The sequence below is a fragment of the Artemia franciscana genome, chromosome 5 (assembly GCF_032884065.1).
Source record: "Artemia franciscana chromosome 5, ASM3288406v1, whole genome shotgun sequence".
Lineage (NCBI taxonomy): Eukaryota > Metazoa > Arthropoda > Branchiopoda > Anostraca > Artemiidae > Artemia > Artemia franciscana.
Genome location: NC_088867.1, coordinates 53902574 through 53974662, shown reverse-complemented (window position 1 = coordinate 53974662; position 72089 = coordinate 53902574). Strand labels below are relative to the sequence as shown.

The 72089-nt window shown below is 35.2% G+C and overlaps 1 protein-coding gene across 1 annotated transcript; it reads left to right on the top strand.

Annotated features, from left to right (window-relative positions):
- Positions 1-26823: 26823 nt before the first annotated feature.
- LOC136027604 (homeobox protein HMX3-like) lies at positions 26824-60192 on the top strand. Its single transcript, XM_065705016.1, has 4 exons — positions 26824-27186; positions 48528-48760; positions 52943-53244; positions 59621-60192. Exons 1-4 carry the CDS (start codon positions 26915-26917, stop codon positions 59972-59974), a joined length of 1161 nt encoding a protein of 386 aa, XP_065561088.1. The 5' UTR covers positions 26824-26914; the 3' UTR covers positions 59975-60192.
- Positions 60193-72089: the final 11897 nt, after the last annotated feature.

The window sequence follows — 72089 nt, the reverse complement described above, 5'->3', positions numbered from 1 at the left end:
AAAAAAACAACAAATAAACACGCATCCGTGATCTGCCTTCTGGCAAAAAATACAAAATTCCACATTTTTGTTGATAGGAGCTTGAAACTTCTACAGTAGGGTTCTCTGATACGCTGAATCTGATGGTGTAATTTTCGTTAAGATTCTATGACTTTTAGGGGGTGTTTCCCCCTATTTTCTAAAATAACACAAATTTTCTCAGGCTCGTAACTTTTGGTGCGTAAGACTAAACTTGATGAAACTTATATATTTAAAATCAGCATTAAAATGCGATTCTTTTTATGTAGCTATTGGTATCAAAATTCCATTTTTTAGAGTTTTGGTTTCTATTGAGCCGGGTCGCTCCTTACTACAGTTCGTTACCACGAACTGTTTGAAAGAGATAAATTCGAGCTACAGGCTGGCTTGGTGCAGAATTGGGCGAAGCGATCGCTCAAATGTTTATTAGCTAGGTATATGTACCCACCTCGCTGCGAGTACTTTTGTTAGTTTTTGGAGACTTTGTAATTTTTTTTGTATTAAACTAAATTGAATTAAAAAATGTCTAAAAAATCTAAAATCCAATGCCTTGCATAGAAAATCCCTAGTTACTTTCATTTCACACAATTTCACATTTTGTTCATATTTTTGTTCAGAAAATATGACGGGTATTATTGTGACTTTCTCTTCATACGCCTGCCTTTTACCCCTGAACAAGGGAAGTGGTTGTCTTCTCAAATTATTCGTCTTCTTTCATCCAGTATTTCAGTTGGCATTAAAAATTAATTCTCGACCTTACTTTCTTAATTTAATTCTTTTATGACATGCAAATGTGGTCTAAGAATTATCTTTAAAATAATATAGTTATAAAGCTGTGATGATACATTAATCAGTTCAAGCAAGAGAGGAAATACGGAGCCAAAGCATCTTCACTCCCCCCCCTACCCCAGCAAAAATTCTTACTACGTTTTAGTAGATAATCAACGACTAATACAAACCCTGGCTTTATATTTCTCACAATAAATGTTTTCTAAGCAATTTGACAAGAATCCCACGCATATTAAGCCCAATCAGTGAAGCTCCCAACCACAATAGTACACTTGATCACGTGCCCTCTCTAAGAAAGTGGTTCCAATTACTATAAGAACTCTTAAGTGAAAAGGATTCCTCAATAAGAGTACATTCGGTAACCCCAGAGCTTCTGCTCCCTAACTACACTTGGCAACAATTGCTCTGTGACAAACAGATCTTAATGGCGGAGATGTTCGTTGCTGAGCACCTAATTCACTGTTTCAATCGGGCAATAAAGCATCAAGCTGAGGAAATAAGGAAATGTGGGTATATCTAGCACAGGTCCCTGAGCTTTGCAGGCTTAAAAAAGCCATGAAAGCAAGAAAAGCATAGTAGCAACACTGAATGAATGAATGAAACTTTATTTACCCGATAAACACACAATGGTGTCAAAATGGAGCATACAAGGAACAGGAAAAGAATAATAATAAAAAAGGAAACGAAAGGCAACTTCAATAGGAAAAAAATTGTAAAAAGGCACTAAATAAACTATTTAAAGTATCCAAACTCTGTTCAAAACGCAATCTACGCCCCGCCGCAACAACATACAGATCAACAATTCCATATATAGAAACCATACGCCGGTTTTTGGCCCACAGAGGTACGCCCAGTAAGAACTTGGCGTACCGATAGAAAATTGATCGATAAGCTCTTTTATCTGACGTACTAAAAACACTCCAAAAAGGCGACAAAGCTAACAAATGGGGCACAGAAAACACGTAATAAATTTTAGAAAACCAACTCCTTTTATAACGTGCTTTACAAGGAACAAGCTGGCCGTATGCCTTGCGAAGCTTTGCACCTAGAAACTCTAATAAAAGTACTCGAGTATGCTTTAGATCACTTCCAATGTGTAATCCAGGGTAATTTATGCTTGGCGACAGCTTAACAGGATGATTATCAAGACAAACGATATCGGGAATGGACCGATTGCTTGACATAACAATTGAAACAACTTCACTCTTTTCAGCATTAAACGTCAGCCCTATTTTCTTATACTCGGAACATAAATGCCAGAAATAGTCCGACTGAGGTTCAGAACATCGTCAGCATAATTTAAATGCGACAAATCAAGGCTTCGAAAAATAAATGGTGTCTGAACTTTCTTATGAACCTCTAGCACGCTGTTATTATAAAATGGAGGCGATGACACCCCGCCCTGCCTAATACCTTTCCAAATATTTGATAATTGGGATAAACGAAATTCATTTTCATATAACTAGCTTTATATCAAGAATATCATGTGATTTATCGCTTATGTAAATATATGACAGGTTTAAAGCGAAAAATTGGTTTGATTTGGGAAGCAGTTTTGCTCAAAATGCGATAAAATGCAAAATGAGCGACGTTAAATCTTAAAAGGAACATGGAATATTCCGTATATGAGGGGCGGCTGCCTTCTCTTCAATCCCTCACTCTTTATCCTAAATTTTGACTTTTTTTCACAATTTCTTAACAAAGGCTGCTCAGACACAAGGGCCATTGAACTTGAATGAGAAGTATTTTGAAGAACTTTTATACTTTTATGTAAACAACGAGGGAATCAGGAGGTGATAGTCCCCCTAATATAGGCAATAATTTCTGTTTGTTTTGGATCTTAAAGCTGCTCCTTTCTATTAGTTGAAAAACTTTTATTTCTTCTTTAATTCTCGATGAAGGCAAAAACTTGCAACGCTTCTTCATTTGCTTGATTTTTTACTGCTTTTTTTGACAACACTAGCGAATAAGATGAACCACAGAAATAATTGGGAAATTTCTGAGGAGGAGATAAGAAATTTTGTTAATACAGTAAAATTCAAGAGAATTCATGAGGTGAAAATTTTTAATCAAAAGTTGAGACATTATATGTGATAGATTGCCCTAAATTTGTTTGCCCTGTATACTAAAGATTGTCAAGTACTGGGCTCGCTTTATCAAAATATTTTATGAACACTTCAAGGAGAAACTGAAAATGAATTGTTTCAGTTTTTTCCCACCACTCTTTTTATTATTAAGCGAAACCCCGCCGGCAAATTTAAATGGTGCTCCAAGTTTAACGCCACCCTTTGCATTCATTAGAAAAAAAGCCGTTTGTTTTTATTTGATAATAAGTAAGGTTTGCTGATTGCTTACTGTCAGACAGTTCGTGGTAACGAACTGTAGTAAGGAACGACCCGGCTCAATAGGTACCAAAACTTTAAAAAATGGAATTTTGATACCAATAGCTACATCAAAAGAATCGCATTTTAATGATTTTTTGCTGATTTTGCTGATTTTAAACATATAAGTTTCATCAAGTTTAGTCTTACTCATCAAAAGTTACGAGCCTGAGAAAATATGCCTTATTTTAGAAAATAGAGGGAAATACCCCCTAAAAGTCATAGAATCTTAACGAAAATCACCCCATCCGATTCAGCGTATCAGAGAACCCTACCGTCGAGGTTTCAAGCTCCTATCGACAAAATTGGGGAATTTTGTATTTTTTTTTGTGCCAGAAGGCAGATCACGGATGGGTGTTTATTTGTTTGTTTGTTTTTGTTTTTTTTTTTCCAGGGGTGATCGTATCGACCATTTGGTCCGAGAATTTTGCGAGAGTGCTCATTCTAACGCAAATGAAAAGTTCTAGTGTCCTTTTTAAGTGATCAAAAAAATCGGAGGACACTTAGGCCCCCTCCCACGCTAATTATTTTCCCAAAGTCAACGGATCAAAATTCTGAGATAGCCATTTTATTCAGCGTAGTTGTAATACCTTATAACTATGTCTTTTGGGACGAATTACTCCCCCAAAGTCCCCGTGGGAGGGGCTACAAGTTACAAACTTTGACCAGTGCTTGCATATAGTAATGGTTATTGGGAAGTGTACAGACGTTTTTAGGGGGGATTTTCTGGTTTGGGGGAATGGCAGAGAAGGGGGGGGGATATGTTGGGGGAACTTTACATCGAGGAATTTTTCATGGGGGAAGAAAATTTCCAAGAAGGGAGCGCAGGATTTTCTAGCATTATTAAAAAAACAATGAAAAAATAAATATCAAAAAGTTTTTCTACTAGAAGTAAGGAGCAGCATTAAAACTTAAAACGAAAAGAAATTATAACGCATATGATGGGCTCACCTCCTCCTACTACCTTGCTCTTTACGCTATTTTCAGTAATTTCAACTATTTATTCTACGGCTTTTGTGATTCAGGATTCATTCTTAACGAATTGGGACAAAATTTAAGCTTTAGTGTAAACAGCGAGGTACTGACGAGGGGGTGAACCCCTCATATATGTAATAAAAACATGAGAATACAAAAGTTCGTTACGTAAGCTAAGTTATAAGTTAGTTTATATCTTTTACTATTAAAAACATTCGTAAAAAATTGAAAGTTCTAGTTGCCTTTTTAAGTAACCAAAAAATCGGATGGCAACTAGGCTTCCTCCCCCCGCTCTTTTTTCTCAAAATCATTCAATCAAAACTATGAGAAAGCCATTTAGCCAAAAAAAAAAATATGCAAATTTTGTTTTAATTATTCCTCTGCGGAGAGCCAAAATCAAAACATGCATTTGATTCAAAAACGTTAAGAAATTAAATAAAAAAAAGCAAGTTTTTTTAACTGAAAGTAAGGAGCGACATTAAAACTTAAAACGAACAGAAATTACTTCGTATATGAAAGGGGTTGCTTCCTCATCAAGGCCCAGCTCTTTACACTAAAGTTTTTTACTCTTTTAAAAGAAGAGTTGAGAGAAAGAGTCAAACTTTAGCGGAAAGAGCGTAAACTATTCAAATGAAATTTGCATATTAATTCCTTTTTTGGCAAAATGGCTTTTTCTTAGTTTTGATCATACGATTTTGAGAAATATGGGATGGGGAAGGAGGCCTAGTTGCCATGCAATTTTTCGGTTACAGAAAAAGGCAACTATTAATTTTAATTTTAACGATTTTTTTATTAGCAAAAAATATACGTAACTTTAGAATTAACTTACGTAACAAACTTTTATATTCTTTAATTATTATTATGTATATGAGGGGGTTTGTACCCTCGTTAATACCTCGTTCTTTACACTAAATCGTAAGTTTTGTCCCAATTCTTTAAGAATGACCCCTGAATCAGAAAGGCCGTAGAATAAATAGTTGAAATTACTAAAAATACTTTAGCATAAAGAGCGAGGTATTTATCTCCTCCTAAATACCTCGCTCTTTATGCTAAAGTATTTTTAGAACCCCTCATATGCGTAATAATCTCTGTTCGTTTTAAGTTTCAATGCTGCTTCTTCCTTTCATTTGAAAAAACGTTTTCATGTTTATTTTTCATTGTTTTCTTATAGTAATGCTAAGGAATCCTGCGCCCTTTTCATTGAATTTCTGTTCCCCCATGACAGATTCCTCCAAAGAAAGATCCTCCAACATAGCTCCCTCTCCTCAGCCCCAACCCCAAACAAAATAAAATCCTCCTGAAAACGTCTGTACAGTTCCCAATAACCATTACTATATGTAAACACTGGTCCAAGTTTATAACTTACAGCCCCTCCCCCGGGGACTGAGGGAGTAAGTCGTAACTAAAGACATAGTTATTTGGTTTTTCGACTATGCTGAATAAAATAGCAATTTCATAATTTTGATCTAGTGACTTTGGAAATAAAATAAGCGTGGGAGGGGGCCTTGGTGTCCTCCGATTTTTTGGTCACTTCAAAAGGACACTAGAATTTTCAATTTCCTTTAGAATGAGCCCTCTCGCAACACTATAGTTATTTTCTCGTGTTTTGACTCATAGAGCTCTTTGTCTCTTCATAGATTTAAATAAATAACCTTTATGGATATTTTTATTGAGAACTGCCCTTTTCTGGTATTTTCAGTAAAAAGTTGAAAAAAGACAAATTCTCCCAAATTCCCCTCCAAAAAATACAAACCCGCATCCGTGATCTGTCTTCTGGCAAAAAATACGAAATTCCACATTTTTGTAGATAGGAGCTTGAAACCTCTATAGTAAGGTTTTCTGATACGCTGAATGCGATGGTGTTTTTTCGTTAAGATTCTATGACTTTTAAGGGGTGTTTCCTCCTATTTTCCAAAATATGGCAAATTTTCTCAGGCTCTTAGCTTTTGATGGGTAAGACTAAATTTGATGAAACTTGTATATTTAAAATCAGCAAAAAAATCCGATTCTTTTGATGCATCTATCAGTATCTGTTTTTTTAGAGTTTCGTATACTATTGAGCCTGGTCGCTCCTTACTATAGTTCGTTGCCACGAACTGTTTGAAAAATGTTTTCTTAGAAGTATAAAAGACTACATTCATATGCTTGTCAGCAAAAAAATGGAGAGGAGGGGTGGCGTCTTCAATTTCTTCACGGAATTTCCCAAAAGGGGTGAAACAATTGCTACCAAAAACTTAGCTTTTTATGGAAGCTTATAGGGAGATGTCGGGTTATAAGTTTTTTTCGTTTTAGAAAGTTGGCGGCAATCAACTATGAGTAAGGAGTGAATCGTGCTAACAGTAATCAGAATTGTAGAAACAATTTAATATAGTAATACAAACATCAATAAAACTTATTTTGTTTTATCGTATTAATATATTTGGTTCCAAATATACAAGATTCATCAAGTTTAGCGTTACCCAACAAAGGTTACAAGCGCGAGAAAATTTACCCCCAAAAAATGTGGAAATAACCCTAAAAGGGTGATGGAATTTGATAAGAATTGTATTTATTTTTAAATTCTGTATTTATTTTTCCGAGAAGGATTATCGTGGATGAGTGTTAATTTGATTGTTTGGTATATTTTTTTTTCAGGGGCTATCATATTGAGCAAATGGTTCTAGAATATTATGAGCTCACTCAGCTAAGCTTCATAAGCCCTCATTCAATTTTTTTAACTACTCTAAAGAGTAGTGAAAGAACTGAAGAGTTTGAGCAAGGAGACATCATTTTCATCATTTTCATCATATCATCATTTTCAGCAAAGTTTTCTAAAAGAGAGTCGACAAAGAATAGAATGTCAAACCTTCAACATGTAAATGGGACTGCCCACCTCCTCAACACCTCGCAACAGTTTCTCGGCACTTTAAAAAAGTTACTTATTCTTCTTAAACACCCCTTGTGTTTCACTAATCATTTTTAAAGAATTGTGACGAAATTTTAACTTTAGCGTACAGAGCGAGGTGTTGAGGAGGAGGCAACCCCCCTCATATACGCAATAACTTTTGTCCGTTTTAAGTTTTTATGTTGCTCCTTACTTTCAGTTGAGAAACTTTCAGTATTGTTTGTATGGATGGAAAGTCTGTAAGATTTTTGATCTTCTTCATAATTGAATCCATCACAACCTCTACAATAGGATTTTCTTATCGATAAACACAATACATACATTTTTCATAAATACATTGAAGTACTTCATATAAATAGAAAAAGAAAAATATTATCATTTAAAATTGCGAAAACTAAGTTCCTAGCAGTATTTGCCACCAAAGAGAAATTTCCTGACGCGGCTGATGATGACCTGCCTTGCCATTTCCACCTCTGTGCTGATATATGTGGGTGTGTAACATATTAGCTGCATGGAAAAACATTTAATTTATTTCTATTCCACCTACCTCTTTCAACGTGTATCTGAAGTCTCATGAAAAGTTAGTACTTTGTAAATTAAAATGTACTTTTCTAGGAGGATACACAATCCCCACCTTAACAATGACTTACCCTCCCCCCTCGTTATAGCTGACAGGCAATTAAAGATTATCAAACGCAACCTAATTTTATTACAAATTAAGTAAAAAAAATAAGTTTTTTTTCAAACAGTTCGTGGTAACGAACTGTAGTAAGGAGCGACCCGGCTCAATAGTAACCAAAACTCAAAAAAATTGAATTTTGATATCAATAGCTACATCAAAAGAATCGCATTTTAATGCTGATTTTAAATATATAAGTTTCATCAAGTTTAGTCTTACCCATCGAAAGTTACGAGCCTGAGAAAATTTGCCCTATTTAGGAAAATAGGGGGAACACACCCTAAAAGTCGTATGATCTTAGCGAAAATGACACCATAAGATTCAGCGTATCAGAGAACCCTACTGTAGAAGTTTCAAGCTCCTATCTACAAAATGTGGAATTTTGTATTTTTTGCCAGAAGACAAATCACGGGTGCGTGTTTATTTGTTTGTTTTGTTTGTTTGTTTTTTTTTTTTTTTCTTTTCCCCAGGGGTCATCGTATCGACCAAGTGGTCCTAGAATGTCGCAAGAGGGCTCATTCTAAAGGAAATGAAAAGTTCTAGTGCCCTTTTTAAGTGACCAAAAAAATTGGAGGGCATCTAGGCCCCCTCCCACGCTCATTTTTTTCCCAAAGTCAACGGATCAAAATTTTGAGATAGCCATTTTGTTCAGCATAATCGAAAATCATAATAACTATGTCTTTGGGGATGACTTACTCCCCCACAATCCCTGGGGGAGGGGCTGCAAGTTCCAAACTTTGACCAGTGTTTACATATAGTAATGGTTATTGGGAAGTGTACAGACGTTTTCAGGGGGATTTTATTTTGTTTGGGGGTGGAGCTGAGGAGAGGGAGCTATGTTGGAGGATCTTTCCTTGGAGGAATCTTAGGCTCGGGGGGGATTGAGGGGAAGGGTTTACGTGGGAGGATGTTTCTATGGAATAATTTGTCATGGGGGAAGATAATTTCCATGAAGGGGGTGCAGGACCTTCTAGTGTTGTTTAAAACAAAAACAATGAAAAAATAAATATGAAAAAGTCTTTTCAACTGAAAATAAAGAGCAGAATTAATCATTAAAACAAACAGAAATTATTATACATATGAGGGGTTTATCTCCTCCAAAATTTGTCGCTTTTTAGGCTGAAATATTTTTAGTAATTTCAACCACTTCTTCTATGGCTCTTAACATCCAAAAGAGTGCCATTGTCAACTTTAGGACCCCTTACCGTATGAGAGACGTACAGGAGCCAATCACCGTGACTTTTGGGAATGATATTATACCAAAAGCTACTATGGTGAAATTTCTTGGTGTGTATCTTGACTGTTTTCTTTCTTTTAAACCGCATATAACTCACACCCGTTCCTTAATCCTCCGCCAGTCTTAAGTGTTGCACCGGTTTAACTCGTTTCTTCCTCCTGATATTATGGTTTCTCTTTATTATGCTTTTATTTATCCTTACCTTTCTTATTGCTGCTCTGTCTGGGGCAATACTAATAAATTTCTCTTCTCTGCTCACTTCAAAGAGCCCAAAATAGGGCAGTGAAGGCTACTTTTCTTCTCCCTCGGCTTTACCCTTCCTCTGATCTTTATAATGATACTGGAATAGCTCCGCTGGATCACATTATAGGTAAAAGTACTCTTTATTCAGCGCATTCTGCTTTTCTAGGTACTCTCCCACCGATCCTGCAGCAGTTTTTCTCACGGACAGGCTCAGGTTGGTACTTTTCTTCTTTATGTAATTCTTTTCGATGTTTTATTTTACCAAAACGATCCTCTACAGCAGCTCAGAGGTCTCCAGTATATCAGTCAATTCTATTATGGAACTCCATCCCTTCGGATGTCTCTCTTTTTCTTTCTGCAAAGGCATTATTTCGTCGGGTCTTTCCAGTTCAATAATTTTTGTCTCTCTTTTTAATTCTATCCCAATTTGTATGTCACTTCTCTTCTTTTAAAATCATTTTCAGATATATGTTAAACCTCCTTCTAAATTTTCTATCTGTTAAATGTCCTTGTCTTGTTCCAGTGTTTTTTTTTTTTTTTTTTTTTTTATTTTTTTTTTTTTTTTTTGTAAAAGTGTTTTATTCTTGTTCTTTGTGGTCCATTACAAGCTAAGCTTCTTGGGCCTAGTGACCGCTTTACTTTTGTAATAGTTTTTCTTTTAGTATTAATAAATTGATTGATTGATTGATTGATTATGGCCTTTATGATTCAGGGGTCGTAATACGTAATAAAAATGTTGGAGTTCGTTACGTAAAGTTCGTTACGTAAGTTAAATCGTAAGTTATGTATATTTTTAGAAAGTAGAGTTGATAGAAAGAGTCAAACTTTAGCGTAAAGAGTGGGGCGTTGAGGAGGGAACAGGCCCTTTTGTATATGGAGTAGTTTCTGTTCGTTTTAAGTTTAAATGTCGCTTCTTACTTTCAGTTTAAAAAAAAACTTTTTTTTTTATTTAATCCACCAAAAGAAAGGAGCTATCCCCGTGCAACACTCATTTCTTAAATCTATTTTTTTTTTCGTATGACCAGTATTGCTTGAAGTTGGGAGTCAATTAGTCTAGAAACCTTGAGCTTTCCAGACTCAGACAAACCAACATTCATCAACAACAAATTAAATAGGCTTTACGTATCACAGGCCATTAGCGAAATCCGTTTGTTACAAATCGATGACAACCTCTTGAAACGGCTTTAAGAAGATTTACCAGAAAACTACCACACACTACCAAAGCCAGGAATTCAGGCATAAAAACTGTATAGTTAGATAAAACCTAACAGCTCATAAGCGGATGATCTAATGATTATTCTAAGGTTCGCTTTGGCTCTCATCAACGGTAGCTACCCTGTTGATTCAAAAGGTTCCCTGCTATGCCATAATATGCGGCTAAGAGGCATCATTTTGGAGTAAGCTGTGTATCACCGTAGGCGGTATGCTATTGGTTTCTATAGACATTTATTTAAGGCAAGATTAGAATAGATAATCAAACTGAGAGACTATCTGCAAAAGTTGAGCCTTTAGTATTCTTAACAACAACATAATTTTGCTTTGTTTTTCTCTGCAAGTGCGCATAAGGATGAGTATTAGTGTTTTGTTTCTTTTTCTGTCATTTTCATCAGTATTTAGTGTTTCTATCGTTCTTCATCAGTATATGTTGTTTATGTTCAGTATATGTTTCAGTATATCAGTCATTTAAATACGTTTACATACGTTTATGTCGTTTATAAACCTATATAAACCAGTTTATAAATCAGTCGTTTATGTATACGTTATGTATACGTTTACGTTTACGTTTATGTATACGTTTCATATAAAGGTTCAGTATATGTCGTTTATGTAGTATATGTCGGTATATTGTCGTTTCATCAGTATATGTTTTCATCAGTATTAGTGTTTTCTATCGTTTCCATCAGTATTTAGACATACATATGGCTTGAACTTTACATTTTGCATGCTGAACAATGGTCTGCGTAGCAGAGGTAGCGATCTCCTGATTTGCTGCCTCTGGCCAGGATTACAATGCGTGGTGGGGGCAAATCGTCTGACAGTTCCCGTTTTTTTCCCCCAAGATTTCTCCAGGTACCCATTCAGAGCTGCGTCAACCCTGGTAGAGCTTACAGGGTCACACCATTGACTCCGTTCCAAATCAAATAACCAGCAATACCAGGGCTGGAACCCCTATAATCAGGATTTATTGCTAGCAAGTTTATTGCTAGCCATTTGGCTAGGACGGTTCAACGTATGACATAAAGTGATATTATTTTAAGTTCATAAAACGTTGAAAAACTAATAAATATAAGTAATAAAACAAAAAGTAAGCAAATTGAACTAGCAAAACGGTAATAGCACAATAATGGCAGTCAGAGACACAACGACAAGAATTACTATTCCAGTACTAAATCGTTTAAATTAATGAACAGTAAGTAAAGAGTGACCCTTGTAAGTTGCATATGCACTTCAGAAGAATCTACTTCAGACGATAATCCAATACAGAAATAAATTCATTAAGTTGGAGATCACCCATAAAAAGTCCTGAGAATACCAAAATGTACATAATTAAACATCAAAGGAGGAAGCACCCCGACGGTGGATTTAAACTATTACTGTGTCAATTTTTATCTGATAGGTATGGAGAAAAAAGGCCGAGGGGGTCTAATTGCCCTTCGATCTCTTCTGGCTCTTAAAAATAAACTAGAACTTTCAATTTTCAATCAAATGAGCCACCACTGAAGTTTATAAGAGCACCCCTTTCCTAGGAACCATATATGCTCCCGAGCATAACTTAAAACGTCTGCCCCCGACACATGGGGGGGAGGGGTAAGTTTACCCAGAGTTTTTGTTATTTGATCTTTGAACTATTTTTAACAAAAGTTATCTCAAAATTTTTTATCCGACAGATTTGGTAAAAAAAAGGGCGGGGAGGGGCAAGTTGCCCTCCGATCACTTTGGAATCTTAAAGCCACCTCATTCACTACCTCATTCACCAAACGAAGTTTGTACGAACATCCTTCTATGTGAAGTGCCCCTAAAATAATAAATAATAATCATAGGAAGCGTAATAGCACTGCCTAAGTAATGAGCGATGCGGACACATTGTTTTTTTTTAAGTCAGGGCACTTCGTACAGAAGGAGCTGTCGTAGAAACTTCGAAAAGAGCTCACTTGATTGGAAATTGAAGGGCTAGCGTCTTTTTTAATTTTCGAAAGTGATTGGAGAGCAACTAGTTCCTCTCACACGCCAATCATTTCCCCAAACATAACCAGTCAATATTTGTTGATACCTCTTTTTTTTCCGTAGTTGGAAGGTCCGGAAATTGCGTCTCTGAGGATGACCTCCCCTCTTCCACATTCCTCAGGGTAAGGATTGCAAGTTATGCCCTGGGGGTATGTAAGGTTGTCATAAAAAGAGTGGGCTTATTGGATTGTTAATCCGATGTTCTAGTGCCCTTGTTAAGAGTCAAAGTGATTGGAGGGCAGTTATCCTACCCCCTCGTCAAACGTCGTATCTTCCCGATATGCATCTGATAGAAATTTGTGATTGCCATTTGCTGTCGTAGAAACTTCGAAAAGGGCGTATTCGATTGGAAATTACAAGGTATAGTGCCCTTTTCAATTGTCAAAAGTGATTGGAAGGCAACAATCCCCCTCCCTCGTGTCCACCATTTCCTAATACACATTAAATCAAAATTTGGAGATAGCCATTTAGTTCAACGTAGTTGATAGGTCTAAATATTACGTTCTTGAGGATGACAATCTTCCCCCCTCCCAAAGTCTTCTGCGCAAGGGTTTTAAATTATGCCCTGAGGGCATACACGGTTTTTATGAAAAGGGTGGTCGTATAAACTTCGAAGGGGGTTTTTGATTTAATGCATGCTTTGATTTCGGCTCTCCACAAATGAATAATTAAAACGAAATTTGTATATTTATTTCTTTGGCTAAATGAATTTCTCATAGTTTTGATCGAACGATTCTGAGAAGAAAGGAGTGGGGGAGGAGTAACTTAGGAATTAGCTTACGTAACGGACTTCCATGTTCGTATGTTTTTCTTAGTTCGCCCACTCGTCAATACCTCGCTTTTTGTACTAAAGCTTAAATTTTCTCCCAATTCCTTAAGAATGACCCCTGAATCACAAAGGCCGTAGAATAAATAGTTGAAATTACTAAAAGTACCTTACCGTAAAGAGTGAGGTATTAGGAGGAGGTGAATCCCTTATATGCGTAATATTTTCTGTTCGTTTTAAGTTTCATTGCAGCTCCTTACTTTCACTTGAAAATACTTTTTCATGTTTATTTTGTCATTGTTTTTTTAAATAATGCTAGAAAATCCTGCGCCCCCATGATGGAAATTTTCTTCCTCCATGACAAATTCCTCCATAGAAAGTTCCCCCCCACATAACCCCTTCTTCTCAACCTCCCCCCAATTACCAAATCCCCCTGAAAACGTCTGTATACTTTACAATAACCATTACTGTATGTAATTAAATAAAATAAAACTAATTTTTTTAGCTGAAAGTAAGGAGCGACATTAAAACTTAAAACGAACAGAAATTACTCCGTATATGAAATGAGTTGTCCCCTCCGCAACCCCTCGCTCTTTACGCTAAAGCTTTTAATTGTTTTAAAAAGTAGAATTGTGGCAAAGAGTCAAACTTTAGCGTAAAGAGCGAGGGGTTGCGGAGGGGACAACTCATTTTATATACGGAGTAATTTCTGTTCGTTTTAAGTTTTAATGTCACTCCTTACTTTCAGCTAAAAAAATTAGTTTTTTTTATTTAATTTCTGAACGTTTTTGAACTAATGCATGTTTGGTTTTGGCTCTCCGCACTTAAATTATTAAAATGAAATTTGTATATTAATTCTTTTTTTGGCTAATCGGCTTTCTCTTAGTTTTGATCAGACGATTTTGAGAAATAAGGGGTGGAGAAGGAGGCCTAGTTGCCCTCGAATTTTTTGGTTGCTTAAAAAGGCAACTAGAACTTTTAATTTTTAACGAACGTTTTTATTAGTAAAAAATATACGTAACTTAAGAATTAACTTACGTAACAAACTTTCATAACCTTATATTTTTATTATGTATACGAGGGGGTTTGTACCCTCGTTAATACCTCGCTCTTTACACTAAATCGTAAGTTTTGTCCCAATTCTTTAAGAATGACCCCTGAATCAGAAAGGCCGTAGAATAAATAGTTGAAATTACTAAAAATACTTTAGCATAAAGAGCAAGGTATTTATCTCCTCCTAAATACCTCGCTCTTTATTCTAAAGTATTTTTAGAACCCCTCATATGCGTAATAATCTCTGTTCGTTTTAAGTTTCAATGCTACTTCTTCCTTTCATTTGAAAAAACGTTTTCATGTTTATTTTTCATTGTTTTCTTATAGTAATGCTAGAGAATCCTGCGCCCTTGTCATTGAATTTTTCTTCCCCCATGACAGATTCCTCCAAGGAAAGATCCTCCAACATAGCCCCCTCTCCTCAGCCCCCTGAATAAAATCCCCCTGAAAACGTCTGTACACTTCCCATTAACCATTACTATATGTAAACACTGGTCAAAGTTTGTAACTTGCAGCCCCTCCCCCAGGGATTGTGGGGGAGTAAGTCATCCCCAAAGACATAGTTATTATGGTTTTCGACTATGTTGAACAAAATGGCTATCTCAAAATATTGATCCGTTGATATTGGGAAAAACATGAGCGTGGGAGGGGGCCTAGATGCCCTCCAATTTTTTTGGTCACTTAAAAAGGGCACTAGAACTTTTCATTTCCGTTAGAATGAGCCCTCTTGCGACATTCTAGGACCTCTTGGTCGATACGATGACCCCTGGGGAAAAGAAAAAAAAAACAAAAAAAAAACAACAAATAAACACGCACCCGTGATTTGTCTTCTGGCAAAAAATACAAAATTCCACATTTTTGTAGATAGGAGCTTGAAACTTCTACAGTAGGGTTCTCTGATACACTGAATCTGATGGTGTCATTTTCGTTAAGATCTTATGACTTTTAAGGGGTGTTTCCCCCTATTTTCCAAAATAAGGCAAATTTTCTCAGGCTCGTAACTTTTGATGGGTAAGACTAAACTTGACAAAACTTATATATTTAAAATCAGCATTAAAATGCAATTCTTTTGATGTAGCTATTGATATCAAAATTCAATTTTTTAGAGTTTTGGTTACTATTGAGCCGGGTCGCTCCTTACTACAGTTCGTTACCACGAACTGTTTGAACACTGGTCAAAGTTTGTAACTTGCAGCCCCTCCAACGGGGACTGGGGGGAGTAAGTCGTCCCCAAAGACATAGTTATTAGGTTTTTCGGCTATGCTGAATAAAATGGCTATCTCAGAATTTTGATCCGATGACTTAGGGAAAAAAATGAGCGTTCCATTTCCGTTCGAATGAACCATCTTGCAAAATTCTAGGACCACTGGGATGATACTGATGACCACTGGAAAAATAAATAAATAAAAAAATAAAAATAAAAATAAACACGCATCCGTGATCTGTCTTCTGGCAAAAAATACAAAATTCCATATTTTTGTAGATAGGAGCTTGAAACTTGTACAGCAGGATTCTCTGATACGCTGAATCTGATGGTGTGATTTTCGTTAAGATTCTATGAATTTTAAGGGGTGTTTCCCCCTATTTTCTTAAATAAGGCAAATTTTCTCAGGCTCGTAACTTTTGATGGGTAAGACTAAACTTGATGAAACTTGTATGTTCAAAATCAGCATTATAATGCGATTCTTTTGATGCAACTACTGGTATCAAAATTCCGTTTTTAGAGTTTTGGCAGTTCCTTACCACGAACTGTTTGAAAGAATCAGAAATTAGTTGTTGTTGTTGTTTTTTGTTTTTTTTTTTAATGAAAAAGCGCTCCATATGCAGTTACACATTTTCGAAAGCAGCAGAGTTTAGAGTTTTGGCAGTTCCTTACCACGAACTGTTTGAAAGAATCAGAAATTAGTTGTTGTTGTTGTTTTTTTTTTTTTTAATGAAAAAGCGCTCCATATGCAGTTACACATTTTCGAAAGCAGCAGGCGCAAAAAAAAATTAAAAACCGTGGGTCAAATATCAGCTAAAAGTAAGCCAGAAACAAATGGACCCAAACAACTTAAGAATGTGTAGCTTTTGTTTGAAGAAATAGTCATCTTTGGGAACCAACAGATAGTTAATGTTTGAATTCTTGTGCAGAAAAAGCGTTGTCAAGTTTTTTCGTTTTTTTTTTTAATTGGTCTTGCTTATCCATTTTACTCTTTAACGTGGAAAATGGGGTACTGCCATAAAACATAATAATTCTTATGATTTAAAACTTAAAACCGTAGAAACTTAACGCTTAGTATCTATTTTATTTACTTATTCAAAAATATTTCTAAAATGGAAAGACATTGGGGGATGATGTCTAATCCCTTATGTATTTATTTGAAGGTTCAATATAAGTTTTGAAAACGGATAAGAAGTGAAAACCTTTTGACTTCAGTCATAGAAAGATCCACTAGCCCTATTTCTACCACCCTGCGTAACTTTTTCATGCCTTAAAGGAATAAAAACAGTTAAAAGAAAAAATTGAAAACAAACAATTAGAATTTGAACCGTTTGTTCCAGATGAACTAAATGTGTATTTTCAAGCCGAACCATGTTCGCCAATATGACCTCTGAACCTAGGAAGCAGTATAAAATAGCTTTTTGACAATTATAAATCGGAGTATTTTGTTTTATTTTTAGTTGACAAATTTTAGGCTTCTTGTGGTTTAAAAACAAAGGCGAACAGAAATTTCAATATATCTGAAAAATGCCAACACCACAGCCCCACTTTTTACGCTAAAATCTTACTAGCATTTAACTAAAACTTTGAAGAATGCCAAAAATACAGCGAGTTGGCAATTGCAGATATTTATTCAATCATTACCTTTAACAACACCCAAATAAAAGGTTTTGACTAGTTACTTTTTGGAGCTCTTTACTTTTATTTGAAAAACTTATTTTGTAGTTTTTTTTTATTATTATCTGTCATTTTTTATTGCCACAGTCTTTTTCATGAAAAAAAATAATGTCTTATATGTTTTCAGTTTTTTTTTATAAGAATTCATGGTGTCTGTTTGTTGCTATTTGTGGTTGGAGAAACTTTTCCAACAATTTTTAATTCTAACGCAAACATTATTTTTTAGTTTAATTTTTAGCTCCTGAAGTTGACCTTGTTTAGTGGCCTCTTCTTAAAATTGGAATTACAGAAGTTTGTTGTTAGATGTTGTAAAGTGGTCACCGTAAGCAGGAACGCCATGTAGTGCGAGAACGGTCTCTACAGGCGAGCCTTTTTTCTTAATGTAGTCTAGAGGTAGTAGTACAATAAGACGAAGATTATTGTTCGGCTGCTTTAGGGTAGCCTTTGGCTAAAGTGACGTTAGGTTAACGAAAAGATCAATCATGTGGACAGCTTCACTTACCTTCGTAGTATCAAACAGTTCGTGGTAACGAACTGTAGTAAGAAGCGACCCAGCTCAATAGTAACCGAAACTCTAAAAAATGGAATTTTTATAACAATAGTTACATCAAAAAAATTTCATTTTAATGCTGATTTTAAATATATAAGTTTCATTAAGTTTAGACTTACCCATCAAAAGTTAAGAAAATTTGCCTTATTTTAGAAAATAGGGTGAATACCCCTCAAAAGTCATAGAATCTTAACGAAAATTACACCATCAGATTCAGCGTATCAGAGAACCCTACAGTAGAAGTTTCAACTTCCTGTCTACAAAAATATTTAGTTTTGCATTTTTTGCCACACAGATCATGGATGCGTGTTCATTTGTTTGTTTTTTGTTTGTGTGTGTTTTTTTTCCCAGGGGTTATCGTATCGACCCAGTGGTCCTAGAATGTCGTGGGAGAACTCATTATAACAGAAATTAAAAGTTCCACTGCCCTTTTTAAATGACCAAAAAGATCGAAGGGCACCTAGGCCCCCTCCTACGCTCATTTTTTCCCCAAAGTCACCGGATCAAAATAATGAGATAGCCATTCTATTCAGCATAGTAGAAAAACCAATAACTATGTCTTTGAGGACGACTTACGCCCCCACAGTCCCCGTGGGAGGGGATGTAAGTTACAAACCTTGACCTGTGTTTACGTAATGGTAATGGTTGTTAGGAAGTGTACAGACGTTTTCAGTAGGATTTTTTTTTGGCTGGGGGAGGGGTTGAGGGAAGGGGTTTATGTGGGGGGAACCTACCATGGAGGAATTTGTCATGGGGAAAGAAAATTTCTATGAAGGGGGCGCAGGATTTTTTTTTAACATTTTTTTAAAGAACAATGAAAAAATAAATATGAAAAAGTTTTTTTAACTGAAAGTAAGGAACAGCATTAAAATTTAAAATGAACAGAATTTATTACGCATAAAAGGGATTCACCTCCTCCTAATTCCTCGCTCTTTGCGCTAAAGAAATTTTGATTAATTCCAACTATTTATTTTACTGCCATTGTGATTCAGGGGTCATTCTTAAGAAATTGGGACAAAATTTAAGCTTTAGTGTAAAGAGCGAGGTATTGCCGAGGGGGTGAACCCCTCACATACGTGATAAAAACACACGAATATAGAAGTTCGTTACGTAAGTTAATTCGTAAGTTACATATATTTTTACTAATAAAAAACGTTCGTAAAAAATTAAAAGTTTTAGTTGCCTTTTAAATAACCAAAAAATTGGAGGGTAACTAGGCCTACTCCCTCGCTCCTTTTTTCTCAAAATCGTCCGATCAAAACTATGAGAAAGCCATTTAGCCATAAAAATAAATTAATGTGCAAATTTTGTTTTAATTATTCATGTGCGGAGTTCAAAATCAAAACATACATTAATTCTTTCAGAAAATCTTTCATTAAGCTTTCAGACATTAAATAAAAAAACAAGTTTCTTTAACTGAAAGTAGGGAGCGATATTAAAACTTAAAACGAACAGAAATTACTCCGTATATGAAAGGGGCTGTTCCCTTTACTGTTTTAAAAAGTAGAGTTGGGAAAAAGAGTCAAACTTTAACATAAATAGCGTTGCGTTGAGGAGGGAACAGCCCCTTTCATATACGCCTTTCATATACGGAGTAATTTCTGTTCGTTTTAAGTTTTAATATCGCTCCTTACTTTCAAACAGTTCGTGGTAACAAACTGTAGTAAGGAGCGACCCGGCTCAATAGTAACCGAAACTCTAAAAACAGAATTTTCATAAAAATAGTTACATCAAAAGAATCGCATTTTGATGCTGATTTTAAATATATAAGTTTCTTTGAGTTTAGACTTACCCATCAAAAGTTACTATCCTGAAAAACATTTCCTTATTTGAGAAAATAGGGGGGGACCCTCAAAATTCATAGAATCTTAACAAAAATCACATCATCAGATTCAGCGTATTAGAGAACCCTACAGTAGAAGTTTCAAGGATTTATCTACAAAAATGTGGAATATTGCATTTTTTGCCACAAGACAGATCATGGATGCGTGTTCATTTGTTTGTTTTTTGTTTTTGCGTTTTTTTTCCCATGGGTGATCGTATCGACCCATTGGTCCTAGAATGTCATGTGATGGCTCATTCTAACGGAAATTAAAAAGGTTCTAGTGCCCTTTTTAAGTGACCAAAAAATTGGAGGGCACTTAGGCCCCCTTCCGTGCTCATTTTTTTCCCAAAGTCACCGGATCAAAATTCTGAGATAGCGATTTTATTCAGCATAATCGAAAAACCTAATAACTATCTCTTTGCGGACGACTTACTCCTCCACAGTCCCCGTGGGAGGGGCTGCAAGTTATAAGCTTTGACCAGTGTTTAAACATAGTAATAGTTATTGGGAAGTGTACAGACGCTTACAGGGGATTTTTCTTTGGTTGGGGGAGGGAATTAGGGGAGGGGGTTATGCGACGGGATCTTTGCATGGAGGAATTTTTCATGGGGAAGAAAATTTCAATGAAGGGGGGCGCAGGATTGTTTAGCATTTTTTTTAAAGAACAATGAAAAAAAAATAGGAAAAAGTTTTTTCCACTGAAAGTAAGGACCAGCATTAAAGCTGAAATCCAACAGAAATTATTATGTATATGAGGGGTTCACCTCCTCCTAATACCTCGCTCTTTACGCTAAAGTAACTTTATTAATTTCAATTATTTATTCTACGGTCTTTGTGATTCAGGGGTCATTCTTAAGGAATTTGGACAAAATTTAAGCTTTAGTGTAAAGAGCGAGGTATTGACGACGTGAAAATTAAAAGTTCCAGTTGCTTTTTAAATAACGAAAAAATTGGAGGGTAACTATGCCTATTCCCCCGCTCCTTTTTCTCAAAATCATTTGATCGAAACTATGAGAAAGCCATTTAGCCATAAAAATAAATTAATATGCAAATTTCGTTTTGATTATTCATGTGCGGAGAGCCAAAATGAAAACACGCCTTAATTTAAAAACTTTCAGAAATTAAAAGAAAACAAGCTTTTTTTTAACTGATAGTAAGGAGCGATATTAAAACTTAAAACGAACATAAATTACTCCGTATACAAAAGGGGCTGTTCACTCTTCAACGCCCCGCTCTTTATGCTAAAGTTTTTTTACTGTTTTCAAAAGTGGAGTTGAGAGAAAGAGTCAAACTTTAGCGGAAAGAGCGGGGTATTGAGGAGGGAACAGCCCCTTTTTGTATAAGGAGTATTTTCTGTTCGTTTTAAGTTTTAATATCGCTCCTTACTATCAGTTAAAAAAACTTGTTTTTTTTATTTAATCAGTTAAAAAGACTTAATTTTTATTGAATTATTAATAGAGACGGTGGATGCCTTGAAAATGTAGAATAGCCGTTGCTCAGGATGCTTTTTCACAGTTGAAAAAAGCCTGGAATTGAAAGAAAATAAGTCTGCGAACCAAGAATAAAATAGTGGAAGCTACACTAATGATAGCGGTCAAATATGGTTCTGAAGCATGGGCACTCCGAAAAACGGAGGAAGATTCGCTAGATGTTTTCCAGAGATATTACCTATTGATTGTTTTGTGTAACGGACTGACTGACCGAATTTCAAATAGTAGGCTCAATGAAAAGAGTGGTTCAATCCCGCATTCAAGGGCTATAATGAGAGAAAGGTTGAAATGACTAGGACACGTTCTGCGGTAGAAGGATGACAGATTGTACCAAAGATTGTACTTTTTGGCCCACCGTCTAGGGCTAAACGGAAAGCAGGTTGTCCACGGTTGGGGTGGAAGGATGTCGTAAAGAAAGACTTAAGGGAGATGGGAACTTTTTGAAGGGTGTAAAGAGGGAGGCTTCGAATAGGTTGGGACGGAGATGGAGCTGACGTAGCAATGTTGGCCTCAGGCAGTCTTGCCACTGCGGTGAGTTAGTAGTAGTAGTAGTAGTAGTAGTATGTGGTGGCCTACTACATTTTCTATGACAGTCTTTGTATTTCACAGATCCATTGTATATCCTTTTTTTTATGGCCCCATTCTGTTCATTTCTGTTAGAAATAATAGGACTCACTGCTTTTTGTTTACTAAATTAATTAAAAAGAATTGGATTTTTTTAATTAAAAATTAAATTAAAATAAAAATTATGTATTTTCGGGATTGTATTCTTTTTTTTGTTATTATATTGCTTCCAAGGTGATTCCTTGTTAAGTTTCTTACAGTTTTAAAAATTAGAGTTAAGAGAAAGAGTCAAACTTTAGCGTAAAGAGTGAAGCGTTGAGGAGGAAACACCCCTTTCATATACGGAGTAATTTCTGTTCGTTTTAAGTTTTAATGTTGCTCCTTACTTTCATTTTAAAAACATGTTTTTTTATTTAATTAAAACTTAAAACGAACAGAAATTACTCCGTATATGAAAGAGGATGTTCCTTCCTCGACGCCCCGCTCTTTGCGCTAAAGTTTGACTTTCTCTCGACTCTACTTTTTAGAACAGTAAAAAACACTAGCGTAAAGAGCGGGGTGTTGAGGAGGGAACTGCCCCTAATAATCGCATGTAAATGTGATTCTTTTGATGTAAATAGTATTATAAAAATTCCGTTTTTTAGAGTTTCGGTTACTATTGAGCCGGGTCGATCCTTACTACAGTTCGTTGCCGCGAACTGTTCGACTTCCTGAAAGTAATGATTCTGGGACTATTTTCATTTTAATGTCATTTTTAATGATCACATTTTATTGTATGTTTTTTTTTATATGTTATGTTTTATGTTACTGCTATTGTTGTTATATGCTATTATTTATATTCTGGGGACGGTCCCTGGATATAGAGTTGAAATATTTGTTTATGGTTAAAGTTATTTCCCCATTGGTTGCTCTTGTTGTTAGTATGCTGTAAGATATGCAATTTGCCAATTGTTTACGTACAGTGTTTGTTACTGGGGACCAGACGAGAATTTTTTTGGGGGGGGGACTTCTACAGGAGGGATTCATCGGGGTCAGGGAGTTTCTTATTGGCAATTTTCGCAGAAGGAGATTTTCAGTCCTAATTTGAAAAACGTTCAGAAATTAAATAAAAAAACACGAACAAGTTTTGTCAACTAAAAGCAAGGAGCAACATTAAAACTTGAGACGATCAGATATTAGTCTGTATATGACGGAACACTTCCCTCCTTAATCCCTTGCTCTTTGTGCTAATGTTTTTTGGTGCTTTATAAAAACTTCTTATTCCAATTGAACGGCCCTTGGGTTTCAGGAGCTACTCTAATAGGGTTGGGACAAAAAGTCAAACTCTGGCGCAAAGAGCGAGAGGCTGAGGAGGGGACAGCCCCGCTCATATACGGAATAATTTCTCTTTGTCTGGCATTTCAATGTTGCTTCTTACTTTCAGTTGAAAGAACACTCGTTCTTTTGTATTTAATTCACTTTAGGAGCAATTCACTTTTTACGGACTCTCATTTAACGTTCAGAGACGCAATTGAAGAGGAGTATAGCCTCAGAAACTCAAGATTTGGCATAAGACATTTGAATAACTATGAACTGATTAATTATCAAGTAATTTTCTTGGGGTAGTATTATGGGAATATTTTGTTCAAAAGTTTTGTTTTCCGACACAACTGTCGATAACGGTAGTTGTTTCTCGCACAATACCTTTTCTTGCTATTCATTCTGATTTACTCAACAAACAAGTTCAAGGGTGTCCAAAGATGGGGAAGGTAGTAACTACCCCATAAGCGCTAAAATGGGTAAAAATTGGAAATTTCTCGAACATCCAAAACTATAGTTCTTTTGAAGAGAACATATTTTTAACATTGTTCCCAAGAAACAACTTATCTTTTTATATTTTCTAGGAAAATACATGCAGTTACCCTTGATGGTATTTCGCAATTTTTTTTTTTAATCATGTTGAATAAATTTTCAGGGACAACATTTCTAGGATTTTATAGCTGTAGAGAAATACAAAAAAAGTTTCGAAATTAAAGTTCCTCCCCGCGTATAGACGCGTGAAACTTCCAGTTCCTAAGCCAACAGTTTTTTTTCCAGGGGGAGGGGAATTCTTTATGGGGAATATTGGGGATTTTTTCCCATTCTTTAGGGAGATTTCATTTTTTAGGAGATCAAAAATTGTATTTGCAGGTAAATCTTGAAATTTGTTTTTCAAGAAAAACCATCCATTTCTGAATAGAGTAAAATTTTTCAATTATTGAATTTTTAACAGCGTCCTCCATCCTAACAAGAATTTGATATCGGCAGTTTTATTAATCTGTTTCTCAGAACCAACAGATAATTCTCGTTGAAAAGTGTGAATTTCGTTTAATTCCTTTAAATATTGTGTGAATTCGTTTCAATAATAAAAATATTTTTGTTGAGTAACTCTGATGAAGTTTTATCACAAAACTCAAAAGTTTTATGATTAAAAAAAAACAATTTTATTAACCTTTGATTATCAGACTTGTCGGTGGTCGAATGACAAATGGTTTACTTTCCATGCTGGTTTGAATCAAGGGTTTTCATTCCGTATATGAAAGGGGTTGTCCCCTCCATAACACCTCGCTCTTTACTCTAAAGTTTGACTATTTTTCACAACTCTATTTTTCATAACAATACAAAACTTTAGCATAAAGAGCGGTGCGTTACGGAGGGGACAACCCCTTTCATATATGGAATAATTTCTGTTCGGTTTAAGCTTTAGTGTCGCTCCTTACTTGCAGTTAAAAAAAACTTGCTTTTTATTTAATTCCTGAACTTTTTGAATTATTGCATAGTTTGATTTTGGCTCACAGAAAATGAATAATTAAAATTAAATTTGCATATTAATTTTATTTTTGGCTAAATGGCTTTCTCATAGTTCTGATCGGACAATTTTGATGAAAAAAGGGGTAGGGGAGGAGGCCTAGTTGCCCTTCAATATTTTCTTACTTAAAAAGGCAACTAGAACTTTTTACTTTTTTTTAACGAACGTTTTTACTAGTAATAAATATACGTAACTTACGAATTAGCTTGCGTAACGAACTTGAATATTTGTATATTTTTATTACATATATGAGGGGGCTCACTCCCTTGTCAATACCTCGCTCTTTACGATAAAGATTGAATTTTGTCCCAATTCTTTAAAAATGAACCCTGAATCACGAAGGCCATAGAATAAATAGTTGAAATTACTAAAAATGCTTTAGCTTAAAGAGTGAGGTATTGTGGAGGTAACGGACCCCATTATATGCGCAACACTTTCTGTTTATTTCATGTTTTAATGCTGCTCCTTACTTCCAGCTGAAAAAACTTTTTTATTTATTTTCCAATTTTTTTTCAAATAATGCTAGAAAATCCTGCACTCCCTTCAAGAAAATTTTCTTCCCCCATGATAAATTCCTCCATTTAAGGACACTCCCAAATAATCCCCTCTCCTAGCCCCCCTCTCCCTTCTCAATACGAAAAAATTCCCCTGAAAACGTCTGAACACTTTCGAATAACCATTACTATATGTAAACAATGGTCAAAGTTTGTAACTTGCAGCACCTCCCCTGGGGAGTGTGGGGGATTCAGTCGTCCCGAAAGACATAATTATCAGGTTTTTCGACTATGTTGAACAGAATGGGTATCTCAAAATTTTGATCCGGTGACTTTGGGAAAAAATGAGCGGGGGAGGGGGCGTATATGCCCTCCAATTTTTCGATCACTTAAAATACACACTAGAACTTTAAATTTTCTTTAGAACGAGCCCTTCCGCGACATTCTAGGACCACTGGGTCGATGCGGTCATCCATGGGGAAAAACACAACAAGAAAAAAAAAAAAAACAACAACAAACACACACCCGTGATTTTTCCTCTGGCAAAAAATACCAAATCCTATATTTTTGTAGACAGTAGGTTGAAACTTCTAGAGTAGAGTTCTCTTATACGCTGGATCTGATGGTGTAATTTTCGTTAAGATTCTATTACTTTTAGGGGGTGTTTCCCCTATTTTCTAAAATAAGGCAAATTTTCTCAGGTTCGTAACTTTGAATGAGTAGGACTAAACTTAATGAAACTTATACATTTAAAATCAGCATAAAAATGCAATTATTTTGATGTAACTAGTGGTATCACAATTCTATTTCTTAGAGTTTCGGTTACTATTGAGCCGGGTCACTCCTTACTACAGTTAGTTACCACGAACTGTTCGAAAGATTCATGCACTTTTTTTTAAACGTAAATTGTTTGGACTTGACATTTAGGAGACCTAGTACACACGCAAAAATATATTGGGGTATGGCAGCTCCCGAAAAATAGGCCAAGATTTTTTTTTGTTTAAAACTTGGATCAGAAAAATTACAGAGGCAATTACATTTTCTTCAGGTAGGGGTAGGCGAAAATTACAAGCTTCAGTCATTTGGCCCAAACAATTCTAATGTAAAAGACGATTATAGCTCGGCTTCTCTGTCCTTCAAAAATATGGCCTGAAAATGACAAAGATATTTCTTAGTGGGCTTTAAACTTATAACCTCGATTGCTGGGGCAGGAAAATTCCTTGTATTAGCAAAAGTTTAATTTAGCTGTCCTTCAAATCACGCCAGAAGAAGGTTGCTAAGATGAATTTTTTTTTAATATTTTCAAAAGAGCTATTTATTGTAATTAAACGACCTTTGTGATTCAGGGGCCATTCTGAAAGAACTGGAACAAAATTCGAAATTTGGCGTAAAGAGCAAGGTATTGACAAGGGGGAGAACCCCTTCATATGCGTAATGATTTCTATTTGTTTTAAGGTTTAATGTTGCTCCTTACTTTCAGTTGAACAAACTTGTTTTTTATTTAATTGTACCTGAAATGAGTCGGTTTATAGCTAAAATGTTGACGAGTTCAGCTGAATGTATTCAGACTGGTTACTATTTTTTAATTAATGCTGATCCTCTTATATGTCACGAAAATACTTGTTTCCGTCAATCATTTTCTATTCTGAAATCGATACCAGTACACAGATTCTTTACTAAATAATCCCCTTTTAGTAATTAGTCCTATCTTTTCCAGAGGGGGCAAATCTGATAATATTTCTAAATTATATTTAATTATCGACAAAACTGGGAGCCAATTAGTCTTTCAAAAATAACAATCAGAGCCGCGCAAAAGATTTTTATTGTCCTACATCCCTCCTACCATTCTTCTTTTAAGCCAATGGAAGAGGTGCTGCGCGATGTATGTTTAGATCGATTTCACAACGAGTTGCTTTCTACTTATGGAAAGTTGTACCGCTTCTGAAGAAGACCCAACCTCTATTAGTTCTGATTGTCATTTGATTGAAAGGATCGCTTGAATAAAGTTGGTATTGTTATTAGTGATTGACAATATGATGGCGAAGATTCTCACTGAAACAGACAGAGAGTTAGAAACAGAGCCTAATACTGAAAAGACTCAGACAGAAGTGACAGAGAAGTCTAAATCTTCGTCATTTTCTATTTCTAGTCTTCTTGGAAGTGATGCTCAAAAAGAGGAAAAGAAAGCTGACTCAGATGCCAATCCTTGGGTAGCGATGTTTCAACAATCTTCAGCAGCTGCCCACCTGCTTCAGTCAGTTACCTTACCGTCGGGATACGAATCTAACCCTCAAGTTCTAGCAAGGTAAGCTTAGTCTATTTAATTTTAGGATTAATCATAAATCTGGCTGACCGATTAAGCTTTTCAAGCCAGTGACAAGTCTGTGGTCTAAGGCCTACTTTAAGCTAAGTCTAATTCTTGTTTAATAGAAGAAAGTAGATTCGTTCCGGCCAGAAAATAGGCCCTCCTTCAATAGAGGGAAGTATGAGTATGAGAGAATTCTTTTTTTTTAGCAGCCTTGGGTTTAAATTTTTATAGTTGATGTTTTATAATTTTTGCTATGGCATTTGATTCTGAAGCTTTAAAAAAAATTTTCACTAGAAGTAAAGAGCGTCGTTGACACCTAAAAAATTGTTGCTTCGTAGCGTATGCAGCATAAATGTATAAAACTTGTGCAAATTAACCAACCGATAGCATTTCTTTGTGTTAATAAGATTATATTAAAATAGCACATTTAAGCCTTAGACCATTACAAATTGATTTAATATTTCGAAATTTGCACTGTCTGAGATTCTGATCCCACTTGGGGTAAAATTGATCTTCTGCGGCAAAAAATGGAAGAAAACGTTACTTTGTAGTGGTACAACCTTTTTGTTATTTAGAAGACCACTAGACACCTCTATTTCCATTTAAGAGATCCTTCTTTCAATGCTCCACGACCACTTTTTCGATGCAATTGGCCCTAGAAAAAAAAAATAAACGACTCGCACTAATTCTATCTGTGAAAAATGTAATTATCCTCGTTTTCCAAGGTGATGGGCTGTAATTTTCAATTCAGGGGTTTTCTGACAGTGGAGGTTTCAATGGTATACACTTTATTTTAATTTTTACATCATTTTGAGGGTTTCAAGCTGTTGCTCAAAATTCTCAGAAATTACTTTTCGTAATTACAAACTGTTCTTCATTTAAACCAGAATGATAATTATCAAAATGCCATCTAAAATGCCATATTTTATCAAAATTGTCAAAACTAATATCAAAATGCCGTCGTTTATACGTAAAATATTTTTAAATAAACAATCTTTTAAATAACATTTTACTAGGTTTGATTTTTACTAGGTTACAGCCAATCCCAATGTGAATAGGTTGTTTTTTACTAGGCAACCCCTAAGGAGGCTACCGTGAAAAATTGCTTGTCTAAAATTGCATTTTGTTTTAATACTATCCTTTGTTAATTAGAAAACTTTAGGATAACAAGGATAACAAATTATCCTTTGTTAATTTGTTAATTTGTAAATTAGATATAGCAATTTCCTTTCAAATGAGCGCTTTAACACCTCCACTATGCCTTAGCAAACCATTACTGGCGACTAAGAAACAGTAAAAAACAGTGGAGAGTAAAAAAAGAGACATCACTTACCTCTTATTTAAGAAAAATAATTTTCCTTGTTATACAATAGGAGGGATTTTAGTTCTCCAAAATAAGGTTTTCGATTCTGAATATTCTAATGGAACCGTTTTTTTTTCAACCCAATAGCATCTTTATGGAGTTTTAGCCTATCTTTCAAAATTCCCATAGGTCTGTTTGCGCAACAAATTCTTAACATTAAAAACTAACTGAGACATTAGTTACCATTCCTAAACCAGCCTCTTTTTTTTCAAAACACGGGCTATGGGCTATAGTTTGTTCTTTACTAAGTTGTCGCTTAGGGGACAACCATGTAAATAGCCAACATAAACCCTAGCTATGGGCTACGGTTCGTTCTTTACTGGGTAGCCACTAAAGTGGTAGCTATGAAAAGAGCCAATATAAACCCACTTTAAAACATTGAGGAGTTAATAGATAATAATCCATTATTAGTCTTTATCAACTAAATTTACAGCTTTTTTTTCATTTTTCTTAGTATCATATGAACCATAAAACAAGAGATCACTACAAATAAGTATGATGTTGCCACCCCTCTGAATCCCTTAGTCACTAAGGGGTCGCTAGCTAAAGTGCTTTTTACGCTTAACTAAAAACTAAAAACAACAATTTTGTTTTTCGATATTTCGTTATCTACAACAGCTAATTCGATTGTTGTGACACTAAGGTGTGACATGCAATTAAATTTACATCAATGATTTCTTTCTTTCAAAAACACTATATATTAAATACTATATATATATATATATATATATTTGTATATATATGTATATATATATATATATATATATATATATATATATATATATATATATATATATATATATATATATATATATATATATATATATATATATATATATATGCAAACCCATTGTATAATTGGGAATAATTCGAGTTGAAAGGAAGAGGTGATTAATTTCCACTTCCTTAAAATGGATTCCAATAGCACAGGATAAACAGTTAACAAAAATGTACGGAAGGGAATGGAATAAATTTTTTCTAAATCTACGGAGAGGGCAGTTTGTTGTTTTCTGATTTTTCAATGGAAATACCATAAAAAAGATGTCAGGTGTTCTAAACCCTTAAGCGTCAAGGCTACCTAAGCTACTAACAGCATTGGCTTAGTATAAAGTGAAATTTCAAGCAGACACGCACACAGTTTTTTAGGGAGGGGGGTGCAATGATAAGAAGAATCAGGGGGTTGAATGCGAAGAAAAGTATTTTATAATTCAAATTATATGTGCACATACATTCAAGCCAATTTAGGATTTCGGGGTTGACAATGGACCCTCCTCCCCCCAGTGTGCCTCCCTGATTCCGATGGTAGCCTCAGATTTACAATCGACAAGCCCAGAAATTCTTGGATACAAACTATGGAGAAAATGAAAGCCCATTTTAATATGTACTTAACATCTTCCGAATGATAACATCTTCTATATCAAACAGTTTGTGGCAAAGAACTGTAGTAAGGTGCGACCCGACTCAATGGTAAACGAAACTCTAAAAAACTGAATTTTGGTGCTAAAAGATACATTAAAAGAATCAAATTTTTATGCTGATTTTAAATATATAGGTTTCATCAAATTTAGTCTTACTCATCAAAAGGTACGAGCCTGAGAAAATTATGCCTTATTTTAAAAAATAAGGGGAAACACCCCCCATAAGTCATAGAATCTTAACAAAAATCACACCATCGTATTCAGCGTATCAGAGAACCCTACTGTAAAAGTTTCAAGCTCCAATCTACAAAAATGTGGAACTTCGTATTTTATGCCAGAAGACCGATCACGGGTGCGTGTTTTTTTATTATTATTTTTTTTTTACCAGGGGTCATCGTATTGACCAAGTGGTACTAGAATGTCACAAGAGGGCTTATTCTAACGGAAATGAAAAGTTGAAGTGCACTTTTTAAGTGACCAAAAAAATTGGAGGGCACTTAGGCCCCCTCCCACGCTCATTTTGACGCCCAAAGTCAACGGATCAAAATTTAGAGATGACCATTTTGTTCGTCATAGTAGAAAAACATAAAAAATATGTCTTTGGGGATGACTTACTGCCCCAGAGTCCCCGGGGGAGGGGCTGCTAGTTATAAACTTTGACCAGTGTATACATATAATAATGGTTATTAGGAAGTGTACAGACGTTTTCAGGGTTTTTTTTTTTTTTTGGGGGGGGGGGTCTGAGGGTAGGGTGCTATGTGGGAGGATCTTTTCTTGGAGGAATTTGTCATGGGGGAAGAGAATTTCAATGAAGGGCCGCAGGATTTTCTAGCATTATTTGAAAAAACAATGAAAAAATAAATATGAGAAGTTTTTTGTACTGAAAGTAAGGAGCAGCATTAAAACTTAAAATGAACAAAAATTATTACGTATATGAGGGGTTTACCCCCTGCTTATACCTCACTCTTTACGCTAAAGTATTTTTAGTACTTTCAACTATTTATTCTACGGTCTTTGTGATTCAGAGGTCATTCTTAAGGAATTGGGACAAAATCTAAGCTTTAGTGTTAAAGAGCTACGAAGGTTGAACCCCCTCATATACGCAATAAAAATATACGAATATAGAAGTTTGTTACGTAAGTTAATTCGTAAGTTACGTATATTTTTTACGAATGAAAACGTTTGTAAAAAAATAAAAGTTCTAGTTGCTTTTTCAAGTAGTCAAAAACTTGGAGGGCAACTAGGCCTCCTCCCTCACTCCTTTTTCTCAAAGTCTTCCGATTAATTGCAATTAATTAATTTGCAAATTTCGTTTTAATTATTTGTGTGCGGAGAGCCAAGACCAAAACATGCATTAATTCAAAAACGTCCAGAAATTAAATAAAAAAAAACAAGTTTTTTAGAAATGAAAGTAAAGAGCAACACTAAAACTTAAAACGAACAGAAATTACTCCGTATATGAAAGGGGCTTTTCCTCCTCTACGCCCCGCTCTTTACGTTAAAGTTTCTTACTGTTTTAAAAATAGAGTTAAGAGAAAGAGTCAAACTTTAGCGTAAAGGGCGGGGCGTTGAGGAGGAAAAGCCCCTTTCATATACGGAGTAATTTCTGTTCGTTTTAAGTTTTAATGTTGCTCATTACTTTCATTTCAAAAAACTTGTTTTATTTATTTAATAGCGTAAAGAGCGGGGCGTTGAGAAGGGAACAGTCCCTTTCATACACGGAGTGATTTCTGTTCGTTTTAAGTTTTATTGTCGCTCCTTACTTTCAGTTAAAAAAAAACTTGTTTTTTTATTTAATTACAATATTAGTGCCAGATTCATAGCAAGGAGGCACAGAAACACTTGAATACTAAATTTTGATAAAAATTGAATTCCTTTTGTGAAATATGTACTCCATTTGTGAAATGTTTTGTGAAATATTCCATTTGTGAAATATGTGCATTAATTCAAAAACATTCAGAAATTAATTTAAAAAAACAAACAATTTTTCTCAACTGAAAGTAAGGAGCGACATTAAAACTTAAAAAGAACAGATATTATTTCGCATTTGAAAGGGGCTGTCCCCTCCTGAACGTCCCGCTCTTTACGCTAAGGTTGTATAGCCCTTGGTACTAACCAAGTGACATATTGCAATCGCAAATTCTGTCGGTCTGTCGGTCTGTCTGTCGGTCTGTGGGTCCCGGTTTTGCTACTTTAGGCACTTCCAGGTAAGCTAGAATGATGAAATTTGGCAGGCGTTGAGGGACCGGACCAGATTAAATTAAAAATAGTCGTTTTCCCGATTTGACCATCTGGGGGGAGTGGGGGCCCGTTAATTCGGAAAAAATAGAAAAAAAAAGTATTTTAACTTACGAACGGCTGATCAGATCTTAACGAGATTTGATGTTTGGAAGGATAACGTGTCTTCGAGCTGTTATGTTAGATCCCGACCGGATCTGGTGAATTTGGGGTGGGAGTGGGAGGGGGAAACACAAAATCTGGGAAAACACTTAGAGTGGAGGGATCGGAATGAAACTTGGTGGGAAAAATAATTACAAGTCCTAGATACATGATTGACATAACCGGAACAGATCCGCTCTCTTTTGGGTAGTTGGGGGGGGGGGTTAATTCTGAAAAATTAGAAAAAATGAGGTATTTTTAACTTACGAACGGGTGATCGGACCTCAATGAAATTTGAATTTTAGAAGTATATCGTGTCTCAAAGCTCTTATTTTAAATCTCGACCGGATATGGTGGCATTGGAAGGGAGTTTGGGGTGGGGGAACCTAAAATCATGGAAAACGCTTAGATTGGAGGAATCGGGATGAAACATGGTGGGAAAATTAGCAGAAGTCTTAAATACGTGATTTACATAATTGGAACGGATCTGCTGTATTTGGGGGGGGGGGGGGTAATTCTGAAAAATTAGAAAAAATGACGTATTTTTAACTTACGAAGGAGTGATCGGATCTTCATGAAACTTCACATTTAGAAGGACCTCGTAACTCAGATCTCTTATTTTAAATTTCAGCCGGATCCAGCGTCATTGGGGAGGGGGGCAGTTGGGGGGGGGACCGGTAATCTTAGAAAACACTTAAAGCGGAGATATCAGGATGAAACTGGATGAGAGGAATAAAAACCTGTGTAAGATACGTGACTGACATAACCGGACTGGATCTTCTCTCTTTGGTGGAGTTGGAGGGGGGGGGGTAATTTGGAAAAATGAAGTATTTGTAACTTACGAAAGGGTGACCAGATCTTAATTAAATTTGATATTTAGAAGGATCTTGTGCTTTAAAGCTCTAATTTTAAATTCCGACCAGATCCTGTGACATTGGGGGAAGTTGGAAGGGGGAAACCGGGATTCTTGGAAAACGTGAAAATTGGGGTATTTTTATTTTAGGAATAGGTGATCAGATCTTAATGAAATTTGATATTTAGAATGAAATCATGTCTCAGAGCTCTTATTTCAAATCCCGACCAGATCTTTTGACATGGAGGGAGTTGGAGGGGGAAATCTTGGAAAACACTTGGAGTGGAGAAATCGCGATGAAGCTTGGTAGATAGAATAAGCAAATGTCCTCGATACGTGATTGACGTAACCGTATCGGATTTGCTCTCTTTGGGGGAGTTGGGGGGAGGGGTTCAATGATTTGGTGGGTTTGGTGCTTCTGGACGTGCTAGGACGATGAAAATTGGTAGGCGTGTCAGGGAGCTGCACAAATTGACTTGATAAGGTCTTTTTCCCAGACTCGACCATCTGGGGGGCTAAAGGGAGAGGAAAAATTAGAAAAAATTAGGTATTTATAACTTACGAGTGGGTGATCGGATCTTAATGAATTTTGATATTTAGAAGGACATCGTAACTCAGAGCTCTTATTTTAAATCCTGACCGGCATTAAGCCTCTTATTTTCCTTTTAAATCAATCTATTGATTCTTAGAATTTTGTTAGAGCTCATACCATATGAGCTCTTGGCTCTTAGCTCTTCTTGCCTCGTCACAAGTGCCATATGAGCTCTTAGCTCTTGTTTATTGTTTTAAACAGTGGAACTGTGACAAAGAGTCAAACTTTGAGTCATGTACTCATTGCATTTTGATTTCGGACAGTCATCCTACGATCTTAATCTTTAGATTTAAGACTTCTTGTGCGTAGCAATTTTAGACTCAGATTTAAGGTTACAAGCTCTTTAACACTCACAAACTGGTTTATCTGAATCAAAACTTGTATTACAGCTCACCTGAATGGGGATAGTATCTCCTGATTGGGAAGATTCATGCTGCAACATTACTGATATCTGAATCATTTAATGTTCAATAATTTACGACAGAGCCAAAACTCATCCCTTCGTCATTAATCAAGATTAAATAGAAAAAAACAAGTTTTTATTCTACTGAAAGTAAGCAGCAACAAAAAAACTTAAAATAAAACAGGAGCTATTACGTATATGAGTGGGTTTCTCCGTTGTCAATACCTCGCTCTTTACGCTAAAGTTTGACTTTTTGTTCCAATTATTTAAGAATGACTCCTGACACACAAGGACCGTTTAATTAGAATAATTAAATTTAAAAAAAGAAGTTTTATTTAACTGCACGTATGGAGCGACAATAAAACTTAAAATGAACAGAAATTATTCCGTATATAAAGGGGGTTGACCTCTCCTCAACACCTCGTTCTTTACGCTAAAATTTGACTCTTTCTCACAATTCTACTTTTTAAAACAACAAAAAAAAACTTTAGCGTAAAGAGCGAGGCGTTGAGGAGGGGACAACCCCATTCATATACGGAATAATTTCTGTTCGTTTTAGGTTTTAATGTCGCTCCCTACTTGCAGTTAAAAAAACTTGTTTTTTTTTTTAATTTCTTAACGTTTTTGAATTAATACATGTTTTGATTTTGGTTCACCGCACATAAATAAATAAAACGAAATTTGCATGTTAATATTGTTTGGCTAAATGGCTTTCTCATAGTTTTTATTGGATGGCTTTGAAAAAAGGGGTGGGGTAGGAGGCCTAGTTGCCCTCCGATGTTTGGTTACTTAAAAATGGAACTAGAACTTTTTATTTTTTTAAGAACGTTTTTGTTAGTAATAAATATACGTAACTTACAAATTAACTAACGTAACGAACTTCTAAATTTTTATATCTTTTTATTACGTATATGAGGGGGTTCGCCCACTCGTCAATACCTCACTCTTTACACTAAAGCTTGAATTTCATCCCAATTCTTTAAGAGTGACCCCTGAATCACAAGGCCATAGAATAAATAGTTGAAATTACTAAAAATACATTATCGTAAAGAGCAAGGTATTGTGGAGGAGACAAAATCCCTTATATGGATAATATTTTCTGTTCGTTTTAATTTTTAATGCTGCTCTTACTTCCAGTTGAAAAAAAACTTTTATTTTATGTTCTCATTGGTTTTTTTAATAATGCTAGAAAATCCTGCGCCCGCTTCATGGAAATTTTCTTCACTCATAATAAATTCCACCATGGAAAGATCTTCCCACCTACCCCCCCACCGTCCCACACCCACCCAACGCCAAAAAGTCCCCCTGAAAACGGCTGTACCCTTCGCAATAACCATTACTATATGTAAACAATCGTCAAAGTTTGTAACTTGCAGCCCCTCCCCCGAGGACTGTGGGGGATTAAATCGTCCCCCAAGATATAGTTTTTAGATTTTTTGACTACGCCGAACAAAATGGCTGTCTCAAAATTTTGATCCTGTAATTTTTGGAAAAAATGAGCGTGGGAAGGGGCCTAGGTGCCCTCCGATGTTTTTGGTCACTTAAAAAGGGTACTAAAACTTTCAATTTCTGTTAAAATAAGCCTTCTCGCGACATTCTAGGACCACTGAGTCGATATTATCACCCCTGGGAAAAAAACAAAAAAAAAATAAACACGCATCTGTTATCTGTCTTCTGGCAAAAAATACGAAATTCCACGTTTTTGTAGATAGGAGTTTGAAATTTCTACGTTAGGGTTTTCGGATACGCTGAATGTGATTGTGTGATTTTCGTGCCTTTTAGTGCGTCTTTCCCACTCTATTTTCTAAAACAATGAAAATTTTTTCAGGCTTGTAACTTTTGAGGGGTAAGATTAAACTTTATGAAACTTACTTATTTAAAATCAGCATTAAAATTCGATTCTTTTGATGTAACTATTGGTATCAAAATTCCGTTTTTTAGAGTTTCGGTTACTATTGAGCCGGGTCGCTCCTTACTACTGTTTGTTACCACGAACTGTTTGATACACCTCTTTTTTAAATTCAAAAAACGGTTTATCTTCAAGTTCATGAATTGCAGCCCTTCCCCTAGGAGCTTTGGGGGTTCATGTTATCCTCAAAGACATAGTTATCAGATCTTTCTACTATGGTGAACAAAATTTTATCTCAAAATTTTGTTCATTCAACTTTTGAAAAATAGGGGATGGGAGGGGGCTGGCTGGCATCTAATATTTTTGGTCACTTAGAAAGGGCACTAGAACTTTTGATATGCGATCACTTGAGCCCTTTCCGAATATTCTAGGATAACTGGCTCGATAAGATCACCCCTGGGGAAAAAACAAACACGCATTCGTTATCTTGCTTCTGGCAAATAGTTCAAAATTCCACACTTTCTACATAGGAGCTTGAAACCTCTACAGTCAGGTTCTCTGATATATAGAATCTGATGGTATGATTTTAATTAAGATCTTTAGATGTTTTTGGGTTGTTTCCCCATTTCTCAAACTTAGGCAAAGTTTTCAGGCTTTTAACTTTTGATGGCTAACATTAGACTTCATGAATTAATATATTTTGAACAAGCATCAAAATTAGATCCTTTTGATGTATCTATACTTTCTCTTACAGTTGCGGTTACTATTGAGCCGCACCACTCCATACCCACAATTCGTTACCACGAACGGTTTGAAAGGTGAAACTTATATGTGCAGAGGTAATCATGAAGAGGGAGGGGGTGTCAAGGGTCAACTTTGTTTGCTGTAAAATTTTTGTATAGCCCTGACTTGAACAATTTTATCCATTGCAATGTGTTTATGAAACATCGGTAACTTGCATAACATGGGGCCTAATCAATGGGGCCGCACTTTTCATTACATACTAAGAGGACTATTTTCTGTCATTTTAATTTGTAGTTAGCAGCATATTTATAGCCAACAACATGACAATTCATTCCATTTCATTTCTGGGGAAAACCAAACATTTTTTGTAAAATAAGCCTTAATTTTTGCAATTAACAAACACAAAAATACTTCAATACCATCTTGGCTGAAATCAACCCAGTTAGTGATGATGATACATTGACAAAGAGGGTTGAGCAATATCGAGCAAAGGGTTTTAGAGGTGGGGCTTCAACTTACTGACGAAAGGGGGTAGAAGGGTCATATTTACTGTGAACGAAAGAGGGTCGTCTATCGGCCATAGCAATTTTTACCAAAGAAATGAAGTATTAAGTATGATACCAAAGAAAGTTCAGAAATGAAGTATGTGCATTGCTTATGAAATAGAGTCGAAGACACTGTACACGCTATTGACTAGATGGGACGAAAGTGGAGCAAACTCCCTTTTGACCTAATAGAATGGGATAAGGACTGTACACATTGTTTGACAAAAGGGTATGGATTCTAAGTCAGGCTCACTGTTGACCGATGAGGATCAAACAGTTCGTGGTAACGAACTGTAGTAAGGAGCAACCCGGCTCAATAGTAACCAAAACTCTAAAAAACAGAATTTTGATACCAATAGCTACATCAAAAGAATTGCATTTTAATGCTGATTTTCAATATTTAAGTTTCATCAAGATTAGTCTTACCCGTCAAAAGTTACGAGCCTGTGAAAATTTGCCTTATTTTAGAAAATAGGGGGAACACCCCTTAAAAGTCATAGAATCTTAACGAAAATCACACCATCAGATTCAGCGTATTACAGAAGCCTGCTATCAAAAGTGGAATTTTGTATTTTTTGACTTTTTTTGTTTTTTTCCCCAGGGGAGATTTTATCGAACCAGTCGTCCTAGAATGTTGCGAAAGGGCTCATTCTAATGGAAATAAAAAGTTCTAGTGCCCTTTTTTAGTGACTACAAAAATTGGAGTGCACTTAGGTCCACTCCCACGCTAATTATTTTCCCAAAGTCACCGGATCAAAATTCTGAGATAACCATTTTATTCAACATAGTCTAAAAACCTTATAAATATGTTTTTGGGGACGACTTACTCCCCCACAGTCCCCGTGGGAGGGGCTACAAGTTACAAACTTTGACCAGTGCTTACATATAGTAATGGCTATTGGGAAGTGTACGGACGTTTTAAGGGGGATTTTTCGGTTGGGGGAGGGGTAGAGAAAATGGGATATGTTAGGGGAACTTTCCATGGAGGAATTTGTCATGGGGAAAGAAAATTTCGATGTGCGGAGCACAGTATTTTCTAGCATTATTAAAAAAACAATGAAAAAAATAAATATAAAAAAGTTTTTTCAACTGAGAATAAGGAGCAGCATTAAAACTTAAAACGAACATAAATTATTACGCATATGAGGGGTTCACCTCCTCCTAATACCTCGCTCTTTACGCTAAAGTATTTTTAATAATTTTAACTATTTATTCTACGGCCTTTGTGATTCATGGGTCATTCTTAAGGAATTGGGACAAAATTTAAGCTTTAGTGTAAAGATCGAGGTAGTGACGAGGGGGTGACCCCCTCATATACGTAATAAAAATATGAAAATAAAGAAGTTAGTTACGTAAGCTAACTCATAAGTTACGTATGTCTTTTACTAATAAAAACGTTCGTAAAAAAATTGAAGTTTTAGCTGCCTTTTTAAGTAATCAAAACATTGGAGGGAAACTAGGCCTCCTCCCCCGCTCCTTTTTTCTCAAAATCAATCGATCAAAACTATAAGAAAGCCATTTAGCCAAAAACTAAATAGACAAATTTCGTTTTAATTATCCATCTGCGGAGAGCCAAAATCAAACATGCATTAATTCAAAAACGTTCAGAAATTAAATAAAAAAAAAGTTTTTTAACTGAAAGTAAGGAGCGACATTAAAACTTAAAACAAACAGAAATTACTTCGTATATGAAAAGTTCCCCACTCTTTACGCTAAAGTTTATTACTGTTTTAAAAAGTGGAGTTTAGAGAAAGAGTCAAACTTTAGCGTAAAGAGCGGGGCGCTGAAGAGGGAGTAGCCCCTTTCATATACGAAGTAATTTCTGTTCGTTTTAAGTTTTAATGTCGCTCCTTACTTTTAGTTAAAAAAGACTTTTTTTTCAGAAATAGAGGCAACGCATCACTGACCAGGATGTCTCCAAATAATCGTGAGTCAAAAAGGTACAAAATTAAAAGGACTTTAAGTTCATAAAGACGCAATCCTTCCACTTTTCGATTTCAATTTTTCCTGTTTTTTATCAATTTTCCTGAAAAATCCCTGTCTCTAGGTCTGATTTCTCCCTACTTTTCTCCCTAGAAAAAATTGATACTTTGCCTATATTTCCATACAAATCACACGAAAATTCATAACGCAGTATCAAATTGTTATTTTTTATTTCAAATAATGGTATATATAACATCTTTTATACTACCAAGAACACATTAAAAAGTATAATTATGTGTCTCCAGCACCTCATCGCACGTAGCGTTTGCCTTCGTCTTGAAGCCAGACACAGCTTTCAGTATGCTGACAGTTGATGAAATTTTATCTTCGTTTTTCAACCAGTAACTGACTTTAATACGTGAGACAAGTGTGACATTCTTGACACTATTTCGGATGTCTGTTTTGATCAATTTCGGGAGATCAAACAAACGCGTAGCTTGTACTTTGCTAAAAGGCCAAGAGAAGATCAATGATATGCACTTCTGCAATTCTGGGTGCTTGATTTCGCCACTGCGAGTCTTCGGACTAAATATGTTCATCCAGTCCTGCTCAACTGACAGGTCTTCAACTTTGGCATCTCCCAAATGAAGCTCAGTGACATAAGTCATTGCCTGTGACCTCCTTTCTACGTCCGTCTACTGAAGGCAACGCTTTTCTCTTAGAACAGGAAATCTCGCAAATAGTGGCCTTAGAGATTTTGGCTTCAAATTTCTTGCATTTCTTGATTCAACCAGGCGCTAAAGTGTTATAAATGTCGTCTTCAAACTTTAAATGGTCTTGGATCTGCTTGATTAGGACCATATAATATTTTCAACAAGACTGGTGAAAGCGATCAACATTATTGCTTGCCTCTTGAGCATCTATGTGTTCTTGCATCGAATCTGTTGCAGCTATTTCCACTTGTGTTCGGTGTAAAGACAGGTATTCACTTGAAAGGTAAGGATCCAGTTCAGTACATAAACCAAAACTGCGAATATAGTCCAGCTTCATGAAGTTAGACGCAACGTCGTCTTCAAGTTTGCTGACATTTACCTTTAGGGAGTGAAGAAGTGGAAGCTCAGATTAAAAAACTGTGTTGAATTTGTAGGAGAGATCGAGAGAGTAGTCCATGGATTCAAGGTAGGACTTTGCCAACTTGCTTTGTAGTGTTGGCAAGATAAGGTCATTGGTTGCAGTTGGGTCGTCAAACGTGGTTTCTATGAAATACTGAGTAAGAGCAATACGATATTCAACAGGCTTCCTCGTGCAGGCCTGAAGGGACAACCAAAGAATTGAGAGTGCTTTTCACTGACAGAATTCCTGAAATTCAGCATACTTATCTTGCGTGGAAGCGCTTCTGGAAAAGTAGGCATAGATATTTCACAACAGGTTTTCTAGTGTCTTGGGAAGTGACAAAAATACAGAGGATGAGCATAAGTGAATAAGATGGCATGAGCATTTCCCATTCAAGATACGGGGCAGCATGGCTTTCATTAGCGTCGAAGCAGATCTATTGACTCCACCTATTGACTCCACCTATTGACTCCAAATATGACGTAAGTAGTATCTGCACAAAATCCAACAATATTTTGCCAGGGAATCGAGTTTTCTTTTTCAATGACTTGTTTGATGCAGTTAGTCAGACCCTTTGACGATCCGTTACTACGTTTAACAATGTCCAATACTTCGAAATGAAGTTTTAGATCTTTCTCACTAAAAAATACTACAATGATAGCTAGTTACTTATCAACAGTAATCAGTGGTCTCAACAATTATCACAGAGGAAAAAGGAGCTTTGAGGAACTCAACTAACTGGTTGTGTAGTACCAAAGAAAAATTCTATTGCAAAATATGTGTAGCTTTCTGTTTACCCAGAGTGACCCCTTCTAGGGCCTGGTCTTTTGGAAATAATATTCTTAGGAAAGGGAAAGAACTGTCTGCAAGATTTAATGGCAGATTATGTTCTGCTAAAAACATACAGATGCGCTGTGCGATTTCTTTGGAATGGCTGGCTAGAGTCAGAAGTTTTTCAATGCTGCCACTGCTAACCTTTGTCTCATTTTCATTGCTTGCTTTTATATGCCGCTTCGGCAGAGCATGCCTGGTCAATTCTGATTTCCCACTATATTCATACTTCAAACAGAACCTACAGTGTGGTACATAAGTATTTTTCTTTGACTTGTTTGACACTCTTTTCTCTATCCAATTTTTTATACATTGGTAACTGAAGCAACTTGTCAACAAACTAGGGGTCGGACTTCTCTTTTGGGAATTCTTAAAATCGTTACTTTATCCCCGATTTCCCTTTATCCCTAGGTTCAAAATAAGTATCCCTAAAACAAGTGATTTCTCCCTAAAATAGGTAATCTCCCTAGAAGTGGAAGCCCTGTTAAGGCGTAACAAGTCCACCATTTGATTTAAAAGTATCCATGAAATCGCTGGTATATATGAGCCAATAGTATGATATAGGGTGCTTCCGCACTTATTATGTCACCCCGAGGGTGCACATTTTAAACGCCTGAGTGTTCTGATCGAAATCGCTCTAAATTACTACATTATGACAAATGGGCTGTGGAGATGTTTGGGGGTAAATAGAATGTTGAGGGGGTACAGGTTGATTCTTGTTGTTTTAAGCCATTAACGGGATTCTAGAACTCGGAATTTGCATTGAATGAGCCTTATATCGACTTCTATGACCATTGGCGTCATTATGGGGGGGGGGCAAGGAGGGGCAATAATTCGGAGAAAAAAATATTATATGGCCCATGCCCCTTGCCTTTCTGGTTGTGAACCCCTATTGAATCCCCTCCAATAAAAATGCTGGAGCTACGCCCCTGTCTATGACTATTCATTTTATATACTAACCCTTAGTAGGGGGGGGGGGATAAGTAATTAACAACTGGGATCCGTACTAACAAAGCAAATGGTTTTGCGTTGAATGTAATGTAATTTATCCATTTCGGAATTTAATGATGCATAAAGCTTATTTCCATAGCTTGCAAAAACAAAATATAAAATATATATTTATATTTAACCTTATTTTGATGAAGCTATGAAATGTCAAGCATAATCTTTCGATCACTTAATTCCATGAAAGAGTTTTTAGTCCCTTGTGAGTTACTAGTGGTCATGAAAACAATGAAAGAACTGGGGAAAAACAATTTGAGGCGATAACAATAATTAGAAAGTTTTCCCTTGATGGCCATATGGTTATACAATTTAATTTGCCACCCAATATCGTAAAAGAGATACTTAGTATCCTTTCCCGTTGTATTGATAAATGTTGGCTTTTTGACTTGGTGCAAAAACTACTCATAAATCATGGAAGCGCTACCAAAATCCTAATAGGGAAAAGGGCTAGAATGGTAATACAAAACATCGTGCCCAACAAGAAAGGGCGTATTTTGGGATTCTATTACTTTACAGAAAAGTAAAAACTAATTTTTCCTTTCAGGATTTAAATAAGAAATAATAAATATCAAAAAAAAATTTAAGGTCGTTTTCAAAATGAAATTAATAGCTTATAGTTTATTACCGGTCTGATACAAAACAGTGCGTGGTAACAAACTGTAGTAAGGAGTGACCCGGCTCAATAGTAACCAAAACTCTAAAATACGGGATTTCGATACTAATAGATACATCAAAAGAATCAGATTTTTATTCTGATTTAAATATTTAAGTTTCTTCAAATTTAGTCTCACCCATCAAAAGTAGGAGCCTGAAAAAATGCCTTATTTTGAAAAATAGGGGGAAATACCCCTTAAACGTCATAGTATCAAAAATCACACCATCACATTCAGCGTATCAGAGAACCTTATTGTTTTAAAAGTAGAGTTAAAGAGTAAAACTTTAGCGTAAAGAGCGAGCAGTTGAGGAGGGGACAACCCCTTTCATGTATGGAATAATTTCTGTTCGTTTTAAGTTTTATTGTCGCTCCTTACTTGCAGCTAAAAAACTTGTTTTTTTTATTTAATTTATTAAAAAGAGTTGTAATTGGTTGTTTAAAGAATGATAATAAAAACGATAATAATAATAATAATACCCCTTAAACGTCATAGTATCAAAAATCACACCATCACATTCAGCGTATCAGAGAACCTTATTGTTTTAAAAGTAGAGTTAAAGAGTAAAACTTTAGCGTAAAGAGCGAGCAGTTGAGGAGGGGACAACCTCTTTCATATATGGAATAGTTTCTGTTCGTTTTAAGTTTTATTGTCGCTCTATACTTGCAGTTAAAAAACTTGTTTTTTTTATTTAATTTATTAAAAAGAGTTGTAATTGGTTGTTTAAAGAATGATAATAAAAACGATAATAATAATAATAATAATAATAATAATAATAATAATAATAATAATAATAATAATAATAATGATAATAATAATAATAATAATAATGATAATAATAATAATAGTAATAATAATAATAATAATAATAATAATAATAATAATAATAATAATAATAATAATAATAATAATAATAATAATAATAATAATAATAATAATAATAATAATAATAATAATAATAATAATAATAATAATAATAATAATAATAATAATAATAATAATAATAACAATAATAATAATAATAATAATAATTATAATAATAATAATAATAATAATAATAATAATAACCATGATAAAAATAGTAATAATAATAGGAAGAAAAAAAAAGAACATCAAAAATAATTTTCTTGTACAGGTTCCCATGGCTCTGAATCGTAAATTAAGGTTTCTTCATTGTCTGAATTTTTAAGTAGATCAACATAAAGAAGGAAAAAATACATAAAAAAAGAATTGAACTACGAATAAATGCTACTACATTTTCTTCTAACATTTATTGTCTTTGATAAGCTCTTCTGGGTCCCCCTGTGGCAAAATTTATAATTTACTTGATCCCCCACTAAGTATCCCTTTGAAGCTTCAGATTGGTCTCATAAACTGTAAGTTATAGCCTTAGCAACGCCTGAGAAATAGCAGATATGCCTTTTTGACAGTCTCGATACTAGTAGTGCTGAGTTGAACATCAACCGAATGTTTCAATTTAATACCCTCAGCCGCTTGTGAGACATCACAGATAAGCCCTTTTGGAAAACTTGGCTGCATAGAGTGTCTTTTGATTTAGTTCAACATTTCTATGCATTCCTCGAAAATCTCTAATAAAAACCCTTATATTTTCCTGAAATATTGCAGATAAGCCATTTGGACGACCTGGATGTACATGTTATTTATTGATTCAGTTCAACACTCCCATCAATATTCCCTGGAAGTTTAATTTCCAAGCACTTAGCTCTCACTTAATTTCACCCATGATTTCACGTGACTTTGTAACAATACTAAATACTACAATTTTAGAAAAAACAGTTGCTTTCCGGACATAACTTCATTGCCATTTCAAACTTGATAAGTTTCACTGGCCTGGATGAAAATCTCATCAAACAGTTCGTGGTAACGAATAGTAGTAAGGAGCGACCCGGCTCAATAGTAACATAAACTCTAAAAAATGGAATTTTGATACCAATAGTTACATCAAAAGAATCGCATTTTAATGCTGGTTATAAATATATAAGTTTCATCAAGTTTAGTCTTACCCATCAAAAGTTACGAGCCTAAGAAAATTTGCGTTATTTTAGAAAATAGGGAGAAACACCCCCTAAAAGTCATAGAATCTTAACGAAAATCACACCATCAGATTCAGCGTATCAGAGAACCCTACTGTAGAAGTTTCGAGCTCCTATCGACAAAAATGTGGAATTTTGTATTTTTTGCCAGAAGGCAGATCACGGATGCGTGCTCTACCGGATATTTGTTTTTTTGTTTTTTTTCCCTGGGGTGATCGTATCGACCCAGTTGTCCTAGAATGTTGCAAAAGGGCTCATTCTAATGTAAATGAAAAGTTCTAGTGCCCTTTTTAAGTTACCAAAAAAATTGGAGGGCACCTAGGCCCCCTCCCACGCTAATTATTTTCCAAAAGCCAACAGATCAAAATTCTGAGATAGCCATTTTATTCAGCGTAGTCGACAAACCTTATAAATATGACTTTGGGGACGACTTACTCCCCCACAGTCCCCGTGGGAGGAGCTACAAGTTACAAACTTTAACCTGTCCTTACATATAGTAATGGTTATTGGGAAGTATACAGGCGTTTTCAGGAGGATTTTTTTGCTTGGGTGAGGGGTTGAGAAGAGGGGGATACGCTGGGGGAACTTTCCATCGAGAATTTGTCATGGGAGAAGAAAATTTCCATGAAGGGAGAGCAGGATTTACTAGCATTATTTAAAAAAAAAACAATTAAAAAATAAATGTGAAAAAGCTTTTTCAGCTGGGAGTAAGGAACAGCAATAAAACTTAAAACAAACATAAATTATTACCCATATGAAGGGCTCACCTCCTTCTAATACCTCGCTATTTACGCTAAAGTATTTTTACTAATTTCAACTATTTATTCTACGGCCTTTGTGATTCAGGGGTCATTCTTAATGAATTGGGATAAAATTTAAGCTTTAGCGTAAAGAGCGAGGTACTGACGATGGGGCGAATCCCCTCATATATGTAATAAAAACATGAGAATACAAAAGTTCTTTACGTAAGCTGATTTATTAGTTACGTAAATCTTTTACCAATAAAAAGATTCGTAAAAAATTAAAAGTTCTAGTTGCCTTTTTAATTAACCAAAAAATCGGAAGGCAACTAGGCTTCGTCCCCCGCTCTTTTTTTCTCAAAATCATTCGATCAAAATTATGAGAAAGCCATTTAGCCAAAAAAAAAAAAAATATATGCAAATTTCGTTTTGATTATTCCTCTGCGGAGAGCCAAAATCAAAACATGCATTGATTCAAAAACGTTCAGAAATTAAATAAAAAAAACAAGTTTTTTTAACTGAAAGTAAGGAGCAACATTAAAACTTAAAACGCACAGAAATTACTTCGTATATGAAAGAGGCTGCTTCCTCATCAACGCCCCGCTCTTTACGCTAAAGTTTTTTACTGTTTTAAAAAGAAGAATTGAGAGAAAGAGTCAAACTTTAGCGTAAAGAGCGGGGCGTTGATGAGGAAGCAGCCTTTTTCATATACGAAGTAATTTTTGTGCGTTTTAAGTTTTAATGTCGCTCCTTACTTTCAGTTAAAAAAACTTGTTTTTTTTGTTTAATAGTAGTAAGGAGCGACCCGGCTCAATAGTAATCAAAACTCTAAAAAAATGGAATTTTGATGCCAATAGCTACATCAAAAGAATTCATTTTAATGCTGATTTTAAATATATAAGTTTCATCAAGTTTAGCCTTACCCATCAAAAGTTAAGAGCCTGAGAAAATTTGCGTTATTTTAGAAAATAGGGGAAACACCCCCTAAAAAACACAATCTTAACGAAAATCACATCATCAGATTCAGCATATCAGAGAACCCTACTGTAGAAGTTTCAAGCTCCTATCTACAAAAATGTGGAATTTTGAATTTTTTGCCAGAGGGAAGATCACAGATGCGTGTTTATTTGTTTTTGTTTTTTTCCAGGGGTGATCGTATCGACCCAGTTGTCCTAAAATGTTGCGAGAGGGCTCATTCTAACGGAAATGAAAAGTTCTAGTGCCCTTTTTAAGTGACCAAAAAAATTGGAGGGCACCTAGGCCCCCTCCCACGCTAATTATTTTTCCAAAGTCAACGGATCAAAATTCTGAGATAGCCATTTTATTCAGCGTAGTCGACAAACCTTATAACTATGTCTTTGGGGACGACTTACTCCCCCACAGTCCCCGTGGGAGGAGCTACAAGTTACAAACTTTGACCAGTGCTTACATATAGTAATGGTTATTGGGAAGTGTGCAGGCGTTTTCAGTAGGATTTTTTGGTTGGGGGGAAGGGTTGAGAATAGGGGGACAGGCTGGGAGAACTTTCCATCGAGAAATTTTGTCATGATGGAAGAAAATTTCCATGATGGGAGCGCAGGATTTACTAGCATTACTTAAAAAAAAGACAATGAAAAAATAAATATGAAAAAGTTTTTTCAGCTGGAAGTAAAGAGCAGCATTAAAACTTAAAACGTCATAAATTATTACCCATCTGAGGGGCTCACCTCCTCCTAATACCCCGCTCTTTACGCTAAAGTATTTTTAGTAATATCAACTATTTATTCTACGGCTTTTCTGATTCAGGGGTCATTCTCAATGAATTGGGACAAAATTTAAGCTTTAGTGTAAAGAGCGAGGTACTGACGAGGGGGCGAACTCCCTCATATATGTAATAAAAACATGAGAATACAAAACTTCTTTACGTAAGCTAATTTATAAGTTACGTATATCTGTTACTAAAAAAAGATTCGTAAGTTTTTTACTGTTTAAAAAAAAGGGTTGAGAGAAAGAGTCAAACTTTAGCGTAAAGAGCGGGGCGTTGGTGAGGAAGCAGCCCCTTTCATATACGAAGTAATTTCTGTTCGTTTTAAGTTTGAATTTTGCTCCTTGCTTTCAGTTAAAAAAAACTTGTTTTTTTTTATTTAATATTAATAAAGAAAGAAATTAATAAAATATCAATAAAATTATTAATATTAATAAATTATTAATATAAATATAAAATAAAAATATAAAAATAAAAATATAATAAAATTATTTTAAAATAAAGAAAGGGAACAAACAAAAATGGGGTTTTTAAAGACCAAATAAAAATACTGAAGAAAACACAGAATGCGAATATTTTGAGACAACAACCGCCTCTCTTCTTCAGCGTCAATAAAAGAATATAATCTTGGAAAGAGCAAATACCAAAAAACAAACGAGGAAAGTACACCAAAATCATTTAAAAACCAATGAAAAAACACCAAATAATTAAAGATAAAAAATTCAATAAAAGACTAAAAATTATAAGAATTAAAATCGAATACCTAACAACAATAAAGTGTTATTCGCCAAAATTCCTGATTTGCACAAAATCCAAACAAATATGAACTACCATCCGCGGATACTAACGAACAACCCCATCTTGGATTGTTTTCTTTCTTTATATTATGGCAGACCACTGTGGATTAAGATATTATCTTCATCATCACAATACTTGTCCGGAAAGTGATTCTTGACTAGTTTTTTTGATTAATTTGTCTGGAAAGCAATTGTTTACCCTAGCTATCATCTTTGATGAGTTAAAAATTTAGAGTTAAAAAATTTTGAGTTATTTAGAGTCAAAACTTTAAACGTACAGGAGCTTTACTTTAGGTGCCTTTTTGCTTTAAAAGAAAAAACCCATATTTTAGGATGGGTCTGATGAGTCATCTCAACGCACTGAGTCTCTTTCGTCCTCATCTCCTTTCCCAGTTTTACAACCCTGAAATACTCCATTCGGCTGCTCAAATGCACCATCCGATTCCAGAGTATGCCTCATCCGACAAATCATGGTATGGATTGCAGGGTTTAACAAACTTATGGAATAATCATCGACAAAGGGACGGGTCCTCAGAAAGGACGTTTTCACCAACTTTTCAAGAAGGTAGGTTAGCTATACTGTACTCCTATACTATAGCTGCTGTGCTTCTTTTTTTTTTCTTTTAATGGCTTTGTGAGGCAGCCTAAGCAATAATCAAACTGTTCGTGGTAACGAACTGCAGTAATGAGCAACCCGGCTCAATAGTAACCGAAACTCTAAAAAAAGGAATTTTGATACCAATAGTTATATCAAAAGAATCGCGTTTTAATGCTGATTTTAAATATACAAGTTTCATCAAGTTTTACCCATCAAAAGTTACGAACCTGGAAAAATTTGCCTTATTTTAGAAAATAGAGGGAAACACCCCCTAAAAGTCATGTGATTTTAACGGAAATCACACCATCAGATTCAGCGTATCAGAAAACCTTACTGTAGAAGTTTCAAGATCCTATCTACGAATATGGAACTTTGTATTTTTTTTTTTTACCAGAAGACAGATCACGGATGCGTGTTTATTTGTTTTTTTGTTTGATTTTTTCCCCAGGGGTGATCGTACCGACCCAGTGGTCCTAGAATGTCGCAAGAAGGTTTATTCCAGGGGAAATTAAAAGTTATAGTACCCTTTTTAAGTGACCAAGAAATCGAAGGGCACTTAGGCCCCCTCCCACGCTCATTTTTCCCAAACTCACCGGATCAAACTTTTTAGATAGCCATTTCGTCCAGCAAAGTCAAAAAACCTAATAACTATGTCTTTGGGGACGAATTAACCCTTCACAGTCCCGTGGGAGGATCTTTACATGGAGGAATTTATGATAAAGGAAGAGAATTTCCATGAAGGCAGTACAGGATTTTCAAGCATTATTTGAAAAAAAAAACGAGAAAATAAATAAAAAAAAAGTTTTCTTTCAACTGGAAGTAAGGAGCAGCATTAAAACTTAAAACGAACAGAAAATATTACGTATATTAGGGGGTTCATCCTCCACACTACCTTGCTCTTTACGCTAAACTATTTTTAGTAATTTCAACTATTTATTCTACGGCCTTTGTGAGTCAGGGGTCATTCTTAAAGAATTGGGACAAAATTCACTCTTTAGCATACAGAGCGAGGTATTGACGAAGTGGCGAACCCCCCCCCCCCCATATACGTAATAAAAATATACAAATATAGAAGTTAATTGCGTTGGTTAATTCGTAGGTTATGTATATTTATTACTAATAAAAATGTTCTTAAAAAAAGAGAAAGTTCTAGTTGCATTTTTTAATTGGATACCGAAAATTGGAGGGCAAGTAGTCCTCCTCCCCCACCCCATTTTTCAAAATATTCCGATAAAACCTATGAGGTAGCCATTTTGCCAAAAAAAAAAAATAATCTGCAAATTTCGTTTTAATTATTCATGTGCGGTGAGCCAAAATCAAAACATGTATTAATTCAAAAACGTTTAGAAATTATATAAAAAAAACTAAGTTTTTTTAACTCCAAGTAAGGAGCAACATTAAAACTTAAAACGAGCAGAAATTATTCCGTATATGAAAGGGGTTGTCCCCTCCTCAACGGCTCGCTCTTTACGCTAAAGTTTTTTACTGTTTTAAAAAGTAGAGTTGTGACAAAGAGTCAATTTTTAGCTTAAAGAGCGGGGCTTTTTCACTAATAGATATCGATCTGTAGTTAAATCTCACGAGATTTAAAAAAATATCAGCATTGAAAACAATATTTCACTAATAGATATCGATTTATAGTTAATCTCACGAGATTTTAAAAATATCAGCACTAAAAGCCATATTTCACTAATAGATATCGATTTATAGTTAAATATCATGAGATTTTAAAAAATATCAGCATTGAAAACCATATTTTACCAATAGATATCGATTCATAGTTAAATCTTCCGAGATTTTAAAAATCAGCATTGAAAACCATATTCAACTAATAAATTTTGATTTATAGTTAAATCTCACAAAAATAAAAAAAAGAATATATATATCAGCAATGAAAACTGTATTTCACTAATAGATATCGATGCTGCGAATATAGCGAATTCCATAAATATTTTAGCTACTAAAATTCACAAAATATCACAACATTCTTTATTTGTATGTGGAAAAAATATAGCTAAAATCATATAGCTTAAATTTCAGCCCTTGGATTACATTGAATTAAAAGCTAAATCAAAAGAAAGTAGAGTGACATTGAATTTTAAGAGGAACAGAAATTATCCTGTATACAAGGGGAGCCGCTATTTTCTTAGTCCCTCAGTCTTTATCTTATAGCTATGCTACGGTAATTGTGACTGATGTCCACGGTAATTGTTCTGAACTGGGAACACTTTTTTAGTTCATTTCTCTTATTCAGCAATGGTACTTGTGAGGTTACCTCAGCGTGTCAAGAGTACGCGACAGAATACAAGCAATACAAATCCCAAATTTCTGATCAGATTTATTCTGTTTTCATTCCTACAAACAAAAAGAAATGCTTAAAAAAAACTAGCCTCTTTGTGTTGAAAGTTAAGGGCTTGGAAGTTTTTGCTGCGTATCATGTTTGATGTCAATTTCAAGGGGGTTGCATGTATGTCAAAAATTGGAGAATTCCATTGATTAAAGATGACGAGAAAAATGCTTCATTTGGTTCTCGAAACACATTCAAAAGTACCTGAATTTTATTTTTTACTTTTCTATCAATACTTTCTTTGAGTTACAAAATCTACTTATAATAGAAGGACCTTTACCTAGACCTTTCAAAAGAGAACTCGAAGCAATTATGGTGGCAGGTACACATTGCAATTTTTTTGGGAGGGGGGGCAATCTAATTTTTGGATTGGCCACAAATTCGTCAAATGAGTAAAAAACAGGGAAAATATATCAAACTTATGGATACAATCGTTAAAAAGTCATTTTCTTGTGGCATTTTGAGCCCTCCAAGGGTCTATCTAACAATTATCAGGATTTATCATTCCATACCCATAGGTTCCTTATATATATATATATATATATATATATATATATATATATATATATATATATATATATATATATATATATATATATATATATATATATATGTATATATATATATATATATATATATATATATATATATATATATATATATAGTAATATATATATAGTATTGGTTTTGGTAGCTATAGTGCAAAGATCCTTGCTACACTATCTGGTTTGTGCGATTTTGTGTTAAAGTTTGTGTAAATGTTTTTATGTAAAATAAAACAAAGGTTTAAGCCGGATTAAAATTTTGGTACCTTATATTTCAACTATGAAATCAATCGTTATGTGGAATTCCATAAGGAAAACACTTTAAATGTTTAGAAAGGGCTTCACTTACGAAATTCACGATGGAAACCTTACATTTTATTTTGTAGGTTATTTAAAGCTTATTTCGTATCAGTCGAATATAGACCAGAAACCATAAACGTGCTCAAGTCTTGTTTAAATTTCTGTCATAGGCAACTTTAATCTGTTTAACCTCTTTGTTTTCAATGTTAATTTATTTTAAAATGAATAAAGAAATGACTTCAAAATGTAAACTAGCTCAATCAAAAATTTGAATAATTTTGAAATTTTTACTTTACAAAATATCTTTTTACTGTTTTGAAAAGTAGAGTTGAGATAAAGAGTCAAACTTTAGCGTAAAGAGCGGGGCGTTGAAGAGGAAACAGCCCCTTTCACATACGAAGTAATTTCTGTTCGTTTCATGTTTTTATCTCGCTCCTTACTTTCAGTAAAAAAGACTTGTTTTTTTTATTTAATTCTTTAAAAACACTACGGAAAAATTAAAATTCAACTCAAAGACATTGTAAAAAAAGAAGAAAAAAAAACAAAAGCTGAAAGGTTAAATCAAGATATTACTTAAGTATATTTGGGTATTTAGTATTTTTCCGATTTGTGATTATAACCAGGGTATCCATCTGCAGCTAAGCTTTCCTCATACCTAAGAGTGTTTTTATTTCAAGGTTCAAGGTTCAATCGGGTTTAATTTAAAAAAGGAAATAACTAAACTTAAAGTACACTGCTCTGTGACAAAACTCACGTTGAGGCCCATAAACATAAAAGATTCTTTACTAACACGTAGTACGGCTCCCACTTCACTCTTCGACACAACCACACGCCTCCTCATTATATATATATTTTTTAATCTTAACCATAGGGCTCCCCCTCCCTCCCCGGACGTACAACAACCTCACCTAAATATACTTAAAAAATCTGAACCTCATCGTTCACTAATCGTTTTAGGTGATCGTTTAAATGGCACAAGTTCACCCATCTCTCCTATCGGAGTATCCTCGACGGGAGAGAAAAGACCACATTCTTCAGCTGATGAAAGTGATGATTTGTCCGTTTGCAGTGATAAAGATGATGCTTGTGACAGACGCAACTTAGACGACGAATCACTTTGTAAGAGGAAGAAAAAAACGAGAACTGTATTTTCTCGGAGTCAAGTTTTCCAACTCGAATCAACTTTTGACGTCAAAAGATACTTATCAAGCTCAGAGAGAGCTGGATTGGCTGCATCTCTAAGTCTCACTGAAACACAGGTAACTTTTTTTAGTATATATAAATACTTACTTTTAAAGAAATTCAGCCAAATCTGTATGTCTGCCTTTTGAATTTGCGCAAAATAATTGTCATTAAAATTTTTCAATTTTTCTCGCAGTTTTATTTATTTCAAATCTCTTTTTGCAACCTTGCAATTTTGCAATTCTCTTTACTTCAGTTTTAACTTTAAGTAAAAATATTAAATTTAGAAAACAATTTTCACTAGTTGAAAGTGAGGAGCGACATTAAAACTTAAAACGAACAGAAATTATTCCGTATATGGAAGGGGCTGTCATAACTCAGTGACGTAATTTTGACTCCACAACTTACGACTTTTCATTCATTGACGTAATTTCAACTTTCAACTACCATCATATAAAGGATCCAACACCGCAGGTCCATTCGTCAGAGTAGATGACCAGGGGCCACCCGGATCACCCGGGGAATTTTATTTGTGCTTCTAACTTACATTACGGATCTCCAAGTGTCATGACAATAGACCTAGACAGATATTGCTGGCGAGCACTTGAAAGAAGCAGCACATTTATGCCGAAGATATAATTACCTTTGGTACTGCTATAGAATATCTATATATACAATAACTGACTAGCCCTTCATCTCATTTGTTCATTTGGTTAAACAAAATAAGATCAAATTAGAGTCTTAGATGTATAAACTATTTGCTTCAATTTTTTTTCTTAATCCAAACGCCTTTTCTTTGTTTAAAAGTGTTCTGCCTTAACTAAATATTGCACTGAATTTTTATGCGCTGAATGAGATTTTGTAGCTGAGCGTTTATTTTAATTAAGTTCTTTATTCGGTATCTGGCCTGAAAGGACGTTACAATTAAGGTTTTCTTTTAGTTTGTATGCCTTTCAAATGTTTGGATATATGTAGCTTAATCTCCGCGAGCAAGTCTTTTGTATAAAAATTTATCTGCTCTTGCTACTACATTCCTTCCAGTATCGCATTCAACTCATTTTAGTATCGAGCTACACAAGGCCACATGGCTACCCAAACAACTATATCCTACAATCACTCAACTATACTTAAAGCCTCACTCTTTACTCCCTCCCGTAGCATAAGGAAAGCATTTTTTTAAAATGCTAATATTACCTTTTTGAAACCCATTTCGTCACAGAGTTCTTCTCAATGTGTTACGCTCTGCGCGTGAAAGACGACCATTCTAACCTTTATTTCATTTCACTGCCCTAGGTGGTGGGATTGTCATTTGATATACTGTGTTTCAGGCGCTGACTAGGATCAATAATATCTTCCTAATCCTTTCGTTGAACCCATGTTTTCGGACATCCCTGTCATTACCGTAATTTCCAGTACCCTAATCTTAGTTCGAAAACATGTACTGCTATTCTCCAATGCACTTATCAACTATGAAAAAACAGCATATGCCTTGGATGTTCTAATGTTCACATCTTCACTGCTTCCACCCTTATTACCGCAACCACCATTGCATTGTATTAAATTCGCAATTCTTACGATACTGGATCCACAACCCTTTTTTAAAAGCTATTTTTAGTCCATAGATATTTCATCTTGTAAGTTAAATGTGATTTAACCATATTGCGAAAATCAACTACAAAATCATCATGCCAATCCTTAGAGTTCGTGCCGCTAATCCTATCAATCCATCACAGAAACAAGCCACCAAAGGTCAGGACATCTGCAAGGGCTCTCCTCCACGACTCTATTAGAAGCTTTCCTCTTTGCTCCCTTTGCCACTTCCTGTAAATATGATGTTTTCGCTTTTTTCACTGCATTTGAAAATTCTTTACTTCTTGTTTGGCTGCAAATGGACTCCCAAGGGCAAAATTGATTGCAAAATATCAGGATCCATCAGCAGAACGTGACCAAGCAGTTTTAATGTATTTTCAATTAATCTGAAGTCACAAACCTGGTTTGTTCCGTTAAAAACGCAACAGCTAACATAATATTCCATTTTTTTTGCTAAGTAACTTTGAGGAATGGATATACGCAGCGTATTTCAAGCTAGACTTTTCATTTACTACCACAGCCTTTTATGTCAGCTTTTGACTTGAGAATATCTTCTTGGACTAACGCCTATTTGAAAATTTTATGCCCTAGTTAGTGTAAATTTAATGGTTCCGCTCAATAAAAGTAAATATTGTGGATTTCAGAAAAGTTTTGCTGCACATATTTAAGCTCATCCAGTCACTTTTCAAACTCACTGTCAATTTGTTTTTTCTTTGGGTATCTGTTTTTACAAATCAGAAATGTTTGCAGAAAAGGCTACTTTTTCAATTAAAAACGAGCCTTATCGTTTGTGTGTGCCCACCCTTAAATCACTGGAAGAAAATTGTAAGTCTTTATCGCCCTTTAAACTGCTTCTGTTGTTAGAACGCTCTTTTTGAATGGACGCTTAATTATTAGAGGTTTTAATGTTTCTTCTTTCCTCTTGTTCATTTTAATTTAATGATTTTCCACCAATCTTTACTATTGATTTAACCAACAGATATTCTGGAAAATTGATAATTCGTCGAAATGCTCAACGTTAGACTTAAGAACATTGCGAAACAAAGATTTAGAGATAAGAAAAAAATTGTATGACTTAGCTATTGTTCCAAGAATGATAAGGCACACAAAAACAAAATGAACTCTTTCGAAGCGAATACCTGTTTTCTTTCTTTAAAAAAAGTTGGTAATCCCAGGCTTTTTCAATGGGCAAATTTATTAGTAGATTTATTTAGTAACAAATTTAATTCGAGCATAAGAAATATATTGGTAGTCTCATTTTGGCCCACTTACAAGAATACTATAACAATTGAATTTCCGGTTTATTAATATTTGTGTTATTTTTGTTCTTTCAAATGCAGTAAATAAAGCTATATGGGTGTATTGAATATTTGTGGAAACTCGGCTTGTGCTTTACAAAGTAAAGTGATGGCGCTTAGATTTCTTCCAAATGCCCAGTTTTAATCATAGACAACAAGAATATAGGCTAATGCAGATATCTAAATGGCCTAGACCTATATTGTAACATAAGAAAGGGGGTTGGGTATTAGCATGCCTTGAAGCTATTCATGATGAGGCTAGTGACAATTACCCTTAATATATCCACGCGTAAAATTGAGCCGGCAAAGAGAAAGCAAGATATAAAAAGAATTTCGTATAGGAATATACGTATAAATTAAATTATATGTATAAATTAGTGCTAAATTTCCCCTGAAAAATTCACACACCCCCCCTGTAAACTTCTCTCTTCATGGAAAATTATCCTCGTGGAAAATCGCACAAGCGAAAAATTCTCTCCCCCCCCCCATCCAAAAAATACATACATGCTTCCCAATAACAAATACTATACATAAACAATGGGCAAATTGTGTAACTTAAAGACCTTTCCCCGCGGGCTGTGTGGGGTCCTGATATCTCCAAAAGCATAGTTATTTGGCTTTTGAACTAAACTGAACAAAATGGCAATCTCAAAATTTTGATCGGACAATTTTGAGAAAAAGGAGTGTGGGATAGGGTCTAGTTGCCCTCCAATTTTTTTGGTCACTTAAAAATGATACTAGAACTTTTAATCTCCGTTTGAATGAGATCCCTCCCAATATTTTAGGAACACTGGGTAGATACGATTACCCAGGGGAAAAAAATTAATAAATAAACTTGAATCCGTAAGCTTTCTTCTGGTAAAATTAAATTTAAAAAAAACAAACAAGTTTTTTCAACCGAAAGTAAGGAGCAGTATTAAAACTTGAAAGGGCAAACAGAAATTACTACGTATGTGAGGGAGGTTGCTCCTCCTCAAAACATCGCTCTTTACGCCAAAGTGTTTAATACTTTTAAGGAAAAACTTCTTACAGTTCTAATTAAACAAAAGTGTTTCGGAAGTCTGTCTTGAAGAGTTGAGACAGATTTAAACTTTAGTGTAGAGAGCGAGATGTTGAGGAGGAGCAACCCCCTCATATGCACAATAATTTCAGTTCGTTTTGAGTTTTAATGTTGCGCCTATCTTCCAGTTGAAAAACCTGTTTGTTTTCTTATATTTGATTTCTGACCGTTTTTTAAGTAACGCCAGAAAATATAGCTATCTGTCCATAGATAAATACCTCCTCCCCGCGGGTTTATTCTCTGGGCAATTTAATCTTGGTGAATATTTACCCCGGACAATTACCCTTAACATCTCCACGCACAAAATTGAATCGGTAACGAGAAAGCAAGACATAAGAAGAATTTTGTATAGGATTTCTGGCAAATTCCTTTAGTGCAAAATTTCCCCTAAAAATTCATCTGCTAGAAACTTCCTTCCTCATGGAAAATTACCTCTGAGGAAAATCCCACAAGCAGAACCTTTTCCCCTCACCCCCAAAAATTTATACATACTTCCCGATAACAAAAACTGTACGTAAACAAGGACCAAATTTTGTAACTTAAAGACATTTCCCCACGGATTCTAGGGTGTCATGATATCTCTAAAGGAATATTTATGCAGCCACTCAACTATGTCAAACAAAATGGCTATCTCAAAACTTTGATTGGACCACCATAAAAAAAAGATGCGTCGGAGGGGGCTTAGTTGCCCTTCAAGTTTTTTAGTCACTGAAAAAGGGCACTAAAACTTTTAATTTCCGGTCAAATGAGCCCTCTCACGATATTCTAGGACCACAGCATCGATACGATCCTCCGTGGAAAAAAAGAACAAACAAAGATAAAATAAACACATATCCGTGACCTTCATTCTGGAAAAAATTAAAAAATCTGCATTTTTTTCCCGTAGGAAGCTTGAAACCTCTGCAGTTGGAATCTTTCATATGCTTAACCTGACGGTGGGATTTTCAATAAGATTTTGTGAATTTTGGGGATCTTATCCTCTTTTTGCGAAAATCAGGCAAATTTTCTTAGGCTCTTAACCTTTGATGGGTAAGATTAAACTTAACGAAAATTACATATTCGAAATCAGCATAAAAATTCAATTTTTTGATATATTAACTCTGTTTTTTTTTCAGAGTTTCAGTTACTGTTGTGCTGGGTCGCTCCTTACTTACAGTTCGTTACCATGAGCTATTTGAAAAAATACAAAATTCCGCATTTTTGCAGATAGAAGCTTGAAACCTCTACAGTAGGGTTCTCTGATGCGCTGAATCTGATGATTTGATTTCAATTAAGATTCTATGACTTTTAGGGGATGTTTCCCCTTTTTTTGAAAATCTGGCAAATTATCTCAGGCTCGTAACCTTTGATGGATAAGACTAAAGCCTTTGATGGTTAATTAAACCTATATATTTGAGATTAGCTTAAAAGGCCGATTCTTTTGATATGTACATTTATATCAAAATTCCTTTTTTTAGTTTCAGTTGCTATTGAGCCGGGTCGCTCCTTACTTACAGTTCTTTACCACGAATTGTTTGAAAAATATAAAATTCCACATTTTTATAGATAGGAGCATGAAACCTATACACTAGGGTTCTCTGATACGCTGAATCTTATGATTTGATTTTCGTTAAGATCATATGACTTTTAAGGGATGTTTCCTCCTTTTTTCGAAAATCAGACAAATTTTCTCAGGCTTGTAACCTTTGGTGGATAAGACCAAAACCTTTGATGGCTAATAAGACTTATATATTTGAAATGAGCAAAAAATGCCGATTCCTTTGATATATCTGTTTGTATCAGAACTCCGTTATTTAGAATTTCGATTACTATTGAGCCGGGTCGCTCCTGACTTACTGTTCGTCATCACGAACTGTTTGACTATGAAACAAGAAGTTTTGCCAGAAATTAGATCCGTGTCTTAAAAGAAAAAAATGACTTGGATTATTGAACCATTGTGGGCTAACACAGAACAAAACTATCCAGTTTATTTTTGATTTTTAATTAGTTGTCTGTGTGTAATTTTTCGTTGTGTAACTATTCTCCAAGAGGCTGGTTTGTCCTTCAAATTTAAAATATGCCATAGGATCAATTAATTCAGTATTTCTTTCTTTTCAAACCCTTTTCGTCACAAAATAGGGCTTTTCAGAAATCTTTGCCAAAATGTCTGCGCTCTTCCTACTTTGTTTTTATGCTGAAGGAACTTTCCTCGACTGTTTAGTCCCTACTGTATTGTTTCATCCCTAACAGATTTAAGAAACTTCGATATTCATGAAAAATCTCAATTTCCTTAACGCTTCTTGCTGTAGCACAGTAACAAGAAACGTCAACACGAACCGACAGTAAAACAGCGGAAATACTCTCGGATTTCTAGCCTAATAAAATAATAAAAACATTTTTTCAAGGTAAAAAATTGAGCTTCAGAAGCAAACCTCTATTTTTTTATTCATTGCTGTCCTACAGCTTTAGATATTGTTAGAAAATGTTACACTGATCTCATACAATAAATCTAATTTTCAATTTTAGGTGAAGATTTGGTTTCAAAATCGGCGCAACAAGTGGAAAAGACAGCTTGCTGCTGAATTAGAAGCTGCAAATATAGCTCACGCTTCACAACGTATTGTCCGCATGCCCATGCTCTTTGATACAACCGCCGCAACTTCAAGACATCCGTCAAACATGGCTCATCCAATAGCTCGACCTTCACCCGAAAGAATTGTAAATGGCTCAGGTCTACCCATAGCTTCTGGTAGTTTATCCCATAGTATGAACTTTTCACCGATATACTCCTCATCAAATCTGTACCCTGAAAGGAGCTCTGTGTTTCTAAGTGCTGATAAGGAAAAAGGCCCTATAAGATCTCTTCCTGGCTTACTATGATTTTTGAGTTGGTGTTTGTTGCAAAGCAATGTCTGTAAATAATTTATCTCTACAAAGCTTTATTAAGGGATTAGAAACTGAATTGAAGTTGTGATTTTTGTTTTATTAACAGGTGTACGTTTCAAAGGTGGGATATGAAGTTACAAAGACGCCCATTATTTTTACTCGTTTTATTTCTTCCATAACAGCTTTTTAAATGGATTAAAGTCGTAAGAAAACATTAGTATTTATTTAGCATAATCCTAATAGGACCTGAAGTAATTAAAATGATCAGTATTAATAAGGTAACCTATATGCCTGACATCTTGTTTCATAACTATATATTTTTTTCTTTTTCTTGTTTTTTTTTTTACTTTGTTTCATCTTTATTACTATAACTAAGTAAATAGGACCAGTGGAATTGTTATGACCTCATTATGATCTTCATTATGTCCTTAAGAAGAAAAATATCATTGTTTTTTCTTCTTTTTTTTGCAGCCCTGTGAAGCTTGTGTTTTGTACTGGGTTTTGCGCTTACACACTAAATACTTACAACCATGAAGGGTCCCATTGGCTTTTAATTAAGACTTATATAGTTTACTGAATTTTTATAGATTTTACTGGCTTTTGCACCATAGTTTATTGGCCTCGAAGATTGCGATGGCTCGTTCTTCTATTGTAATATTTCTTTCTTCTTCACTCTCATTTTTGACTCGTTCTGATTCTCGCTGTCACTTGTCTTCTAACAGCACAATTCTTTATTCTTCACTCTCATTTCCTACACATTCTGATACTCGCTATTGTATATCAATTCCCTAGAAAATCTCTTAGAAATTGATTTCCCAAGATTCTTCTAGCTGGTGATCGAAGGTAATTGGCGTATTCGAAAGTAAAAAGAACTTTACGCCACAAATGGCATAAGGTGAAAAAATCCTCTTGAGTAAGTAGTTAGTGAAATAAATAGTTGATGGAGTAAAAGATCCTCTGGAATAAATAGTTGATAGGTTTCCGAACTGATTTTAAGTGGCTTATGGCTATTTTCCTACTCTTTCGAAGAGACTTATTCATTACCTATGAATAATCATATTCATATTATGAATAATCATTTATGAATAATCATAATCATTTAATCATAAAAAAAATCAAATACACAAGTCAAATCCCCATGATGGATGCGTGGTCTGCACAGGAGGAGGAAGAGACGAGCGTCATTTAAAAAAAAAATAACCCAGAGAAGAAAGAAAAAAAAGAAAAACTATAAGATTAATCAGCAAAAACCAAACAGACTTTCATCAATCATAGAAACAACTAAACCTAATACTAAATAAAATTAGAGAGAAGCTAAAAAATTTAATTTAAATAATAAGAGGCCAAACAAGTGATTCTTTAAATATATTTCAGACATCAATTTCTATACAACATGATTCGCCGTTACGAGATTGAAATCAGACCTGAAGGTTTATGGTTTTAATAAGGATACTAGTTAGTCTACCAGTTAGCTTCTGGTAGGGGAGTCTCCCTGATACTAGTCTAAAGCACTTACCCCTTCCCCCACAAATTGAGAATCTTAGAAGCATATTTCTCGTATTTTAACCCCGACCCCTGCTCTTGGAAAAAATTGTTTATACTGCTACCTTGCTAAACCCGATTTACTTCAGGGGTTACTAGCAAACTGGGTTTGCTAGTTGTTAATTATAAATCCAATTTAGCTCCAAAAACACCTCATAAGCACCTCAAAATGGTAGATATCGTTAATTAGCAATGACAATAAATCACATTTACGTTTAAAAGAAAGCATATTATTTACACAAAATAAATTTGAAGAATGTTGGTCCACTACAATCCTCGCTATAATTTCAAGTTTATTGTGAATTCATATCTCAAGTATTAGCATTAGATATTGATCTTTGCAAGCATATTTCTTTAGCTTTTTTGCATCATTGCACATGGTTTTAAGAATTCTTTTTTAATAAACCTATCAATTGACGATTATTATAACTGAGGCTATAGAAAAACACTATTGTGTCTCCACAATGGAGCCCACTTTATGGGTTATTATTTCGCTCAACCAGTAATTAGTATCAATGGAAGTTTGAAAAACTGTTTTTAAAAGATTGTCAAGGATTAAAGAATGATGGTATCGTGTTTGGAAGGCTGAAGAGTTGTTCAAGTGGAATAAATTATAGTCTATTGAATGGAACTTAACATATTATTAAACTAGTAGGGAAAAATCAAGTTTTGTCTGCTTAAATCAAGTGTTTTCATCAGATGACATATTATCTCAGAAGTACCATATTTTTTGGATAACATGAATTAAAGTTCAAAAGGATGAAAGATAAATCGGTCACACCTTACTGCAATTCAATTTTTTTTTTAAAGAAAATTGTTCATTGGAATTTCATTTTCCTCATTTTTTTTTAAAGTTTTTTTTTTTTTTTTAAACGATTTTGCCAATTTTTAATTTCATTCTCAGTAATTCTCCGAACATCTTTTTTCTCTTTTTATTGTCGTATCTTCTTTAGTTTTTGGATTTCTCTTGGGCTTTTCCTTAAATTAAATAAAAAAACTAGTTTTTTTAACTGAAAGTAAGGAGCGACATTAAAACTTAAAACGAACAGAAATTACTCCGTATATGAAATGGGTTGTCCCCTCCGCAGTCCCACGCTCTTTACGCTAAAGTTTGACTCTTTGCCACAATTCTACTTTTTAAAACAACTAAAAACTTTAGCGTAAAGAGCGTGGGACTGCGGAGGGGACAACCCATTTCATATACGGAGTAATTTCTGTTCGTTTTAAGTTTTAATGTCGCTCCTTACTTTCAGTTAAAAAAACTAGTTTTTTTTATTTAATTTCTGAACGTTTTTGAATTAATGCATGTTTGATTTTGGCTCTCCGCCCATAAATTATTGAAATGAAATTAGTATATTAATTTTTTTTTGGCTAAATGGCTTTCTCTTAGTTTTGATCAGACGATTTTGAGAAATAAGGGGTGGGGAAGGAGGCCTAGCTGCCCTCCAATTTTTCGGTTACTTAAAAAGGCTACTAGAACTTTTAATATTCAACGAACGTTTTTATTAGTAAAAAATATACGTAACTTAAGAATTAACTTACGTAACAAACTTTTATATTCTTATATTTTTATTATGTGTACGAGGGGGTTTGTACCCTCGTTAATACCTCGCTCTTTACACTAAATCGTAAGTTTTGTTCCAATTCTTTAAGAATGACCCCTGAATCAAATAGGCCGTAGAATAAATAGTTGAAATCACTAAAAATATTTTAGCATAAAGAGCGAGGTATTTATCTCCTCCTAAATACCTCGCTCTTTATGCTAAAGTATTTTTAGAACCCTTCATATGCGTAATAATCTCTGTTTGTTTTAAATTTCAATGCTATTCCTTACTTTCATTTGAAAAAACGTTTTCATGTTTATTTTTTCATTGTTTTTTTTTTATAGTAATGCTAGAAAATCCTGCGCCCTTTTCATTGAATTTTCTTCCCCCATGGCAAATTTGTCCAAGGAAGGATCCTCCCACATAGCCCCCTCCCTCAACCCTACCCCCAAAACCAAAAAAATCCCCCTGAAAACGTCTGTACACTTCCCAATAACCATTATTATATGTAAACACTGGTTGAAGTTTGTAACTTGCAACCCCTCCCCCAGGAACTGTGGGGGAGTAAGTCATCCCCAAAAACATAGTTATTGAAATTTTTGACTATGCCAAACAAAATGGCTATCTCAAAATTTCGATCCGTTGACTTTGGGAAAAAAATGAGCGTGGGAGGGGCCTAGATGCCCTCCAATTTTTTTGGTCACTTAAAAAGGGCACTAGAACGTTTCATTTCCGTTAGAATGAGCCCTCTTGTGACATTCTAGGACCACTTGGTCGATACGATGACCCCTGGGAAAAAAAAAAAAAAAAAAACAAACAAATAAACACGCACCCGTGATTTGTCTTCTGGCAAAAAATGCAAAATTCCACATTTTTGTAGATAGGAGCTTGAGACTTCTACAGTAGGGTTCTCTGATACGCTGAATCCGATGGTGTCATTTTCGTTAAGATCCTACTACTTTTAGGGGGTGTTTCCCCCTATTTTCCTAAATAAGGCAAATTTTCTCAAGCTCGTTACTTTTGATGGCTAAGACTAAACTTGATGAAACTTATATATTTAAAATCAGCATTAAAATGCGATTCTTTTGATGTAGCTATTTATATCAAAATTCAATTTTTTAGAGTTTTGGTTACTATTGAGCCGGATCGCTCCTTACTACAGTTCGTTACCACGAACTGTTTGATAGATCAGAGGTGGTTAAAAATTTAAAAGATTAAAATTTAATTTTAAAAATTCAAACTTAAATCAAAAAATTGAAAGTAGATTTATGCGGAAATAGAAGGTCGCGCGGAATAAAAATAAAGCGTTCGTTTTTTTAATGTATAAGGACTAACAAATGAATAATTCATAAATAACTGTGAAAATAATAAACAATTATAAACATAAATAATTTTAATAGCTTTGCCTTAGATCAGCAACTTTAAATAGATACCCCATAGCAGATCTGGGCGCCAAGAAATCGCATTTAGCTCCCGGTGATTTTTTTTTCTTTTTTTTTTTTTAGCTTGCCATGAATTCTGAGCAGATGAATTTCGAAACAAAGCTATTAAATTAGCTCATGTCAGTTTTTGTATTGTTTTGATTTAGTCATCATGTGAGTAGCGTTGGCAACGGGGTATAATTGTATGTTCTTTGGTGCAGCTTAGAGGTCCTGGTATAAGTCAGTTAATTTGGAAATATCGTGGTACAATATATAAATTCATGTATATTTTCATTTTTTTGCTTCGTTCTAACTTGGATATCTATTCAAGTTTTGGTTCATCAAAAAATTTTCTTTTGTTTCGGCAAATTTTTAAATTGCTGTTTAGGTGGTACATATTGATCTCTTGTGGTATTAAATAAAAAAAACTAGTTTTTTTAACTGAAAGTAAGGAGCGACATTAAAACTTAAAACGAACAGAAATTACTCCGTATATGAAATGGGTTGTCCCCTCCGCAGTCCCACGCTCTTTACGCTAAAGTTTGACTCTTTGCCACAATTCTACTTTTTAAAACAACTAAAAACTTTAGCGTAAAGAGCGTGGAACTGCGGAGGGGACAACCCATTTCATATACGGAGTAATTTTTGTTCGTTTTAAGTTTTAATGTCGCTCCTTACTTTCAGTTAAAAAAACTAGTTTTTTTATTTAATTTCTGAACGTTTTTGAATTAATGCATGTTTGATTTTGGCTCTCCGCACATAAATTATTGAAATGAAATTAGTATATTAATTTTTTTTTTTGGCTAAATGGCTTTCTCTTAGTTTTGATCAGACGATTTTGAGAAATAAGGGGTGGGGAAGGAGGCCTAGCTGCCCTCCAATTTTTCGGTTACTTAAAAAGGCTACTAGAACTTTTAATATTCAACGAACGTTTTTATTAGTAAAAAATATACGTAACTTAAGAATTAACTTACGTAACAAACTTTTATATTCTTATATTTTTATTATGTGTACGAGGGGGTTTGTACCCTCGTTAATACCTCGCTCTTTACACTAAATCGTAAGTTTTGTTCCAATTCTTAAAAATGACCCCTGAATCAAATAGGCCGTAGAATAAATAGTTGAAATCACTAAAAATATTTTAGCATAAAGAGTGAGGTATTTATCTCCTCCTAAATACCTGGCTCTTTATGCTAAAGTATTTTTAGAACCCTTCATATGCGTAATAATCTCTGTTTGTTTTAAATTTCAATGCTATTCCTTACTTTCATTTGAAAAAACGTTTTCATGTTTATTTTTTCATTGTTTTTTTTTTATAGTAATGCTAGAAAATCCTGCGCCCTTTTCATTGAATTTTTCCCCCATGGCATATTTCTCCAAGGAAAGATCCTCCCACATAGCCCACTCCCTCAACCCTACCCCCAAAACCAAAAAAATCCCCCTGAAAACGTCTGTACACTTCCCAATAACCATTATTATATGTAAACACTGGTTGAAGTTTGTAACTTGCAACCCCTCCCCCAGGGACTGTGGGGGAGTAAGTCATCCCTAAAAACATAGTTATTAAGATTTTCGACTATGCCAAACAAAATGGCTATCTCAAAATTTCGATCCGTTGACGTTGGGAAAACATGAGCGTGGGAGGGGGCCTAGATGCCCTCCAATTTTTTTGGTCACTTAAAAAGGGCACTAGAACTTTTCATTTCCGTTAGAATGAGCCCTCTTGCGACATTCTAGGACCACTTGGTCGATACGATGACCCCTGGGGAAAAAAAAACAAACAAAAAAACAAACAAATAAACACAACACGCACCCGTGATTTGTCTTCTGGCAAAAATTGCAAAATTCCACATTTTTGTAGATAGGAGCATGAAACTTCTACAGTAGGGTTCTCTGATACGCTGAATCTGATGGTGTCATTTTCGTTAAGATCCTACGACTTTTAGGGGGTGTTTCCGCCTATTTTCCTAAATAAGGCAAATTTTCTCAGGCTCGTAACTTTTGATGGCTAAGACTAAACTTGATGAAACTTATATATTTAAAATCAGCATTAAAATGCTATTCTTTTGATGTAGCTATTTATATCAAAATTCAATTTTTTAGAGTTTTGGTTACTATTGAGCCGGATCGCTCCTTACTACAGTTCGTTACCACGAACTGTTTGACAATTTCAGTCTGAAAATCGCTACAGTTTATTTCAAAGTGTTGGCAGTGCTGCTTGTGAGTCTAGCCTCTGTAATTGCACATCATCAGTGCATGGTTAGTAACAGTGAAGAAGCGGCACCATACAGCCGTAGTAGCAGCACAAGTGACACGATAGTAGTCTGAGGTCAATACTACTACTACTACTAATAACTCACTGCAGCACCAAGCCGCCTGAGGCCAACACAGCTACGCACGCTCCTCCTCCAACCTAATCTATTTAAAGCCTCCCTCTTTACACCCTCCCAGGAAGTTCCCATTTCCTTTAAATCCTTATTGATGACATCCTCCCAACCCAGACAAGGACGACCTGCTTTCCGTGTAGCCCCAGACGGTTGGCCAAAAAGGACAATCTTCGGTAATATGTCATCCTTCATCCGTAGAACGTGGCCTAGCCATCTCAACCTTTCTTTCATTATAGCCCCAGAAAGCGGGATTGAACCACACTTTTCGTACAACCTACTGTTTGAAATACGGTCAGTCAGCCGGGTACCCAGAACAATCCGTAGGCAATTTCTCTGGAAAACATCTAGTAAATTTTCATCTGCTTTTCGGAGTGTCCATGCTTCAGAGCCATATTTGACCACTGTCATCACTGTAGCTTCCAATATTCTAATCTTGGTTTGTAGGCTTATCTTTCTATTCTTCCAAACTTTTTTTAACTGTGAAAAAACACCCTGAGCTTTAGCTATTCTACTTTTAACATCTTCACTGCTCCCACCATCTTTACTAATAATACTACCAAGGTAACTGAAGCTCCCAACCTGATCAATCTTTTCGTTACCTAAGGTCACCTGTTCATCTTCGCTTATTCCTAACCTTAGTGACTTAGTCTTCTTAACATTAATTTTCAAGCCTATTTTAGCACCCTGAACTCGTAAAACCTCTAAAAATTCATTCATTTTGCTCACACTTTCATCTAATATGCTTAAATCATCAGCATAATCTAAGTCCAGGAGCGTTCTTCCTCCCCATTTGATTCCATGGTCTCCAATTGCCTTTCCTGTGCTCCTTAAGACGAAGTCCATCAAAATGATCCATATAAAGGGGGATAGAACACAACCCTGCTTAACTCCTGATTTAATACAAAACCAGTTGCTAACCTCATTTCCTACCTTAACCGCAGCAGTATTATTCTCGTACATAGCGCAAATCACTTTAATGTATTTTTCTGGTATACCATATAACGATAAGACCTTTGTTAACGCTGTTCTATCAACAGAATCGAAAGCTTGCTCATAATCGATAAAACTAAGGACCAAAGGTGTTTGACAACGAAGGGACTTCTCAATTATTAACCTAAGAGTGAAAACATGGTCGACACATCCTCTACCTTTTCTAAAACCGCATTGTTCTTCCCTTAAAACTTTGTCTACAGCATGTCTCAGTCTAAAAAGTATCATATTACTCAGTAATTTGCTACCTACAGAGACCAGACTAATGCCTCGATAATTCCGACATTCACTCTTGTCACCTTTCTTATACAGTGGTTTAATTAAGGTTTTCCTAAAATCATTGGGTACTTCCCCTTTTTCAAAAATCATGTTCATAATCTTCAGTAGCTTATTCCTAACCTCAGAGCCACCATATTTAAGGAACTCATTAATCATACTATCAGCACCTGGGGCCTTATTATTTTTTAATCCTTCTAGTACTGTCGCTAATTCTTCCTCACTAAACAAATCTTCCTTCACATCCAAGGTATCACAAACTTTTTCATTTTCATCTATATCTTTTCCTGCAACTGTATCTCGGTTTAGCACATTCTCAAAATGTTCCACCCATCTTTCTTTAACTTTTTCCTTATCACTAATTGTGACCCCATTTCTATCTTTAACTGGGACTAGTCCGGATCGGCTACTCCCTTTCAATTTATTAACATGCCAGTATAATATTTTACTATTATGCCGTCTAGCCGCATCTTCCAGATCCTCAGCAATTTTATCCATCGCCTCCATTTCACATCTCCTTAGTTCATATTTTAATGCTTTCTCCACTTTCTTTACATTCCTTTTGTTTTCATACGACCTATCGCTCAGATAATTCTTATACAAACCCCTTCTACTCTCTATTAAACCTAAAGCTTTTTCACTAATATTCCTAGTTGCTGTCTTAGCACTCTTCCCTAGGACACCATCAGCAACTTCACAAATTGTTTTTCTGAAATTATTCCATCCATCTTCCACATTGTCAAATTTTAAACCCTCAAGTTTAGTACTCAACTGTTCCTGGAATTTTTTTCTCAAATTTTCATCCTAAAGTCTACCAACATCATAACTTCCCGGGAGGGAGTTACTCTTCCGAAATTTCAGCTTTAAATTAACCTTAGACACTACTAGATGGTGATCTTTACTTTTAACATCAATAACGGCACTCCTATACACCCTAGTATCTTGTATTGATCCTGCTAGTCTTCTGAGGTCAGACCTGCTAGTCTGAGGTCAATAATGGCACAATATAGTATACGCAGTCACACAATAATTTCGACCGTAACACTCTAGCCAATAGTGGTACAGCAGTGACGCAATACTGTCTCTGCAACGGCAAACTAATCTCTATGGTGCGAAAAAAAGTAATTCACGGTCAGTAATAGCACGACTATAGCAGAACACAGTCTTGACAGTAATACACTAGTCTGTGCAGCGATACAACACTAGCCTATGGCCATAAAGGCTACATATACCACTACTACTGCTAAAAACTCACCGCAGCGCCCAGACACCTGAGGCCAACAGAGCTACGCACGCTCCTCCTCCATACCAATTATTTCAAAGCCTCCCTCATTACACCTTCCCTGGGAATATTCATTTCCCCTAATTCTGTTTTGCGATATCTTCCCACCCCTTTCGGAGACAGCCTGCTTTTCGTTTAGTCCTAGACGGTTGGCCAAAAAGGACAATATTTGGCAATCTGTCCTCCTTCATCCCCAGAACGTGTGCTAGCCTTCTCAATTTTTCTCTCATTACAGACCTAAAAAGTGGATTGGATCACATTTTTTGTATAGATTACTGTTTGAAATACGGTCAGTCAGTCGGGTACCCAAAATAGTCCGTAGGCAATTTCTATATTATGTAAACATCTAGCAAACCCTCCTCCATTCTCTGGTGTCCCGTGCTTCAGAGCCATACTGGACCACTATCATCAATGTTGTCATCACTTTTAACATCTCACTGTACCCACCGTCTTTACTAATAATACTGCCTACGCATGTGAAGCTGTGCACTTGATCGATCTTCTCGTTACCCAACATTGACAACATACCTTTTCTACTCAACTTTATCCTAGTCTAAGCAACTTGGTCGTCTTTAAATTAATTTTCAAACCTATTTTTGCACCTGGAAACCTCTTAAAGTGCATTCATTTTGTTCATTTTCATCTAGGATGATGAATTGCCAGCATAATCTAAGTATCAAGTTATACTCCCCCGTTTAATTGCGTGCTCTCCCATTGCCTTTGAAGTGCTCCTATTTATGTTTAACTATATGTGTGGCAAGTTTTAATGAGGTATTTGGTGCGTTATTGGTATAAAATATTTCTTTAAATAATAAGTTTGCCTGCTTTAACTCATATTTCTACAGCGAGTTTGCCTTCACCTAAATAAGGCTAACATTTAGTTATAGTTCTCTAGTGTGGAATATAGCTGTCATGTTTCATGGAGACGCAGAGCTAAATTCGTTGCTAATGAAAATAATAAAGAGTTTTGAAAGGAGAACTATGAAGCATTGAATTTTTTTTATTATTTTGAAGCTGGATCTAATATCAGATCGTAAGGGTTTACAGCACTGAGCAAATTTTCGATTCAAAGCCCAAAAATTGAAGCGAATGGCTTTTACTGAAAATCAACAATGAAGCGGGCCACTGAACGATTTTCAACCAGTAAAAACAAGCAATTATTTTCCTATCTCACTTATAATAGGCTTATTTAATCTCGAATTCTATCATGGGAGAGACAATTTGGGGAAAAATTCCCCTCTTAGACTTTCAAGAATATGTTTTCGGTATTTTCATTGACTCAAAAAATAACCAAAGTTGTCTCACGTTAGATTTTAAAAAGTATCATTTTTGTATTTTCATTTTGAAGAAAAAATTAGAAAAATCTTTGCCCGCCCCTCACTTGCTTATGAATGGCACCTCTGTCCTCTCATATTTTATCTTACGATAAAAAAAAACTTCAAATTGGAGAACTATTTGAAAATAGAAAATAGTATTATCTGTGTTGATAGCCAGTGCGTCAAAGGGCGGTATGCGCTTTGAAGGGCTGGAAAAGACCTGTTAAATGTTTTCCAGAGGAACTGTCTAAAGATAGCTTTAGACACTGGTTTGACAGACCGTGTATCAAACATTTAAGGAAACAAAAATATGGTTCGAGCCCAGGATCTAGGGCTATTATAAACGAAAGGTAATGTGGCCGGGCCACGATTTACGAAATATAAGTGATGGATTCAAGCATAGTGCTTTTTGGCCATCCATTTGGAGCCAAACTAATAGCCCCCACTACGAACTAATTTTAGGTTCTTTCATAAGAAATCTCATACTAGTAAACTTACGAAATTCTTTCGATATTTTGGACAAGTAAACTCTTTTTTACTCTGCCTTTGCACTAAACATATGAGATAATCCTTGCCATTGCTATAATTTTTTTTTACAAATAATCTTCTGTTTCTCTATTCATGCACTACGAACTATACGCTGTAATCTTTGCCAATACCATAAATATTTTTTACAAGTAAACTCTCTGTTTTCTCCGTTCTTGCACCATAGGCCATATACCGTAATCCTTAGTAAAAAAAAAATAAGGAAAGGTAAAGGATACGGCGCTAAACCCTTAAAATCCAAACCGAAGGTGCTGATCTCCGTTTCAAGGCCCTTCAGACAGGAAGTGCAATTGGGGGGCTGGGGGCCAGCAATAATGTGCTTTTGCACACCCTTCCTACTTACCTTTCTCAAATTTCTCAAGGGACGCATTCAGACATGGGTGAACTCTGGTTGAGCTTACAGAGTCACAGCACTGACCCCATTCTAAACAAAATAACCGGCCACACCAGGAATCAAACCCCCAACCTTTAGACAATGGATTTCAAATCTTGCGCGCCAACCACTCGGCTAGAATTGGTCGTTACTATAGATATTTGTACAAGTAAATTCTCTGTTCCTCTATTCTTGCACCGCAAACCATATACCAGAACCCTTCAGGGTGTTTCTTCCGATTTTTCTAATTCTATAATTTTTTCTTATAGTGGAGATGGTGAAGCACAAACATCTACCAAATTCTTTGCTTTTTCATTGGCTGAAAGCAGCTGAAAGCATTGGCTGAAAGCAATGAAGCATACCTTCATTGGCTGAAAGTTCGTTTATTGATATCGTTTTTTCCTTGTTTTCCATCGTTTTATAGAGCCAGTA

Bases quoted from the DNA above. Each gene is read 5' to 3' on its own strand.
- LOC136027604 (XM_065705016.1), top strand. From the start codon at position 26,915: ATGATGGCGAAGATTCTCACTGAAACAGACAGAGAGTTAGAAACAGAG. The intron at 27,187-48,527 runs GTAAGCTTAGTC...CCCATATTTTAG, and splicing joins AACCCTCAAGTTCTAGCAAG to GATGGGTCTGATGAGTCATC. The intron at 53,245-59,620 runs GTAACTTTTTTT...TTTCAATTTTAG, and splicing joins TAAGTCTCACTGAAACACAG to GTGAAGATTTGGTTTCAAAA.